Source organism: Phaseolus vulgaris, chromosome 1, assembly GCF_051622355.1.
Source record: "Phaseolus vulgaris cultivar YP4 chromosome 1, ASM5162235v1, whole genome shotgun sequence".
In the NCBI taxonomy this organism is placed as follows: domain Eukaryota; kingdom Viridiplantae; phylum Streptophyta; class Magnoliopsida; order Fabales; family Fabaceae; genus Phaseolus; species Phaseolus vulgaris.
In genome coordinates this window covers 41,257,593-41,329,681 of record NC_143498.1, presented here as the reverse complement: position 1 = coordinate 41,329,681, position 72,089 = coordinate 41,257,593, and the positions used below count along the sequence as shown (strand labels likewise).

Genomic DNA, 72,089 nt, shown 5'->3' with positions numbered 1-72,089 from the left:
TGGTATAAACAACCGATTGTTTCTACAAAACAACCGATTGTTTTTCTGGTGCTGTGCTAATTTGCTTTGTCTTTTGGGAAACTGATTTCTTAATCAAGTTTTTCTCGAAGTAATTTTATTCTAGACTTAAAAGTTTGCGAAAACCCTCTTTAAACCATTCACCCCCCTCTAGTTTAAAGCCATACTTTCTAACAATTGGCATCAAGAGCTTGGTACTTGAAAGTTAATCAAGTTTGATCCGAAAATCTTTTTCTGTGGCTGGAAAACTATCTTTTGAGGAAGGTGCTTCAATCTACAAACCACCTTTATTCTGTGGATTGAATTACAAGTATCGGGAGGCTATAATGAAAATCTTTGTGGAATCTATTGATCAAGGAATTTGGGATTCAATCGAGAATGGTCCTTTCATTCCAAAGCTTAAAAAGAATGGTTCTTTTATTGCAAAACCTTGGTCCCAATGGACCAATGGAGAATGTAAGATGGCCAAGCTTGATTGTACTGCTCAAAACATAATAGCTTCTGCACTAGATACTAATGAGTTTTTCAGGATATCAAAATGCAAAACTGCTAAAGAGATGTGGGACACACTCAAAGCTACTCATGTGAACAAGAATGAATCAAAGGAAGTAAGGTCAAGAAGTCAAGCATGAAGGAAAAGAAGGCAAAATAGAAAAAGCCTCAACCTTTGCTTCATGGCCAAAAAGGAAGATGACTCAAGTAGTGTAAGTTCCTCTAACTCCTCAAACTCTAAAAATTACAGTCAATTGCTTCAAGCCTTTCAAGAAACACATGAAGAAGCCAACCGATTGGCCCTCTTGAACAACCGGTTAAAGGGAATGAATAGCTGGCTTGAAAACATAGTCAAAACACTGCAAGAGGAATTTGGAATATTCAAAAACAGATTTTGAAAACCTTGAAATAGTTTACAAAAACTCCTCTTGCAAGTGTGATACTCTTATTTGTGAACATTGCGAAAATCTTGAAAAGAAAGTCCATTATCTTGTTAAAACTGTGGACAAGCTTTCTAAAGGTTAATCAAACTTTGAGAATGTCTTGGCATCTCAAAATTGTGTTTTTGGAAAAGCTGGATTGAGTTTTAACCCACAGAACAAGCAAGATAGATTTTCAAAATCATTTTCGAAACTGCCAGAAAAACAACCGATTGGACCATCGAAACATCCGGTTGTTACATGCTTCTATTGCATGAAAAGAGGCCATTCTGTCAGATTCTGTAAAATCAGAAAATATGCTATTCCTAGGGGCTTTATGAAAAGGATTCCTAAGTGTAGTAAATGTTCAAATGATGAATGTAAACCAAATGGACCCACATTCATAAGGGGACCAAATCTTTGTACTTGAAAATCTTCTTTGTAGGAAACCTTGGAGGAGAGCATGCAACAATGGTACTTGGACAGTGGGTGCTCTAAGCACATGACTGGGGACAAATCAAAGTTCCTGAGCATCTCCTTTAAGCAAGAAGGGCGTTACCTATGGGGACAACAATAAGGAGAGGATTCTTGGGAGAGGATCCATAGGAGACAAAGATATCTTGGTCATCCATGATGTTCTCTATGTAGAAGGATTAAAGCACAATCTGTTGAGCATTAATCAATTGTGTGACAAGGCATATCAGGTTATCTTCAAAACAAAACACATGTGAAATTTGTCTCCCCAACACTAAAAAGGTAATGTTGATAGGTAAGAGAATCAAGAATGTTTATCTTCTAGATATCTCTTCACCATGTTCAATTGGTTGTCTTCTATCCAAGCAAGATGAGTCTTGGCTTTGGCATAGAAGAATTGCTCACATTCACATGAATCACTTGAACAAGTTAATTTCAAGAGATCTTGTGATTGGGCTACCAAAGCTCAAGTTTGAGAAGGATCATATTTGTGAAGCTTGCCAAAAGGGGAAACAAGTGAAAAATTCTTTTAAAAACAAAAATGTTGTTTCTTCTTTAAAACCTCTTGAGCTACTTCACATGGATCTTTTTTTACCTTCAAGAACCATGAGCCTTGGTGGAAACTACTATGCTCTTGTTATTGTGGATGATTTTTCTAGGTTTACTTGGATTATGTAACGAACAAAAACTGAGATTTAATAAAAGAAAAACAGATTTGAGTTTTTCACTGATTTTTTTGCTTTTGAAGGAGTTAGAGATTGCTTGGATCAAAGAGAGTGTGATATAGGATTTTCATTTTGTATTGATTTCAGATCTTTTCTGTAACAAGTGTAATCCTTTGTACTTTGAAGAAACTCTGTGTGTGAAGTTGAGAAGTGTTATGTGTTCTTGAGGTTGTCAAGATCAGCATTCTTAGTGGTGTTGTGCTGAGCCAAAGGAAGTGTGTGTGTCTTGAGGGGATCAATGTCACTTCTTTGGTGGTGTTGTAAGTAATCTAGGGTTGATTGCTTAGTGGATTCTCTAGTGGTTTCTGGGAAGACTGGATGTAGCTCTTGGTTAAGAGTGAACCAGTATAAACCTCTGTATTCAATCTCTCTATCCCTTAAACTCTTTAATTTCAGTTTGTATTTGTGAATTGGTATAAACAACCGATTGTTTCTACAAAACAACCGATTTTTTTCTGGTGTTGTGCTAATTTGCTTTGTGTTTTGGCAAACTGATTTCTTAATCAAGTTTTTCTCGAAGTAATTTCATTCTAGACTTAAAAGTTTGCGAAAATCCTCTTTAAACCATTCACCCCCCTCTAGTGTAAAGTCATACTTTCTAACAACTTTTCCTAAAGAATAAGAGTTAACTTTTTGTTAAATGATGTTTTCCTTCACTTTTATTATGAATGATCTCATTTGATGTCTTTAAATGCGAAGTCACTCATCTATTCAAAGATTGTGTAAGTATTTTTTTTATGGTTGTTCTTTGCCAATAATTCTTGATTTGTGAAAAGTTAAAATTGCTGTCATAGAAAAACAACTAATTGATTTCTCAAAACAACCGATTATTTTCCCCTGACAACATTGTATTAAAAGTTGTTTTATGTCTTTGTGCATTAACTCTGTTACTGATTCTTTCTAAGAGTTGTTATGGATCAAAATTGCATTTATCACAACTTTGAATATTGTTTGATTGTGTATCATGGTAGTCAAAAAGGGAATATATTCCATATCTTGAAATTAAAAATCTTTATGGTTAGTCAAATCTACTTACGCTGACCATGTGATTTCTGTTGGTGGGTGACATGGATCTGTGTACCGCTGAACAAATTCTTTTCTTTGAGAAAAGTAACCCACTAAAAACCAAAATTCGTATTTGATTTTAATGTTTCTATAACAGTGCTTTATGCAATTGTTTTTCTTCACAAAATGAACCCATTGCTCAATTCTCTAGTTTCATCTCAAATATACTGCACAATTCTTCTTGCTTCAACAAATTTCTTCTTTCTCCATGGAATCCACACCTCCCTCCTCCAAAAGAATGAAAACCCGTGCTGTGAAAAGGGGTGGGCAACTTCAAAGCTGGTTTTCTAGTGAAAATGACAAAATTGAAAGGTACTTACATGAAATAAGTACGAAGATCATCAAGAATCCTAAGCTCATTTCATTCAACTGGTTGAAAGAGCAAAAGCTATTTGAAGTGAGAGATCTTCTGAAGGAACAACAACCGAAAAGGTTTCTAGAAATGTCTGGAAACATTTATCCAGATCTTGTAAGGGTATTCTACACCAATCTTTAAGTTGTTGGTGACAATCTCTACACACATCAGAAAGGGGTTGAGCTGGAGATTACCCATGATGTTTGGTTCACCATCACTGGACTGAAATATGGGTCATGCTGGATCATCAAGTGAAGCTAATGCTGAAGATGGTGGAAAAGAGCAGGCTGATCTTGTTGTTAATGATGGTGATGTAGCTGTTGGATTTCAAGTTGGTGATGAAGATGCTGGTCCAATTGCTGGAGAACGCATCACTTTCATGTCTCCATTTGAAAGGTTGATGTTGAGAAGGATGGACAATTTTGCTGATGAGCAAAGGAGTCATCATGAATTCTGTGTGGCACGTTTTCAGAATCTTGATGAACAGATTGAAGCTGTCCAAAATCATCTTTTTGAGCTACAATATGGCAAGGATGATTGAAGTCTTTTAATGTTTGAATCATTTAATTTGCCATGTTTAAGCTGAACAATTTGCTATGCTGTTTTATGGTATAAATGTTTTTATCCCTCCTATTATTCTATTTGTGAAGACAAATAGGGGGATAATATTTTGGTTTGTATGTCTTTTTGTATGTAGGTTTTATGCTGTTTGTACGCTGGTTTAAAGCTGCTGCAGAAACTCTGATTTTTCATACTTACATTGGTTTTTCACACTGATTTTGCCGATTTTCTTTGTGAATATCACATAGTGAAAACTAGTTTAGTGGTGCAAGGGGATCTGGATATGATTACTCTATGGTATTGCATATTTTAGTTGTTTTGCAGGTACCATCAAATTCAAACAGAACAATGCAAACAAACCAGGGATTTGTCTTCATCAAATAGGGGGAGATTGTTGAACAAAAGCTTTGATGTCTCCAAATCTCTATGGATTGCTTGAAGGCTGGATGTAGCTTGTGTGTGTGAGTTCTGAGTAGTTTGAGTAGTTCTTGGTAAATTTGTTTTAATTGATTCAAAACTAATTTGACTCCTTCATTAAATGTTTTTATTTGCCTTTTGGAGTTTAAATAGTTCGTTTTACGCTCCTGGTAGTAAGGATATGAGATTAATATTTTGAAATCAGTTTTCTCCAAGATTTACATCAAGCTTTGATTGAACTTATCTAAGAGTGGAATAAGAATGTTGTGTAATCTTTTGTAATTCAATCTGTATCAGGTGTGATCTTTTCTTATTCTCTCTTGATTTGTTCTTCTGTAAAGAATTGTGTTTCACAAAGTCAGAGGTTGTTCTGATATGTGGTGTGTTGTATTGCCAAAGGAAGTGTGTGTTCTTGAGGGATTCAAGATCACTTCTTTGGTGTGTGTGTGTGGTTGTAATCTGTGGTTGATTACATAGTGGAATACCAGTGGTTTCTAGGGTTTGGATGTAGCTCTTGGTGTAAGAGTGAATTAGTATAAATCTGTTTGTGTGATTCTCTCTTTCCCTAATCTCAATTATATTTGTTTTAAGTTGTTTTTATAAACTGTTGATTAAAACAACCAACCGGTTGAATCGCATAAACAACCGTTGATTTTTTGGAAATCAACTAAAACAATTTTGTAACTTGATCATTTTCATTCCTTTGGTTTTGATTCTTCATTGGCTTTCCCATACCTTCAAAGTTTATGAAAAACGTTTAAAAACAATTCACCCTCACCTCTTGTTTTAGGCCTACAATTCTAACAAATATTGTTAGAATGTGACATTTATATTCACTGAAATAAGTTTGATAAGACCTTGAGAGTTGTAACAAATGGTTTTTGGACACATTCTGATTCAGTGAAATTACTGAATGCGTGTAACATTATTTTGTTGATGTACAATTTATACAAAACCAGTAAATATAAGTTGTCTTTATTTAAGATTGTTGGTGTGACATTCGTAAGGTTAACTTTCCCTGTGGTTTTTGTGTTGTTATCAAGTACGAGAAAACAACTTTATTTGAACTCTTTAAATACTTAAAAGAGTTTTTTAAGAAAGTGAATGTCTTCCCCCAAGTCTTCGTCATTGATGTAAGTATGAAAATATTTTCATTAAAAAGTAAACCTCATACATAGGTTAGTTTACATCGCATAATTTGTCTTAGACATATTTCATGTATTATTTACTTTATTAGCCTTTTTATTGTATTGAAGACATTACTTATTTCGATGTCTTTGAACGTTATGCATATCAAATTGAAAAATGATTGTCACATACCAATTGTAGATGTTTTTTGGTCTACTCAACTTTACATGAATTGGTTGGATGCAAACTTTTTCAAAATTATTAAGGATCAAACATCATGATTATATCCTTGTAGATGATTGAAATTGATATCAAACTCGGATAGTATACTAATATATATTGTAAACAATTACATTTTTTTGTTTAACTATATTATTTATTGTAGTTATGGTACAAAATAATTGACTATATAAATAAATATCTCGAAAATAACTAAATAATTACATTATTTTGAGAGTAACTACATTGTTACAAATGAAATAAATCTAGCTAGTCAGGCTATGATGCCTTCCACAGTACAACATGTGGCCTTTTAGTGTAGATTGCTCCCTCCTATTTCACTTTGCAGACTAACTATAGTGCAATCTGAGTTCCTTCTCATGTAGGACTTCCTTTAGTTATCTGACCTCAAACAATCACCCTCTTAAATGTGACCGCAAAGCGTTTACAAATACCCTAAAATAATGTGTTATAAATAAATTCAATACAACTAAATTTTTTTATAAGTAGTAACTTACCACAAAATGATGTTCATGCTATGATGATTGTTGTGTCTCTTGGATATTCGGACTATAATGACAGCGATAATGAAGTATCATGTTGGTGCAATTTTTCTTTGACATTTGGATGAGATACAGATTGATACCACCCCATGTGTAATAACAAAATGTATAATTTCCATGAGGTTCATAGCTAAGTGGTTAGCAAAGTGTAGTCTCTTGTTATTCAACTGGGTGGTTGCTTCCCTCCCAACATAGTTGAGAGTCAAAGGATGATTTGCAAGTACCTATATTGGTGGAACACATGTTCTCACAATTGAAGATGTTTACAAGTTCCTTGATGGACGTACCTAAAGAGCATAAAGATCCATTCAAATAGTCTTGGAGTGTGATGCTCCTCGTATGACCTCCAATTGATTGTATAATAGGTTAAACCATCAAGCTAGAGCCTCATTGCTTCAAGCTTATTAATTGCTTAACCTACCACATATATGTAGCATGTAGATAATCCTTAGCATAAGTGGGATTAAAATCCCTTAAACCGATCTTGAGAAAATTTTTGTATATCCACGCTTGTTACAATATCAATCATTGACCAATGAATCAAAACAACAGTATTTGCTACATAATTTAAAACAAATATTAAATGATTAAATTATTAACATGTAAAAGTGTGGCGTATTGTGTCAACTATTTTGTTTGTGCAAAGTTACCACCTACAAGTTTCTCATGCAAATGGGAGAATGCAACTAATATCCATGAGTTGGCATGCTGAATGTCATTTCATGTCTACAAATATCTTGCATTCCACAAAATGAAGCAAATAAGTTCAAGTAACACATTTCCATTTATGATGTGCACTAAACTCCTCGTATACCTTCCATAAGTCTCACGTGTCCATTACGACATCATTTAATTTACTATTTAAAATAACTTGTGAAACTTCTATTGTGAATGTTCTTATGAAAGACTTGAATAAGTTTTTTTTTCTATAAATTAAGAAAGAAAAAAATAAGGTTTTCGTACAAGTTAAAATTAATTTGTAATTTTACAAGTTAATTTGTATATAAACTAAAATTAATTTATGTATAAGCTAATTTTAGCTTTGAAATAACTTAATCTATTTTTTCTTGTTTGAAATTATTTATAAAAAAAATATTCAATCCTGTTTTAATAATGTAATAAGTTTTTAAAATAAATTTTAAGATCTATTTTACTCTTTTATAACATATTATTTGATAGTTTTATATATGTAGAAAATTTTATATAAAAGGTATACCAAAAAAATGTAGTAAGATCTTTGTTAGTTGCAAGCAGAAGCAATTGATTCTCCCACTTGAGTTGCCTCGAAACTTTGAATAGTTATTATTAGAGTGGGTATTTAATTTGGAGTTTCTAATAGAGAAAAACTCTTCTGATTTAATTTAGTAAAAAGAAAATTAATAAAAATCAAAGCCAAATTAAAATAAAGGAAAATAACTTTTTGTTTAAAATAATTTATTTTCATATTAAATATATGATAGTATTTGAATTTTTTTTCCCAAATATTCCACCTAATATAAGATATTAGCAAATGTTGCGAATGCTAACCGCATTACCGTGACGTTGGGTGCAGCGGCGTGAGTGAGAGTGAGAGTGAGAGTGAGAATGGCAACGGCGGGGACTAAGAAGCCTCTCTCTTTGCAGCAATTCATCTCTGTTACCGCTCCTCTTCTTGATTTGGAAAAGGTTCCCACTATTCTATTCTATTATCATACCAATTGCTTAATGTTTTCTGATTACAACCATGAAACCCGATCATAACTTTCAAATTATTTTATCTTTGGCTTAGGATGCTGAGATTTCAAGCTCAATTGCTACCGGCGCGGCCAGGAATTTGGACACTGCTCAAAAGAGGGGTTCCACAATCCTCAACTTGAAGTGCATCGATGTCCAGGTTACCTCTTCTTCCACTTCATCTCTATAATTCCTCATTTCTTTTGAACTCAGTCTAATTTCTTGGATTTCGAAAATATACTTGAGGAAGTGTGATTTTATTATGTTTATCTTGTTTCATTTCGGTTGAGATTTCAAGAGTACTGAGGAAATGGAGCTAGCTAAGTTTACAATTGATTTTTCTTGTTTTCATGTGTGTTTAAGTAGTAAGTGTATTGAAGCTTCTATTCATAAGATATTCATGTGTTGTGTTCCCTTGTTTATTCCGAAAATAGACAGGGCTTATGGGGAAGTCTCTGATCGAGTTCCAGTCTACCAAAGGAGATGTTCTTCCTGCACATAAGGTAAATGTTTCCTTTCTATTATCTGTTCACTATAAAATGGCTATGCTGGTTTACTCAAATTTAAATTCGTTCTTTTTAGTATTTTCTTGTGTGAATGAGCCTACTTTTATTGTGTTTTATGCATTTCTATCCCTCCTTTTTTTTTTTTCAGTATAAGTTACTTGCCCGAAACATCTTGTATCATATAGGATTGTTTTTTTTTTTTCAATTTATATTGTATTACGATCAGGAAGGAGTTAATGTGGTTTTCTTTTTTGCAGTTTGGTACTCATGATGTTGTTGTTTTAAAACTCAACAAGGCTGATTTAGGTTCTCCTGCTCTTGGACAAGGTGTTGTTTACAGATTAAAGGTATCCAATTGATTCAATTAGTGAAAAGAAAAAAAATGCACACGATGTTGGTTAAGATGGTCCCACCTTTGGATAATACTCTGTTTTGATACAATTACCAACAGGACTCGTCAATAACTGTTGCTTTTGATGATATACCGGAAGATGGTTTGAACAGTCCCCTAAGGCTGGAAAAAGTAGCAAATGAGGTATGCAGTTCGATTATATATAATTCAATGACTACTGTGAGATTCCATGAATTTTACTTGAAGATAATTTGAGATTTTCATAAAATACTGAAATGCTCTGAGAGGACCCTAATATGCAACTGTTGCTCTCCCTTTGCTAAGTTAGCTGTTTTTTTATGCAATGTTAACATGTTTCTCTGCATCTTTATCTTCTTTTGAGTAAAATGCGTTTTGTATCTCTGTAAAAAATTTCAAATGTATTAAATACTTTTCCCAGAAAAATTTGTATTATTTTTGTCTCATTAAAATTTAAACATTTTTTTAGGTCCTTGGTAGGAGGACCATAAACCGAATACTGATATGATAACAGCTTTAACTGGTGAATTTTACAATTAAAAGTGATTTGGTTAGATGCATAATTATACTATGTTAAAACCATTTCATCTATCATTATTACTAACAAGGACCTAAAAAACATGTTTAACTTTTAGAGGGACCAAAAAATGATGTTTAAATTTTAAAAGGGAAAACATAATACAAATATTTTTGGAGGACTTAATATTTCCATAATTTTATCGGTAGGCAAAATATATTTTACCCTTTTTTTTATCAATTTCTGGTTCCTAGGTTTTTACGTCCTGCAGATATTTATTGCTCATGTAGGTGACATATCGCAGGATGAAAGACGCGCTGATACAGTTGAGTAAAGGAGTGCACAGGGGTCCTGCCTCTGATCTGATTCCTGTCTTGTTTGGGGAGAGGCCACCAACAGTGTCCAAGAAGGATATATCCTTCACTCCCTATAATAGAAATCTGGATCAGTCTCAGGTGTGTAACCTAATTTCTTGCCCGGTCACTTTGTTTTTCATTTCTTATAATCCTTACAAAATAGTTCTATACTTTAGGTAGACGATTCATTCAATGTATCATTTCATCTAAGCTGTTTCTTCCTTTATAATTAACATGGATATTTCTATAACTTTTTGGGCACAACAAACATATTTCTGTGTTAGTTACACTATTTTATGCCTATTGCTGTCAATAGGTCCTTTAGTTTATGGGATATAAGAATTGTGATTTAGGCTAATAGCAAAACTTTTGTCGAATTTAGGAAATTAGGAACACTATTTTTAATAACATTCAGAAAGTGTTGAATGCCTACATTACAGATATTTACTTCATTAATCACTTGAGCGCTTAACAATTTTAGGTATTTTTACTTCAGGCATTTTAACATGATTCTCTACAAAAATATTTTATAATAATTATTTTTGCATTTCATTAATCACTTGAGCGCCCAACAATTTTAGATATTTTTTCTTCAGGCATTCTAAAGTCATGATTCTCTAAAAAAATATTTTATAATTATTATTTTTTCATTTTAGAACTCTTTTGAAGATTTTAATTTTCTTATTATCTTAAGGTCTTAACTGGATTGCCTTAAATCCTACGAGAAAGATCACATGAATTATAAGAATACAACTTTAGGGTTCTATTTGTTGTCTAATCATAGCTAAAAGAACCTCATCACAATATTGACCTGAAGTTACATGAATATTATTGATTACCACCATATAAATAAGCTGGAATATTGCAGATTTCTAGGACATGCTCTATTATAATTCAAGTGGCTTAGCTTTGTTGTGGGTCTTTATTTATTGATTTTAGTATATCAATAACCTCACCTAGTGGTATAAGGCTTTTCTTGTTGTTATTTAGGATATCAATTAATCAGTGCAGAATATATCTGTTATGTATTTCTGTTTTTATCTGAAAGAAAGAAGCAGTTTCGAAAGCTCTATCATCAAAGAATGTGTTCTTGCTGCATGGACCACCTGGAACTGGAAAAACTACAACAGTTGTAGAAATTATATTACAGGAAGTAAAACGTGGATCTAAGATTCTTGCTTGTGCAGCCTCAAATATTGCTGTTGACAACATTGTAGAGCGGCTAGTTCCACATAGGTATAATTATCTTATTATCTCTTTGGCCCTGAAATAGCTGACTCCATTAAGTGCTTTTACTTGGATTGGAGCGATGTGACTAGTGATAGTAACTTTAACAACATCTGACAATATAGATAAACATGTCTCCTATTGTGGAACATTTGGCCACAGAACCAGTAATTTTAAAAGAAGAAAAAAATATGCTCTGCAAAATTCTCCCCCTTGAGAAAGTAATAATGTCTTGTAAAGTTTATAGTTTGGATACATTTTTTGTGTGCTTCTGTTCTTATTTATTTTGTTCTTATTCCCCATTCTGTGGTGAGAGTGTGCTCTTTCTGCATGGTTTGGTTTCAGCAATTGTGTAAAATGATGTGTTGATACTTGATAAACATTCATGATCTCTGATGTTTCTGCTAGAGTTAAGCTGGTGAGACTGGGTCATCCTGCACGTTTATTGCCTCAAGTACTGGACAGTGCGCTGGATGCTCAGGTACATTTTGACAACTTAGCTAAACACTAACATTTGATATCTTCCTTAGTTATTTTATCCATATTTTTCATTATCATTCCACAATAGCATCAGTAAAATGTCCAAATTTTTGTCAGTGTTGTATGAAAAGAGCTCTGCATTCTCTCTGGAGATCCATGGTAGGAAACCGCCATTAAAAATCATGGATCAATTACCATGAAAACTACTCTGTCTCACAAAGATGAGAAGGGGGAAAGCTGGTTAAAATTCTGTCATTGTATTCTATTGACAAATGCCAAATTCCCTTCAACCAAATCACAATGCCTAAGAACATTACATTCCTCACTACACAGGCCTTTAAAATGAGAAGAAATTTTTTTACCCAAAGATTCTGGACAGATAAATTGCTCAGATATTCTGTTATTCCCCCTCCTCTTATGGTTTCTAGTTTTAATAATTAAATAATTAATGATGGATTATGTTAATCAGCAGTATCCTTTGGCATTCTTCAAATACAATGTTTTATGTCATTGTTTTCACCCCTTCCATATTGAATTTCTCTGATATTAGGTACTACGAGGAGATAATAGTGGTCTTGCAAATGACATTCGGAAAGAAATGAAGGTGAGTTTTAGAACAAAAGTTACAGATCTGCATTTTAATTTTCATTGTGATTTTATTACCATTTGCCAGCATTGTTAATTCATCCAGCTGATGATTCTGGGACTGACACTTCTAATGATATCATTGATTTGAGCATTAACTTCATGTTAGCTTAATTAGATATAAATATGATTATGCAATACTACTTTTTACATGATATAACCTATTTTTTCAGGCATTGAATGGAAAGCTCCTGAAAACCAAGGACAGAAATACAAGAAAGGACATACAAAAGGAACTTAGGACTCTATCCAAAGAAGAACGTAAAAGGCAGCAGCTTGCTGTAACAGATGTACTTAAAAGTGCAGATGTAATATTAACTACTTTGATTGGGGCTTTCTCTAAGAAACTAGACAGCACTTCATTTGATTTGGTGATTATTGATGAAGCTGCTCAAGCACTTGAGATAGCATGCTGGATACCTCTGCTGAAGGTAGTGTTAAAAGAATACCCACACATTCAATGTTATTCATGACACTAGCCCATTAGATTTCCAACTTCTTTTTTATTCTCATTACATACACATGCCATCTTTTATTGCTTTTTTGAAAACTTCATATTATCACCAGTATGGTTGGTGGGAGAGGGAGGGAAAATAGAGAGAAGTGATATTCCATAACAGATATATTTAAAATAAAACATGGTTGGTTAATTTTTTGACAATAAAATCTCCCGAAACCAGAATTTGAAAACTAAAAACATTTTAATTTTTTGTTGCACAAGTACTGCTACTGATCCTGATCTGATTTTGATGATGATTAGAGAAATAGTGTTTTCTAACAGTATCCGTCATTTCTCCTACAATGTCCTTGTGTTCTGGACTCCATACTGCAAGGTGTGTAAAAGACCTGACTCAAATATCAAATTGAACTGATTTCAAAGTTTTAAAGGGTAGTTGAATACCAAAATGTACTGTCTTTTACAAAAGAGAAGTTGCTCTGGACTGGTCAAACTAAAAGCTTGATACTACACCTGGGTTTGATTATTCTGTATTAAAATATGTAGCTTTCTGATCATTAAATGATTTTTTTATTCTAATGAATTAAATGAAGAGTTCATTGTTTTAGGGTTCAAGATGTATACTTTCAGGGGACCATCTTCAACTTCCTCCAACCATTCAAAGTGTTGAAGCTGAGAAGAAAGGCTTAGGAAGAACACTCTTTGAACGACTTGCAGAAATGTATGGAGATGAAATCACGTCAATGCTTACTGTGCAGTACCGTATGCATGAACTTATCATGGATTGGTCTTCTAAAGAGCTTTACAACAGTAAGGTGCTCCTACTTTTTAAAGCCTGTCTTCCTATTGCATCAGTTTAAAGCTATCTTTTATATGCCACTACATAGCATAATTTATCAATCATGAACTGAAATTATATTATGTTAGGGGAAGGGGTAAACATTTCATTTGATCATTCTGTATGACATTACGTGTTAACAGATCAAGGCTCATCCAAGTGTTACTGCACATACGTTGTATGATCTTGAGGGTGTGAAGCAGACATCTTCAACTGAACCGACCCTTCTTCTTGTAGACACAGCTGGGTATGCTGGATTATGTCCTTGTTGAAATTCTATCTTCTCATAAATGCTTGATTAGGAGGGACATTTGGAATTAAGGCATGGCTTTCACTTGTGAAAATTTATATACCATCATTTTGTTTATGTTGGTTGTGTTTTGATAACTATTATTCAGTAATTAGTATACTGGTTTCTTCTATCTAATCAAGAATTTCACATTCGACCAAGCTGTTATGAGGAAGCTTAAGAGAAAGAAGTCATCATATTTTGTATGAAGCAAATGTAGATTGTTTGATATCCATAGGAGTTAGTTTTCAAACAGAATGTAATCAAACTGCTTATACTGATGAGATTCAGATGTGATATGGAAGAAAAGAAAGATGAAGAAGATAGCACCTTTAATGAAGGTGAAGCTGAAGTTACTGTGGCTCATGCAAAGAGACTAGTGCAAAGTGGGGTGCTTCCTTCTGATATAGGAATAATTACCCCATATGCTGCCCAGGTATGAACTTGTTCTATGTGGAATTTGGGTCTTCTAAATTGAGGAATACACTTTACAATAATAACCGTTTATTAGAAAATGAATGGTTGAGATTGTAATTCTTTTTAATATATTTGATTATATCACAATTCTCAAACATTGATTTTCTAATCAACAATTGTGACTCAGTGTGCTTTATTCTCTAAAGTTCACCTTCTCGTTTTAAAGGAGTCAAATCCTTCGATGTGAACCTTTGCTATAAATGTTCTGCAACAGGCTTCATATTCTAGTAGTTTTACGAGGATGAAATATGATAGTGTTCTTCCTAATATGGCAGGTTGTTTTACTCAAGATGTTGAAAAACAAGGAGGACCGGTTGAAGGATGTTGAAATCTCAACAGTTGATGGTTTCCAAGGAAGGGAGAAGGAAGCCATTATTATATCAATGGTTCGATCAAATTCCAAAAAAGAGGTATTTCTAACAAGTCTGTTAGTTTCATTTTCTTCATATAGGTTTTACGTAGCATGCAATGAAGAATAAGAAAAACTTGAAATATATATTTCAGGTTGGCTTTCTAAGTGATCGCCGGCGAATGAATGTAGCTGTGACACGGTCTAGAAGGCAATGCTGTCTTGTCTGTGACACAGAGACAGTCAGTGGTGACGGATTTCTAAAGCGATTGATTGAATATTTTGAGGAGCATGGTGAATATCTGAGTGCATCTGAGTACCAGAATGAGTAGACTAGACTCCCAAGATTAAGACATCTATCGTTGCACCCGTGCTGATTTTGGTGATGTTGTTAGTAGATTTGTAAAGGTTTCTCAAATCTTTGCTAATGTATTTGGAATAGAAAGCCGTTGACAGTTTATATTGAGGAACCATTTCATCTAGAAGAAAAAAAATATCTTTGTGTCGAGTAATGTTATAACTCTTTTTTGTTAAGAATCGGTATTATTTCTTTTAGAATTATTATGCAGATATAGGTTTGAGCCTCGTCTATCCTTATAACCATTTATCTTTAATGTTAAGAATCAATCGCATGGCTTTTAGCCTCACAAAGAAGATTGTGGAAGGAGACCATATATTAGAAGACATCAAAATAGGATATCAATCGAATTTGGTCTTTTTACTAAACCCAATAATAACTAGATTATTGTTATTATTATTATTACTATTATTTTTATTTTTATTATTATTGTTGTATTATATTATATGAATGAGACATGGCCTTCTTCTTTTAGCGGGTGGGGTGAGGGGTGAGACAAGTAGTTTGTTTTGCGAGGTCAATATTTTGATTAACAGGAATTATTTAAAATCTGGGCAGCGTGGGCAAGCAGGGGTAATAGTGCTATTTTTTGGGAAATTTCTTCTAATCAATTTTTCTCAGATTCCTCACATAAAGCTAAGTTTCTATAGATTGGACCTTTTCTGCTGCATGAAAATACAATATATTTTAGCAGAATCCTCCCATACCATTTATATACATGTTTTTTTATGTACTCTCGAGTAGGTTAACAAATTAGTTTGTATTGCTAATCCATCCAATAAAGGGCTCCAGCTTTCTCCGCCCGAATGCTGTAGGTGAAAAAACGAATATAATGTTAAGCCATATTCTTTCTTATATGTGTTTCTCTTCACATATAAGATGCCTATGCCTGTGTGAGTCGTCGTCGACGGTTTCTTTCATTAAGAGTTACCGTCTTCCATCAGGAGGTACTTTTTTTTTGCTTTTTGATTTGGTGTAGTTTTTATTTTCGGATTAATCGTGGGACACTCCAAAAGAAGATACATAGAATCAAATTTGTCAATTCAGAAATACACTGCTAAATCAAGCAATATGAAAGTTTAAAAATTACATTGAAGGTTCGGGATGAAGGAATCTAGACAGAGTTTACGGATATAATAAGGAAAAATACTTTGCATTGAGTTTTCCAAAAGTATGTAATGTTTATGTTATAATAAATTAGATACAGTTTCCTTGAATGAATTTTGGATTAAGTTTTTCGGGAATGCACTTTTAGATTTAACTCTTCATAATGTATTTTTAAATTATGTTTTTGAGAATGTATTTTTGAAAATTTAGAAAAATGACTTTTGCATTATACAATTAATTCAATCGGAGTATTCTTCTACGTAGTGTAATTTAATACTTTAAAATACTTATCATACACTGGCCTAGAAAATAAAGGGGCTCAAAAAATAAAACAAAACTAAAAAAGGAAAACTTTTCTTCTCTTTTTTTTTGATTGCAACTTTTTTTCTCTTTATTTTGAAGGTTTTTGTACATCCCTATTAATCCGTGAGTGAGTACATGGGAATTGGGTCATTTTTATACCTACGATGCATCACTCTTTTGCCTGAACATGCAAAGGGTGAAGGTTACAAAATAAAGCTAGAAGTTAACAATTCCCTAAAGTGGTAATAGTAAGTCAAATTACATTGCTACTTGCAGAATGATACAACTTTCCTACTCTTGCATGCTGCCAGCAGATTGAAATTCTGCATACATAAACAGGACTAGAAGTTCCAAATGGAAGTTGAGAAAGTAAGGTCATCATTTGGGCCATATGCTTCAAGCTGGGTGGACTCTAATTCCTCAATACCTGCTATTCCATGCATCTCAATCAATGCCTCCCAGTTAAGACTCGTGTCAGAAAACACTCCCAATTCATCATTGTCATCTCTCAACACAGCTTCAGGCACTGTTGAACTTTCTGTGCTATCAGTTCTGTTTGACTGTCTTTCTTCTTTAAGTATTCCTAGCTGTTGAAGAAACTCATGGAGGTCTATCTGGGGTTTCTCTTGAAGATCTCCTAGAACCTCTGATGATGATGTTTGAGAGTCTTTTGGAGGACTTTCTCCATCATTCGTGGCGTCTACATTCTGAATTTCTGCCTCTGGATCATTGAATGTGCTATTTGGGGATTGCCTCTCAACTGTATTTTGCTTAAGTTCTTGTAGCCTCTGATGGATTAAATGAACACTAGGTTGAGCATTTACATTGAGTAATCCACAGGAAGGGAACATGGAAATGAAGTTCTTGGAAGGGAACCATTTGAACTTTCCTGGTGTAATAGGTGAGGTAGACCTGGGCAGCAGGTGGGGAAGATTAAGGTATGCATCTGGTCCATAGAGTCTCCTTGCAGCCTCATCATAAGCTATGGCAGCTTCTTCAGCTGTGGCAAAAGAACCAAGCCAGAGTCTGGTTCTCTTCTTTGGCTCTCTTATCTCAGCAACCCATTTGCCCCAAGTTCTCTGCCTAACACCTCGGTACTCGCAAGAGGCATTCTGGGGACCACCTTTCCCCCTAGTTGGTCCTTTCTTCCATGGCTTCAGGGGGGACTTCTTGCAAGTATCCATGGTTGATATAGTGATAGTTGAACTTAGATCACTGGAAAGTGGTCCTTTGAGTATCACTGCTGGGTGATACTTGGAACTGCATGCAAGGCGCGGGATATGTAGGAGCAAGGAGTGTAGGTTGCTATAAATGTCTTCACGTTTGGAGAAGTAGCAAAACCCATGTGACCGTTATTGACTGTGCACTCAGTGATTGTTTCAAAATCCCTTTTTCTTTCTTTTTTTACACTTACTGATAATCTTTTAGGTTTTTGTGTCTCTCTCTTACAGCCTTAGCACTGCCACCACAGATTGATGTGTATGTATGTAGGCATGCATGGTCGTAACGTGGTGGTAGCAATTATAACTTTGTTTACTACACAAACATGACACCTTTTCTGTTCTTTTAGAAAACGAAAGATAAATAAAACTCTACAAGGGGAATGCTGAAATCCTTGGTAAACCTCTACTTTGATGCAATGGAGGGTTATGATCAACTTGATAACCCATGCAAGATAGAGTTGAGAGTCCACTAAACCCGTTGAACTTTGTGTCAACCCTTCCGATGATACTTGAGAGTCCATGCATGATAATTTAATGTCATACCTGATAAGCCCTTAAACATTGTCTTTCATTGATTGGCCATTTTATTTTGTTTGTCCCTTTTTTTCTTCTTTTTTTGGCTATCACGGATCCAACTTTATCTGGAGCTAGGTGGACCAAGGATGATTCATTGAATACATCGCTTAATTAAGACAAAGAGATAAAAATGTACTTATTTTTAGGATGATTATTTGTGAAAATATCTGAAGCTTAATTTCCCAAGGATCTTCAATTGAATGGTTTGTGGGATCAAGTATATATATATATAGAAGAGGATTTGGAGTCATAGTAGTACACATCGACGTTGACAATGCCTTGCGCAGGAGAATGTCCTTGAACTATAAAATGACAATGCTATTACGTCCAAGGGTTTGGTAGGTCCGTACCTACCCAGTTGTCATGATTGTTACACAACAAAGCTCCTATTTGAGACCACAATAACCTTATTTTATATATATTTATATAGGTTGAAGATAGTGATGACACCGATACAAGAGACTGAAAGAGAGAAAAAAAGGGTATTGAATGTGTGGAGGTGGCGACTAGAATATTTTGCATGACTTTTTCCAACTCATACAGTGATTGTCTTGAATGAACTCTGACACTCATCTTTGGATTCTATTTCTATAAACTATATAATAGTGTTGAATTTGTCCTTGAGGAGAAGGATTTTAAATAAGATCCACCTCAACAATTTGCATTTCACGAACTTCATTTCACATGTTGTCCTGCCATACACAGCCTGATTCTCGAGACTTTGCTCACCTTTATCCCATGCTTGCTATCTATGTGCATGCCATCGTGAATTACCACTCATGCCCCCAAAATGTCCACATATCATACCGAATGATAACATGGTGATGACTGATAACCATACCAATTCTAGAAATACTCATGTGAATGATAGATGATAATGTTTATATGCTTTAAATATAACATCATGACATTGTTTGTTATCCTTATGGCAAAAGAGAACAGCTGGCATACTCAAAGACTGCATGTTCAAAGCACATGCCATATTTTAAGCCTTAATTAATATATCAGTGAAGATAAATAGGCATATGACATATCCTTTCTAGCAATATCTGAATAGGAACTGCAGGAAGTCTTGAAAAATATGTTTTAAGAATCTAAAATATTTGACAAAAGGAGAGAAAAATGAAATCCCTGTTAGCAAGAGACTGCAAGATATATTTTGGGTTTCACCAAGATCTTTGAACTGTGTAGAAATTGAATAAGTGCACACACTGAAGCTGGGATCTGCGTATATATAATATAACTCATACAACTTACAACCGCTGGAAGTTGGATAAGAATGAGTAACGGCAGACCAGTATAAAACAATTACCAAGATGAAGTCCTTGCTTGTCAATTCTGATGTCTGCATATCATCCTTCTCAAACACGAGAACCAAATATCAAATTTTGCTTCATAGGAAATTTTGGGTCACCAAAATCAAAGTCCTGCTCTACCTCTTACTGAGTGAAATCTAGCAAACATTAGAACAGTTGAAAACTAGAGCATATAAAACTAAAAATGAAGAATTATGGAAGCTATGGAAATCCAATTTTGTTAAACAATGTTTACATAGAAACATAATGCAGTTAGCTACTTCTAAAGTCACATCACATCACTTCTAAAAGGTGTCCAAGAAATTGCATTTTGTCCAGGCTGAGAGATAGCTTGGGGTCTGTTGCAAATCAAAACAAATATCCATGTCAATGCCAGTCCTTAAATGGTAATTCTCATAACAATTATATAACTAAACCAACAAAATATGAAGCAAGCTCATCTTTAGGAAATAAATAATAAATGAATCAATAATTTCAATTTTCTTCCTGCTCAGTATCGGGTTCACAAACAGGATCATCTATTTGAAAAACAGTATATTGTTCTTCTAGTGTTTCTTTCTATATATATTCTCTATGGCTTTGATAAACAGGAAGAACATTTGCTTTTTGACTAGAAAAGTTATCATGGCCATCTACATGTTCAGATGGCACTTGGTTTTCTTCAACTCCTCTGCTTGTTGAGATTGAAGTTTAGCATTTCACTCCTTTCTTCTCCACCTAACACTTCTACTATCCCATTATTTACATTTTTCTTTTATCTGCATGAAATGATGAATAGGCTCATGAAGTAAGGGCTTGAGTGAATGTTTTCCATGCTCACCTACATCATGTTCTTTATTGTCTTCAACCACTGGTAGTAATTGAGCATTTCCATTGTTTTCGTTAGGAACATACCTCTTATTACTCTTTATTCAAAGACTCTGCTCTTTTCTACAAACTTTAAAAAGTTACATTACGTGTTTTGATGCCCTATACCCTTAAAATGAAGAAATTTAGTTTCTTTCTGGACAAAGAAGCCTTTTTTTTAGCTTCAATATATTCTGAGGAAATTAACTTGAGAATATGAATAATATGGGCATAAAAAGTACCTTTCTGCATCAATCTGAGGACAGCTACCTAGACAGCTTATATGAACCATCAACATGCAGGTAGTTGTTTTACAAAGAAATTGAACACCACCATCACAGATTTTTTCTGTCTTCTTTGAAACTGCGGAGAAATCAACAGCAAATGTTCACTGAGAGCTCAAGAATTCATGCTATTTGGCTGCATGCTCAACGGTTTTATTGTGATAACCATCCCATCTGCTCCAAAACCATTAACAATATCATATACATTACAACTTTATCCCTTAAATCTGTAATACAATTGGCACACTATTGAAATTATGGAGTGTTAGGTATAGATGGAGGGAAAACAGAGAATAGAGACTAAATATTTTAAGATTGGCAGTGACTTGATATGATGTGTGTATTACAATGTTATCATATGATCGAAGTTAATATTGGATATTTTTATAAATTCTAACAATAAGAAGACAACTTTAGGAAACCTATGCTGAGTGTTGGAATGGAATTCCTATTGAAATGGATTCAATTTTTTCTTCACAATTTTCACCTCAAGATATGTAGCTGGCTGAAGCATCATTGTAGCATTCAAGGGAGTATTTGATTCACCATGAAAGACTTCACTGTGGCTACTGGATTTGCTTTTATTGAAGCAGTGCATTTGTCATGACTATTCTCTAAGAAGCCTTCTCCGGGATTTTACATTATATCATCACATCACATTTATTTACACCATCTTTCTTTCATGCCATATAGCATAACATGGCATATTCTATACCAGCTTGTGTTTCAATGTTCATACTTGTGTGGTAAAAAAATTCTAATCAGGTAAACGTTACTTCTATATTTGATTTCCATTCTCCAACATTACAGGCATTGAGTTCTCTTTAAATTCTATGAATTTGCTCTCACTATCATTAACATGCACAACCCCCATTCTGAAGTGTCAGTCCACTTCTTTCTTTTAAGAAATCAGCACATGAATGATTGTCTTCAAATATCATTTCTTTCATCTGTTAAGCAAAGGAGAGGAGACAGACAAAAGAAGAATGATAAATTAAAATGCATTAAGTTCAGAAGGAAGAAGTATACAGATACTTTATCTTCTCTAAAGGAAAAAAGAAACTTCAGTCATCTGTTCTAAGACGCATTAACACTGCTAGCTCTTGTGTATGATAAATGGGAAAAAGAACATGTATGTCAACTACAATAAAAATAAAGTTACCTTTTAAAACATCTAAAGGAAATAATTCACATTAAGCTTCTAATACACGATTATAGTTCTTGTTCTTAGATACCAAGATCATTTAAACAACTTCATTTCGTCCAAGATTTGTTGGAAGACATCTTCACAATCACATGAGAAAAAACTATCATTCTTGAATCCAATCTATCAGAGGCATCACAATCAATTCTATAATCAGAACCAAAAAGGTCATCCAAACATCTCATACCGATTTCGATGTCTTTGTACAAAATATCAAAGAGAATAGCCATACCAACCAAATCTGTAGGATGGAAAGGCAAGAATCCTAATAATGAATTACCAAGTATCAAAAGTGAAAAGGCATTTAAAATAATACACACAAAGTACCTCGTTCTTTATTTTTCCAACTGATACATTTTCACTACCAACAAAAATAAATATTCATTTCTTTTTCAAGACCCAAATGCCAATAAAACAAAACTAGGGTTCCACAATTTCATTCACACACTTTGGAAACAAATATCAATGAAAACAATGTTTCATATTATATTATTATAAAAAAGAATTGAGATGGAAAAAGGAAGACAGAGGATATGAGAAAAAATATTTTCTCTATTTTTTTTTTCTTACTTAAATCAAAATAGAGAGTCTGAATATACACACGATAGACTCATTATAAGTCTAGGTAAAGAGATAGAATGTAAGACAAAAAACCAATAAATGCTAGAATAAGAAATGACAAAATAAAGGCAGACTAGACAAGTGTACAAAAAGAAACAACTAAAAATTAGAAAAGACAAAATTGATATTAACTTCCTTTTAGAAGTCTTGTATCCATGTCTTTTGTTAACCTCTGCAAACTGGATAGCAAACATTGATGAGACCTAGCTTGGACAAATACTCTTGAAAGATTGAAGACTTAAAGCTTTGGTATAAATGTCAGACAATTGCTCTGTGGTGTAGAAATGTGAAGCAAATGTATAAGACCCTTCTTCAATTTTTTCCTAACAATGTATCTTGTTGACTCATTGTCACAATATAAAAGAGATGATTGCTCAAAGAAACTTTGAAATCTTAAAGAAGATAAGTTAGCCATTGAGTTTCACATAACAATAGTCATTGTCATGTATTTAGCTTCACAAGAACTCTTTTTGATATTGTTCCTTGCTTATTTGATTTCCAAGATATGATGGAATTCCCAAGATACACACTAAAACTAGACACTAATTGTCTTGAATCACTACAGGTGCCCCAATCACTATCACAAAAGGCTTTTAAATGAGTATAGTTGTTGGAAGAGAAAAATAAATCAAGACTTGGAGCTCCTTTAATATATCTGAGAATTCTAATTGTTGCATTAAAGTAAGCAATTGCAGGCTTAACAAGAAATTTAGAAAGTTGTTACACAGAAAATGAGGTTGGGTATTAGTGAGATACATAAGTACATAAGCCTTCCCATCAATCTTCTATAGACTTGAACATCTGTGAAAGGAACACTTCCAATAGAAAGTGCAGGTTTGCAGGCTAAAAGACCTGCATCTGTTAACAATTCTAGTGTATATTTCATTTCATTCACCATTATCCCTTTCTTACTTCTTTTTATTTCAAGATAAAGAAAATATTTTAAATCTCCAAGATCCTTAATCTTGAATGTCTTATTCAAGGCTTGTTTGATTCGCTCAATCTTCTCTTTATCATTTCTTGCCAATATTATATCATACACATATACCAATAATGTTGTAAAAGATCCTTTAGAAGATTTAATGAATAAAGAATGATCATTCATAAATTGAGTATATCTCGCAGAATAAAAAAAGATGACAGTTTGATAAACCATTCTCTGTTGGCTTGCTCATATAAAGCCCTTTTTAATTTACAAATTTGTTATGGTTGAATCGAAGTCTCCATGTAAAAAAAGCATTGTTTATGTCTAACTGTTTCAATTCCCAATTATAGATAAAAGTTAGAGAAAGAAAACATAATAAAACATATTTGTTTCTTGGCTAACTGGGTTTCTTTCCCTTTGATTCTTCATTGGCGTCTTTTATACCTTCAATATTTGCAAAAATCTTTTATAAACAATTCACCCCCTCTTGTTTAAGGCCTGAAATTCTAACAAACCCTTCTTCTCCACTGAACTTTTTTTTGTGTTCTTCACTTTTCTTCTTCTATGCGTTCTCCATTGTTCTTCTTCTCCAACTTGCTTTGTCGGTAAATTTCTATTTTCTATCGATTTTATCCTCTTCTTCTCTTTTCTTCTCCACCTCCTTGTTCGTTTAATCTTTCTTGTCGTTCTTAATTTGTAGGAAAAATGTGTGACGGTCGATTGTATCTCTATGATTGTTTATTTTATTTTTTTTAGTTTTTTGGGATTTTTCGAGATAAATTAAATGAATGTTGATCTTTTTCTATTCTTTAGGATTTTTCGAGAAATTAATTGAATGGGGCGCAACGAAACTGAATCGCGAATCACACGATTCATTGGATTCACTATAATGATTTAGACATAAAAAAAATTCAACTTTTGCTATGTATCAACAAAGTTATGTTTTGAAACGAATCATGATTAGAATCTTACGATTCTAACTACCAAGCTTGTGATAGCTGACTAAAAACAGGTTGATCTTCAATAAAAAAAAATGATCAAGAATGTTAGGACTAATAGTTTTATTACTAGTATTTTGAACCCTTTGTTCATAGAAGACAACATCTATAGACACAAAAATTTCTCTGTATTAAATATTCAACATAACATATTCTTTTGTCCCCCTTTTAAAACCAATAAAAACACATTTTTATGCCTTTGTATCAAATTTTCTTTTATTTTTTTACAAAGTGCTAACATAGCATAAAGATCCAAACACCTTTAATCCATTAAAATATGCTTCAGTTTTGTAAGGCAATTCATGAGGAGAAGAATGGTTTAAATCAGGTGTTTGAAGCATGTTTATAATATGCACAACATTATCACAAAATATGACCAATAATTTTTGGGTAAATGAGATTGTATCATGAGAGTTTTTGCTACATACATTTATTGTTGTCTCAAATTGTGTTTGAAAAAAACAACACAATTTTTCAAAGTCTTTACAACTTCATATTTTTGTCTTAAAAGAAAAATCCACTTGTACTTTGAATAGTCATAAACTATGGTCAAAAAATATTTATGACCATGAATTGATGTTGAGTGTAGTCCTATAGATATACATGAATCAAGTCAAAGCATTTTTTAGATTTACATGTACTAATAGAAAAAGAAAGTCTTTTATATTTTGCCAAATGACAAACATCACAATCAAACGATTTGTTATATTTAACAAAAGAAAATTTAGTTTGATAACATCAATACATTTATTTGAAACATGCTCTAATCGAAAAGGACAAAGGTTTTCTAGATCACTGACATTAACAATATTAATGGTATGTGCATATTTGGTGTGTTTGATTTGAAGTTTCTGATAGGATGTGATCTTGAGTATATAAATTCTATCTTGCATCTTAGTTGAACCAATTATTTTCAAGGAGTTCTTGTCCTGAATGTGACAACCATTAGAGTCAAAGGTAAGAACACAAGATAAATTATCAATCAAATTTTCTACTAAAAGAAGATTAAAACTGAAGCAAGGAATATACAAAACATTGTCTATGACATGATTTTGATTGAGAAAAATAGTTCCAAAATAATTGGCAATGACTTGATTTCCATTTGGTAATTTGACACAAATAGAATTAATTTGATGATAAGAAGTGAAATGAGCTAAGGATAAACAAATGTGGTCAGTAACCCCACTATCAAGAATCCAAGAACTAAAGGAAGAAGAAAATTTATTACCAGTTTGTGTTGTCTTGTTGGAAGGAATAACATAGATTTGATTAGAAACATTGTTATTGTATTTGGATTGTTGTAAAAGAGTTAACAATGTTTGATACTGCTCAGGAGTAAGACCTATTTGCTGAGAATGCACTTTTAACTTTGAATCTTCATGATTATGCTCATTATTATTAGAATCTTGTTTGAAAGAAGAAATCATCTCCTGCTGATCAAAAATATGAATCATGTCTCCTTGTGAGAACCTCTCCTTTAAATTATTTCATATATCAAAGGCATTGTCCATACAAATGGTGCTTTGTACAATGGATGAAGAAACAACCTTGAGCATCTAGGAAACAACCAACATATTGAGACTCTGCCATGTTAGAAACAATAAGCTAGTATGAGTGAGAGCTTTCATGGTTCCATCAATGAAACCTGTCTTGTTTTTAGAAATGAGACTCATTTGAAATAAACGAGGTCAATGATGATAGTTTTGTCCCTCAAGAATAATAGAGATGATGAGAAATGAAGGATTATTAGATGAACTAACATGGTAAAGTGAACAAAGTGTTTTTTTAGGGATCAACAACTTCACCCATGAGTAAATGTAATAACAAGAGCTCTGATACCATATTATAAAAAAGAACTGAGATAAACAAAATAGAAAAAAGAAGACAAATGATATGAGAATAAATATTTATTCTATTTTTTTTTTTCCTTAAATCAAAACAAAAATTTGAATATATAAAAAAAATTACATTTATTATAGGTTTAGATAAACAGACAAAATGTAAAATAAATAGTCAATAAAAATTAAAATAAAAAAAAATAAAATTAAAGACTGGATACATATATAAAGAAAAGAAAAACATCTAAAAATTAGAAAGAAAAAAAATTAATATTAATTTTCTTCTTAAAAATATTGTATCCCTATCTTTTATTATATATTGGAACAACCGACACAAAATAAAAATAAAGTGGAAGTGTGGAGTTGAGTGCACCCTGCCAAGGATTGAATGACCCAAAGTCATGGAAGGGATGAGGCAGAATGAGAAGGGTCATCATGGGTAACTTTAAAATGCAAAAGAAAAAAATTACATAGCTGAAGACCTTTATTCATTACCAATTTTGTACATGAGAATGGTTCACATAACAGTACTGCTACATGGCAAGAACCACATACCACAAACAACAAAGTTTTGATTGTGTATGCCTGCATCAACTGCCAAAGAAATATTATTTTATCCTAGCTAAAACAGTTATTAGATTAAAAAATATACTTTTATTATTTTTATAGTTTTATTATTTTTATGAATAATTAATTAAAATTTTAAAGAATAGTTTTAAAAAAATTATATAATCATTATTTTAAAAATAAAATTTATTCAATAAATAAATAAATTATTTTTATTTATTAAAAGGTAAAATTGTCCAATTAAAAATAAATATAAATATTTTTTATAATTTCTAAAAAAATTCTCATTTTATAGATAAATTGTTTTATGCAAACAGTTATTTTAGTTTTAAAAACATTACTCAAAAGGTAAAATTTTAAGCATGTGTAAACATGTAGCACATACATATACGGATACACATACAGACACTGATACGACACAAATATGGAGATACGTATAATCTTTAAAATATAGGACACGGGAACACGGATTTATATATTATATAATTATAAATTATATAAATTGACAATAAATATTTATGTGCACAAATATGTTTTAGATTTTTTTTGGGAGCAAGAAGATGTTTTTCATGACTTGTTCAAAAGAATTTTGTTCCTTATTTTTATAATCATAATAAAAAATTATATAATAAATTTGAGTTTTTAGAAAATTATTTTATTTATCATTTTTAAATTTGTGTTAGAACTGTGTAGAATACAAAACTCACTTAAAATACAATACAAAAATCATGAGAGAAACTTATAAAATCCTTGTAATATAGATGCTTTTATATTTTAAAGAGAGTTGAATTTGAATTTTCAAGTTAAGAAACAACCTATAAACTTACCCCAAAATCTATCAACATTTTTCCATTTTGTATGTAACCCTTGGTTTGTTTATAAATTGTATTGTTCTTGAGAGAAGTATTCTTTTTGTTAACACTGATATTTTCTATCACTTTATTTTAATTTTATACTTTTTAGATAAAAGGATTTTTATTTTAAAATTTGATGCAAAAGAATACATAACATACTAAAATGGTAATCATATATTTATAAATAATGGTATATGTGCTTAATTGGTAGATAAAATATAGAGGATTAGGTTTCAGGTTCAATTATCTAAAGAACAATTTTTTCCCTTTCAACCTTTAAAACAAGGTAAATATTTTAATTTTTAAAAATTTGACTAGAAAACTACTGTGTTCTCTTACATTATCAAACTTGACATATCTTTCTATTTGTAGTTTCATTTCGGCATGTACTTTTGTTTCATCCATAAAATGATTTGAAAGAAATAAAATAACTATAAATTTGAACTCCTTATTTTTTAGTTCAAAATTGTAATTAAATCATGTTTGCATTTTTAATATGAAAAGATAATTACATATAAAATTATGTAAGAAAATATTTGATCATATATAAAAGATGTATGACTTTTATAGAAATGAAGAGAACTTAAGTCACAAAACAATTTAGTCCTCAAAATTTCCTTTTGCATTCCCTCAAAATTGAAAACTACCATTTGCATTAATTGTCTATGTTTGAAGTTAGTTTCCCTGTAGTCCATTTGAAACCTAAAAAGGAAACAATTTTATATAGTAAGGGAATTTTCTTGTTTCATATGCTTATATTATATTCATTTACATATATATATATATATATATATAGTTAATAGTTATAAATCATTCAACAAATTAATGAAATTTGATTAATATGAATCATTTATAACTAGAGAAACGTTTTAGTCCTTATATTTTAATATAAAAAATAGTGTAAAAAAAAGTGAAAACATTCATTGATGAGCATTATGAGAGATAAAGAATCATTGAGAATTTTGTTTCTAGTTTTGTTATTTTCACAATAACATATATTCCTATAATTACCATAACAAACACGAAATTTTATGTGAAAAATTTATTAACAAGAATAACTTCAATATTTGAGGAGTGAAAATGTTCCCTCCTCATGCCACAAGAATGTAAGTTGGTATTAGAAGAAGAAGTGGTATTGTCAATTGAACTTATATCTACATGAAAAGAAGGGATTTTGACCATCATGGGGTTATTTTTTTTTGTTTTTTACTAAAATGGGGTCCGTTTAAAAAAAAATTACAAATTTAGGTAAGTCGTGCCAATTTGGCACGACTTCATATGCACAAATCGTCTCAATTAGACACGACTCTGCCATATCATACTGAAGTCGTGCCAACTTGGCACGACTTCTACCACGTCATAATTTTTATTTTATTTTTTAAAATTTTATTGTTTATATTGGGTAATAAGTTATGTAATGTTAAAAATTAATTTGCTATGAAAGAATGAAGCACAATCTGTTATGTGTCATGTGCAAAGATATGACCGAGAAAATTCAGTCTTTGACGTAGAAGATATGCTAATTATCGAACATCGACGCTACCGAATGACATACACAGTTAAATTAAATGAATGGTGGTGTGATTGTGGGGAATTTCAAGCCTTACATCTGTCTTGTTCACATGTAATTGTTGTTTGCTCATTTTGTCATTTACAGGTAACGTTTGTGGCCCCAGTATACCGTCTGCACAATATTTTAAAGGCTTATGAGGTCCAATTTAATCCAGTTTGAAATCAGGATTATTGGTCTACTTACATGGGACCAAATTTCTTACCTGACCCCATCATGCTCAATCAGGAAGACCTAACACTCAACGTATTCGTAACGAAATGGATGATTCAATTCCAAATAAGCCAAAAAAACATATTGTAGAACGGAAGGTCACAATAGAAGCAATTGTCCGCACATACAAGCTTAATAATAAAATTCAATTCAAGTTTGATTATTAATTTCCTCATTTTCTTTATCTATGTATTTATTCATTCATAACACTCTTAGAACATTCATTTTCTTTATCTATGTATTTATTCATTCAATTCAAACATGATCCACACATGATTATCCAATTTTCTGTTCCTTAAAACTAACACTCTTAGAAAATTATGTATCAAATTAATTTTTAACATTACATAACTTACTACCCAATATATAAAAAATAAAATTAAAAAATAAAATAAAATTATGACGTGGCAGAAGTCGTGTCAACTTGACACGACTTCAGTATGACGTGACAGAAGTCGTGCCAAGTTGGCACGACTTCAGTATGACAGGGCAAAAGTCGTGCCAAGTTGGCACCACTTCAGTATGACATGGCAGAGTCTTGTCAAATTGAGACGATTTATGCATATGAAGTCGTGCCGAATTGGCACGACTTGTCTAAATTTGTAATTTTTTTTAAACGGACCCCATTTTGGTAAAAAAAAAAAAATCCATCATGGTCAAAAACCCTGAAAAGAATGTGATAGTAAAAAAAGGGTGCATTGTAATATTATTATTTCTAGATGAACATTCTAGAAAAGTATTTGGAGAAAAACTCCCAACAAGCTTTGAGAAAAATGACAAAGTCTCCACATAATCGTTTTTTACTTGAAGAAACAAAGCAAATACATGAACCTAATTCCATTCATGAATATATTTAAACCAAGTTGTTTTTAGTTAAAAAAATATTGATGTTGTGATTGAGGACAAGGATTAAGTGTTATTTTCCAAAAGTTTATGAGAATTTTGTAAACATAATAATTTTTCGTAGAAAATCATTATCAATGGAGGAAGTTAAAACAACCTTATAATATTGAAAATTGAAAATTAATACATTAATATAATGATATCAACTCAAGAGGGAGTCTAATGGTAGGAGGAAGAACATAGGAGAATAACAATTTCCAAGAAAAATAGTCAAAATCACGCAACAAAATGAAGAACAACAACAGATCGCATAATTGTGACTAAGAAAGACACTAGAAGAAAAATTATCCCGAACTCTAAGAAAGATAAAGCAAGCACTTAAGAGTATGGTGGAGCATTTGTGGCCTCGAAAGAATCAAATGGTGGAAATGTACTCTTTGTCTCATCTAATGTAGATAATGCTGATTGGATTCTTGGTTTAGCATGTACTTTTCACATGACTCCTAACACATTGGTTGGTCATGTACAAAAGATATTGACAATGGAAAAGCTATAGTGAAGAATAATGGTACTTGTAATATAGCTAGTAATGGTATAATGCAACCTAAGATGGTTAATGATACTGTGAGAACATTAACTGATGGGAGGTATGTCCCTAAACTCTAAAAGAATTTAATTACTTTTAGCATGTTAGACACTCTTGATTTTTCATGCCGAGCTGAAAGGGGGATCTTAAGAGTTTTTAGGGATATCATGCTAGTTATGAAAGGAAAGTTGAAAAATGGACTATATATCTTGCAAAGCAACATAGTGGTAGGTGGAACAACGATTTCTTCTATTTCAAATCTTGACCAAACTTGGTTAGAGCATATGAGATTAAGCAATATGAGTGAATGTGGAATGAATGACTTTAGCAAGCGAGACTTTCTTGGTAGATAAAAATTGAAAAGTTAGATTTTTGTGAGCATTGAGTTTGCTGAAAATAATGTAGAGTAAAATTTAGCATCGAAGTTCATATAATACAAAGGATTCTTAGTCATATTCATTCAAACATATGAGGTCAATCAAGTGTTCCTTCTCACAATGGACCAAGGTACATGTTAACTTTCATCAATGATTATTAATAGAAAGTTTTTGATGTATGTCTTGAAACAAAAGAGTGATGTATTCCTCAAGTTTAAGCAGTGGAAATCTATAGAGGAAAAGCAAACAATGAAAAAGGTTAAATGACTTAGGACACATAATGGATTGGAATTTTGCAATAAAGTGTTCAATGAGTTCTGTGCAAATAAAATAATGGATTGTCATAGAACTGTGTAACACATATAATGACAAAATTGTGTTGTAGAAAGAATGAATATGACATTGCTTGAGAGAGCTTGTTGCATGCTATCAAATGTAGGCTTGCCTAAGAAATTTTGGGAAGATGTAATTAATATTGCATGTTATTTGGTGAACAAGTCTTCTTCAATAGTTATTGAATGCAAGACTAAAAAAGAAATGTGATTAGGCTCAACGACCCATTATTCAATTTTGTGTGCTTGGGTACTTGGCTTATGCTTATGTAAATGAAGGGAAGTTGGAACCAAGAGCTAAGAAATGCATATATATGGGTTATCAAGGTGGTGTAAAGGGTATAGGTTGTGGAACCCTAAAGAATCAAAACTCATGATTACTAGGGACATAACTTCTGATGAGACAACCATGTTTAACTCAATACCACATAAGAATCATGAGAATGAAGTTGAATTTTATGGTGCTAACAAAAGGTGGATATTGAAACTAGAGATCTTAAATAAAAGCCAGAGACATAAGTCAAAATCCCAATAATATAGTTTGAGTATACATTGAATGAAGACAAACCAAGAAGACCATTTCAAATGTACGAGGATTTTTTTCACTTTTGTACTTATTATGTTATAAAATATTGATGAACAGGAACCTAGTTCGTTCCATGGGGCTATTAAATGTGATGAAGTGTCACTAGGAGTTAGTACCATGAAAGAAGAGCTTGAATTTCTCCATACAATCGTACATGGGAAGTAATTGAGAGGTCAATTGATTAGAAGATTATGAGTTACAAGTAGATATTCTTGAAGAAAGATGGAATCCTCATGTAAAAGGATTTACACAAAGAGAAGGTATTGAATTTAGTGAAGTTGTTTTCTCTGTTGTAAAACATAAATCTATTAGAGACTTCTTTCTTTGTTGTCTCTAGAGGACTTTGAGTTAGAATGGTTAGATGTGAAAGACAACTTTTCTCCATGTTAATTTGGAGGAAAGAACTTATATGCAACAACTAAGAGTTTGTTGTGTCGAGAAAAGAAAATGATAGTATTTAAAAATTTTGTGGCAGTTACTTATAAAAAAAAGTTATTTAGTTATTTGGAAATAAAATAAAATAATTCAACTATTAAATGATATATTTTTTCAATTAAAAAAAAATAAAAAATGTCTCAAAAGAAAATTACCAGATGATATATAATGGTATAGATTAATCATCAACATTATTATTATTATTATTATTATTATAGTAAAATTGTATTTGATATAGAAATATAACTATAAAAAAATAATAAATTCCAAAAGAAATATTCCATGAAAAGAATAAAGTAATAAAGACAAATTATTAAATAATTATTTATTTCTTAGGATCCTCAATTAAATTGTTTCACTTTTTTACTTAATTTTTTCGTTGTAATCATGTGCATTTATTTATATAAAAATATAAGCAATACAAGCATCTTATTATAAATTATATATTCATATTAATTAAAGTATAAATTATCAATTAATACATTAATTAATATGAGTATATAATTTATAACTATTAAAGATATGTGTAAATAATATATATATATATATATATATATATATATATATGAATGTAAGCGATAGGAAACAAACATAAATAAATTGTGTATTAATATGGTCGTAAAGAAAAGTACATAACTAAAAAATTAGGAAAATTACGCCCTAGGCACATTGGAAATTGTACGTGGGACACAAATGATACGTACTATTTGGAAGATTCTTCTTCTGCCTAAATGCTTTTTTTTGTATGCCATGAAACCAGAGAGACAGTAGATTTTTTTTTCAAATCTTAATTTTTAATAATGAAAAGGTAAATAATAATATATATCTATACATTAAAAATATTTTTATTCACTTAATTTCTTTATAATTAAACTACTTTAACTTTTATTGTATTTTGTCTCTTTATTTGTTTTCTTCAAGCAAACTCAGGGAGCATAGAAGACCACGTTCTTGCGTAAGAATTGTAAACAAATATTCGTAAAATGAGGGGAATATTGGCATCTGCGATGTTAAAAGGTATTATTTTATTTTTATTTTTATTTTACCTCCAACTAAACAATATCTTAATTTCTGGCATTGCAAGATGTCTCATAGCCATTGTCACCCACTCATGGCACTAGGACAGTGACAATCATGATTAGGATAAACTAAATATTTTCTAAAGCAGAAAACTCAATAACTTCATCTAAGAAAACTCAGATTCATTTCCTAATTAACCACTAATTTCATACTCCCTTCCATTCTAAATTCTTTATATTTTAAAAAAATCCACGATAAACATTTAATAATAGTCACAAATGATATAAATAATAAGACTATAAAACTGTAAAAAAAAAAAAAATTAAGAATAAAATTGAAGAGGTAAACATCAAAACATGTAACATGTATGGTAAGTACGTTTAATACCCTGATCAATCATTGTCAAAGGAAAATAAATTGAATTCCATATAATTAATTTTAGTTATGACTACTTTAAACTAAAGTAAAATTGTGCTTTGTATCGAAGTTTTCATCTGAAACAAAATTAATAATGAGATGAACATGAAAGTTACATTTTTGAGTATTAATTAATGTGATTTAAGAAGAAAGTTGGCGTTGATCGACATGTACCAATGCTACTGCAATTGCCACCGTCAAACACGAAAAACTCATGTAAAAGGCCAACCACAAATCAAAACCAAATCGTCAAAGGAACCAACCATCTCCTCCATAGAAAAAGACAGATCTTTTCCCAACTAACCCCTTGTTGTCCTATTCCTAGATGAATGTACAGTCTAAAAGGCCTTTCTTCAAAGACAAATTATATTTATACACAAAGTTATGCAGTATAATCAATACGTAAAATGATAAATTTATAATTTATCAAATATAATACTTATAATTAAATAGTATGCATAACAAAGTGTAAATTAATTTTTATTATATAATTATCATAAATATTATCCAACTGTAGCATCTCACATAGTTTAATTGTTCCTCAAATCCTTTCTAAATACAATTAAGATCGTGAAGACAATCAGAATAAAAAAAATAGAGAGATTCAAACTGTGTGATCATGCTATCCGAGATCCAAATTGTGCGAGATTAAAATCCACCAAACCAAACTAACAGACTTGGAATCATATGGAGCAAAATTGCAAGAGTTGAAGTCGCAACAATTCAACACAAAATTGATGAGCAACAAGAAAAGAGGGGAATTGTTGAGAGGGATGATGAGAGAATATTATAGATGTTAAGATTTTGTGTATTATTGTTGTTTATTGATGAATGGATGAATGAATGGCATGGGAAGCCTAAGGTTTGAAATTGTTAGGGGAGAGAGAGAGAGAGAGAGGATCTACCAGGTAACGTGGACGATGGAGTTGAAGACGCGGGAGAAAGCGAGTCTGATGCGAAAAAAGGAGCGAAAGGAGAAGAGAGAGGAATCTTGTAGAAAGGTCTGGAGAGTGTGGACGAAGATGTTGAAGCAGCGTATGGGCGGAATGTACAGAGTGAGAGGCACAGCGGAGAACGCTACGGCGAACAACAGTTCAAGCATTTTCCTTTTTTTTTTGTCTTTTCTTTTGTTGTGTGAGCGAGAGCAGTTATTATGAATGAGTAAAAGATGGTATTTATATTCTACACAAAATATTACGTCCTTTATTTTCTTTCTTTCACGTTTCTCTAACTCCTTCAAGCCATTTCAAAAAATAATATAATTTGTTATTTTACCATCAAAGCGGTACACTTATGTTAGTGTGCAAACATTTAACTACCTCCACAATATAAGAGCATAACAGAACATATTAAAGATAGCAGATAAAGAGCTTAGCAACAGAAAAAAATAATTATTATTTATATTAGTTGAATTTGATTGTATAACTATTGAACAATTTGCATAACGAGGTAGAATTGCATTGAAATAAATTTAAGGGTTGGGGGTAGAATAGGATTATATTATTTTTAATATAAAAAAATTACAATAAGCATTTATGTAACAACACTGATTATTAATAAATTTATTTAATAACAAAATGTATGTAATTAGTAGTTCCATTAAAAGAGTATATTTGTTTTAAATGTTAAAATATCTTCCATGTAACTGTTGTATCATTAAAGGTTTAGTTGGACGGGCATGTGGTGCATTTTACTGGAAGCATTTTCTGCCTGCCTATTTTCTTTAATAACTTGACGTCGATACTTCTTTTCTACGATAGGTCCCACAGTTGTTATATCGGGGACCCGCACTCAGGTCACATGCTCCCCGTAGTTTTCATCATTCTGTTCTTCAAACGCGGAATGAAACAATAATGACGATGATACAATTTTACAGAGTAATTCATTTTATCACACTATTACACTTCTCATTTCTCTCTATTCTTTTCAAATTTCCAGATATATTTCGGAATAATTATGATACAAACATAGCCGGTCACGAAATATAAAAAATCTTTCTAAATGAAAATTTTAATTATTATATATTACTTATATATTTTATATTTTTCTCTCACTATTTGTTTAGTAGTATTTGAGGTGATAAAGAGTTTTTTCTTTTACTATACCAGATATTGGAAAGAGATGAGTGTATGGGGGTGTCAAAAATCATTTTTATCCTATTAATCTCATTTATATAAATGTCTTAAATGTGCTATCTGTTCCTCACAAAACAAAATCTCTTTTTATACCTAATCTATACAAATGAAAACAAAATTCTTAACACCATCCAAATAGTCTTATCGTTAACAGTTTTCAGTACATCTTAAAATAAAAATACACAATTCAAGTGAATTTCTTAAAGTTAAGAGCAATTAATTTTTTTAATGATTATGCAACTTCGAAAAACAAATCTGATCATCTACATAGTCCTATGCCCAAATTAATTTCACACATTCTCGTATAAAATTGTTTTTCTCACTTACTGTACCCTGTCAATCCTCAGAAAAATACTAACTATTTTTCTGTGACAATTTCTTGTCTTTTTTCTTCCATACCACACTCTTCAATAAACCTTGTTTTTCAATAAAAAAAAAACTATTAGCAAGTTGAACTCTAGCATACAGAAGCGATGTAGCTTTTTACCTCAAACTTAAATGAGCGAAACCAGAACAATAATACACGATATGGACGAAATAGCATGGATGCCAATTGTATGAACAAAAAAAAGATATTGAAGTCTGCATGCATGTCCCTGAATTTGACGTGGACCTGGTATTAACAGATATTGTATACAACATGGTCATGGGAATATATACTTCTTGTCTCATACAAGTATGCAATAAACCTATTTCAAAAATATATTATCTGCACATACAAAAGTGAACTATGTACATTGAATAAACAAAAGGGGGGAAAATACCGCTACAGGCCTACAATAGAGTTTGTAGCAACTCAAGGAGAAGATATGCATGCTAGCAAGTTGCGGCATAGCTGTTGTAACTCAAGGGAAGGATCTGACGAGGATATGGTTGAGAGTACAGACCTAGCTTCTAACAGTCCAACAAATATGTTTTCCAAAATCACATCTTCGCTGGCCATAAGTGATGCTATGAGCTTCGCACCTGCTATCCTTTCCTGTTGAACATTAAAAATGCATCATCATTATACGACATTTTCTCGCAAGTTATAAGAAATAATATGGCTACTCTCAAATTCAAAAGAAAGCCATACCAGCTTTCACACTTGTCCACTTTTTACTAAGATGTCATCCATTGCCTTCCTCCCAACATTTTGATTGCCATAATTCTATTGGTTACCTTCTTTTTAATTTCAATAAATATTTTCTATACTAATAAAAATAAATACATACTCTCCGTATTTTCCACTAAGTCACTACATACATAGAAATAAAATTAACATAAAGTTCAGATTGAAATCTAATACGACTTTATTTGTGTCAATTCAACAAGGACATTGTTATTATGGGGTTTTATAAATTAGTGAGCGAAAAGAGGACAAAAAAAGAGAGTGATCACTGAATTCATGACTGGATTCAATATGATGTCTTCCAATTCGATGATAAGTAATAAAGCTCAAACCTTACATATTTTAGTATTAAACCGTAGTCCAAATTAAACAAGGAGACAAATCATGAGATAAAAATAGGGAAGCTACTCCTAACAGATAATCTAAATACGAGGAAAACTAATCCTGAGATATAATCTAAGTCCTAAGACACTCAAAAACAGTATAAAGATAAAATATTGATTCTGCGACATGTTTCATTGTTTCATCTATTCAAACAGATATGACGGTCTAATAAAATTACAAGGGTGAGTGGGTGGTACAATTTACCTATGAAGCTTGCTATAAATATTTGACAACATTCACAACACCAACAAAAAAGAACACAACCACCAATTTTGGGGAAGAAGCGTGTTCTAAAACTATTATAAGAACAAGAGGAAGAAAGATTAAACCATTATTGTCAAATTTTATGTCACCAAACTCGGTAAAAATCTTATTAAATGACCTGGTAATTAGTTTTAATCCACGATTCAGATACCCACCAACAATATGGTTAATACACAGAACCCAAGATGCAGCAAGTAGAAAGATAGGAAACTTGTTTCAAACTCTTTACTCTGATAACTTTACATATATGGTATTATTAATGGTGTGGTCAATAGCAAAGGCAATTTACCTTGTCCGACTCCTTCCTCAGGGCTTTTAGGGCGCTTCTGAGAAGGTCAGATGCATAGGGAAGAACTGCAGATCTTAGATGATAGACAGCTGAAAATAGGACCTGGGTGCATGCTGCTCTAATCTCTGACATCGTTTCAAACTGCTAACCAAATATAGTTAGTTTCATAACCAATCAGGACTGTGGTGAAGTTTCAAGAACTAAAACTCTAGTAAATGCGTCCTATCAGGCAATTGAGATTTAAGTATGCACTGGTACCTCAAGAGAATGAAGAAGAAAAGGAAGAACTTGTGCTGCAAAGGGCTTCTTGCAAGATTCTGATATCTTCTGGCAAGTGCTAATGAGAACATTACCCATACACAGACGAAAAGAGAGAGATACTGCAGCAGCAACAAATTCTGAGTTTTCATCCCCAAACTCTGGAGTTGAAGTTCGTTCATTCTTGTTGTTAAAGAACTGATTGAGCACATAGCTGACAACAGACTTCCCTGCAGCAGAAGACTCAAAAGATCTGAGACGAAGTCACATTCAACTAACATGTAGCATCAAGCATAAAATTCATTAAAACACATCAACGATACCTTCCTTTCCAACGGCCTTAGTTTTGTCAGGCATGGAAGTGGTGATTGATTCCTTAGCTTGTAGTTCAGCACATATCATCAGTGCTAGACAATCAATGCATCCGTGTTGTGCTTTAGAAACTGAGAGAAAAAGTAATGCCCATCACAATTAGTTATAGTTCAAATAAAATTGAAAGAAACTTAGAAACTAAATACTAACAAACCTGAATCAGCGTTCAGACAAGGCCATAACAATACTGTTTCAATCATCTCTCTAATTGCATACATTGAACAATGATAAAGTGACTCCCATCCTCTGACCTGTTAATCCAAAAAAGCCACCCTATTTTGCGAGCCAAATTGATACAGAAAACACCAGAAACTGAAAGAAAGCAGCAAACAATCTGAATAATAATGGGGGAAAATATTTACCACTAGTGATGTGCAGATCGAAAATAAACAGGCCTTTATCTTCAGTATATTCTTAGAGGCAACAGCCCTCTCTAATAAGGAGCAAAGAAATGGGAGTAGAACCTAAGAAATCAGAAAGCATAGAAAGGTTGAAGTAACACCCGAAAAAATATAAATTGCCAATAAGTAACAACTAATAGATTCAGATTGGATGTAGGTCACAAAGAGAAATAAGTGTAATATAAGGATTTGTAGCCTATTATTGAACACTGGCAGAATTAAGAGGTCCATCGAAAAAAAATTATACAAGGATTGGAGAAATGCATCTAAAACTCAATCATGTTGTAAAGTAGTACGGGTGTAAGGCTCAGGTTAGGTCGAGTTTAATATAATGTTCAATTAATTTGGGTTCGGTTTACCTCTTTTTATTTAAAAGCTCAACCCAACTATAATTGGTCATTGGTTGAATAATTTAAAGTATCAACTTTTAAGAAAAAAAATATGCACAACATAAAGATTTTCAATGTTTAACTCAAGCAATTCTAATTAGGTGCACTAAAAAATCCCAATCCAACCCAACCCACAAAAATGTAACTGGATTGGGTTAGACAGGTTCATAGGTTAGGTGCAACCAGCTTACACCCTAATAATGTAGTATACATAACTACGTAAACAAAAACTCAAACTGAAATGTAAATAAAACCAAGGTTGTGCTCGTGGATGTCTTTCCTGAAAAATTCCAGGGAGAGGGAGCGAAAGAGAACATTACTTGTGGATGAATGCGTCCACACAGCTCAGCAGAGAGCTTCCGAACATCTTCAAATTCAAACTCAGAAAAAGCCCTGAAACAAATGAATACATGACATATGCATCAGGCTCCTGTACTGTAATGTTTAGTTGAAGGAGACAAAGGCTATGTTCTTCAAGGACCGACCTGTTTAGAAGGAAAGCAGAGATACAATCACAATCAATATCAGTGTTCCTGCTTGCTGCATCTACCTCGCAAGGAAAAAATATACACAGTTTGCAATAACTTCAGAAGAAAAATCCAATGAATTAAATGAAAAATGACACAATCTCTGACAGGCAGATACACAAGACAGAAATATATACCCGGAATAATGTTTTTACTGAGATGCCCATACATAATGGATGAATTGAGGTCGTTGAAAGTTTTCAGGGGAAGAATCTTAATTATAAGCAAAGGGCAAAGATGCTCGAACAGAGATTGCTGCATTTCTTCAAACTCATCACTTGAGTAGGTTCTTTGCTCCCATCTTGATAAGAAACTTTCATCAATCCTGCGGCAGAATTGAGAATGTAACAGGAAAAAAAACTATCACCAACAAATTAAATAATTCACATTACAGTTAGTGATTACACATCCATTGTCAATGCATTTAGTCTAAACATGAATTTTCCCACTTTTGAGACAATTATATACACACATTCACTGTGATGACAGAATATATGGACAAAAAGATTTTAATATTGTAATAATCCAAATGAAGACACAGTATGATATGATGAATGAGGTTAATGTGTCCCATTTGACTTAAATAAACACTTTTACACACTGAAAATATTGCATAGGACCATCATAAATATCTGGTACAACCATTACACACAACTATCATATTAAAAAATGAAGCAGAAATAAAACTCTTGATCACTTGGCCAATAATAATGCATACATTGTGCTCTTCATATGGATATGTGATGAATAGAAAAACCAAGGGGCAACATCCACATGAGAAAAGAAAACCAACCATAAATTATTAGTCATCGTAAACTTGACAGTAATCCCAAAACAAAACAAAATTCAATACCAGCAGGATAAATATATCAGTAGGAAGGACCGTTTCTCAAATGTTAGAAGTAACCTCAAGTTCATTATGTTTTTGAAGAATGGTAATTGCCAGAACTATAAATTTCTATAGTCCTAAAACACAGCTCTTCCTTGAATTACCATAGAACAAAGCTACGCATTCCCAAAAACAAAGAAATGTCAAGCCACTGTAGAGTCTGGAGCTGTAACTACATAAATTGTGTTTGAAGAAAGATGGAAAGAGTTATTAATGCATCCTAATTACCAATGACAACTATTCTGATAAATCAAAAACAACCATACCATAAGAGCATAATTTTCCATTTTTCTTTCATGCATTAACAGCTTGGCTAATAAGATCAGAAAAATATTAAGAATTCCTTAAGTCTTAGACTTATATAACACACCAGCCAACAAAGCAACATTCCCCACTGAGACCATGCCTTTCAACTCAATAAAGTAGAGCACAATTCAAGTATCTTCTTTGAACTCTCGATCAATGCGGAGTGCATCAGGTTTCTTTATCATCCATTGGATTTAAAAGTTCTTATGATGTGTATTTTCATTGTATCCAATATTTGTCACAAGCACAATGGTCTTTGGTTCTACAGTTAAAGCTCTTGAGATCAAAATTATAAATAAGGGGAACACATAACAGCTATAATATTTGGTTTAAAGATCGAAGACAACATTTGATATTTAAAACATTGTACTACGTATACTCACTGCTTCTGTTCTCTAACATGCAACAGAACATGATGCAATACAAGATCAGCAACATTTGCTAAGTTTTCACTTATATAACTCAAGAATTTGACAGTAGTTGCATTTGATGGATCTGCAAACATCTTGTCAACCAGTGGTCCGATTAATAAGTTCCAGTCTTGAACCTGTTAATATTGGAATTAACAAATTAGAATATTTTTATTAATATTGATTCCTGCACTGAAGATACATTTATTGGAGTATTTTTTTATTGATTTAGAGAGAACCAACAAATATACATAAAATGTAAGTGTACATGGTGAAGCCACATGTGAACATGTAAGGGGAAATAGATATATCAAAGGCAGTGAACAGTCATCATCAATTAAAAAAAGACTGCCAAAGCTCAACTCTTCAAGAACTGAGTTTAGTTAGAGTAAGAAAGACACTGATGGCTTAAACTTTGGCTAGATTTGGATCTTAACATGGGCAAGAGCAACTTCTACAAACGGTTAAGAGCTTCATTGTAGCCTCCCCAAATCATCATAATCGAATTTAACTTTAGGTCATCCGGGCTAGTACTATGTCATCATCCATGATTTGAGAACAAAGGGTTTTCACGTAAGGGAGAAGATTAAAGATAAACAATCACTCTTAGGTGTACATATATTGCTTTTAGGATTATTTGGGTTCCAGTAGCACATCACTTTATCAATTAGCATCTTAAAATGTTAAAATAATCAATTACCATTTATCACTACTATTAAGTCTTAAAAAGTCTACAATTCCCATTAACCAACTCAACCTACATAAAAATTATATCAGTCATTGATTTCCATTTTCTTGATCATATTTCCAAATTGAAAAAAAAGGAGAGAGAAAGTAAAACTGGTATATAGTTGTAGTCTAAAAAGTAAAACTGGAAAGTACAAAGTTAGGATGCGGGACATGCACTCTAAAAAAGTATATAGTTGTAGTCGATGATTTGAAAGTCAATGGTTGTACTTGTGATAGAATACACATGTATAACAAATAATGTACCTAAAATCTCAGTGGTTAATTTTCCGATCAACAGTTATAACTCCGTGCATTAACTTGGAACTTTAAAGTGAACCAAAACCTACAGTCAAACATAATTGCTCAATCTATCATCTTACACTTTTAGACCATACTGGAACCAGTTTGAGTAGTCGGTCAGTATCGAACTTTGACCCTGACACAAAATAAAAAAATGAAAACAAAATAAATGCAGTATTTTTAACATAAAACAGATGTGCATAAAAAAGAAACTGATATTACAAATTGTTCAATAGATACAGTCACAGTTTTGAACAAGGAAAAGAATAAGAGATTATCACACAATTTGAAGTGGACACTATTATGTACGTGTGTGCATCTTGAAAATATAACACATTAAAGTGATATGTAGTTATGTACGTGTGCAGTGTTATGCATCCTTATATGCCAGTGAAAATCAACTAGCACCAATAAGAATTTGGCGATCTTACACTATTGTTTCAACTTCAGAATGTGATTTTCATATCTACAACTTATGGACACCAACAAGAGCATGATCTTGAACAATTTCAAAGGGAGCAAGTAAGCAAGCATTACTTTCCAAATTAAACTGTTACAAACTAGATGAACTATTAGTTTTAGGAGATACAGATGAAAAAAAAATGAAATTGGTATGGAATTTTACAACAAAATTATCGACAAATCTATGGTACCTAGCTTATAAGAGACTTTCATGAGAAATGCCACTTGAGAAGTTGTTAAACAACATAAAACTAACCTACTATTACAGAGGAGTCAATAAATGCTCAACCTACATTGTATAAATGTAGATTTAAAAACCAGAACTAGTGAAGCAATGAAATTTCAAACAGTGGAGATTGGGGAAAAACTACCTTTATCTCCATTGGACTGTGGAAGGTCCAGGCTTATACTGGTGTTGCTGCAAGGATAAGGAAGGCAAAATATTTAGCCAAGCAGTGATATCTTCACCTATAAAAAAATTTCTTAGATTTTGAACTCCAACTCTAGAAATAGTTTCTATAAGTTGAGCTCCAAACTTTAGAGGCACAGTAGTCGGAGCAAAGAAAAGGAAACCTACCTAAGACAGTCAAGAAACAAGAATATGACTTCAATTCTCTGGTTGTGATGTTTGAGAACCTCAATGATGGAATCACTAGCAATTGATTTTGTCTCATCTGAAGAGTAGACAAGACCAACCAGTGCAGGCAAGTACAATGAAGGGTCTGCGAAAGTAATTGACCCACAAAAATTGTCAGATGCATTTGTATATGCTAGTGTAAATGTTTTTGTGACAAGATATTTTCTGGATCACCACAATGTATATGAAATTAAAGTGAAAACATTATTGCTTAAAAAGATGTGTGACTCATTAAAGGAGAGGAGCACAACAAATAAGGACAATGAATCATTTCAAAGAGGATAAAGTAAGAGAAAAAAAAGTAAAGGAAAATGCAAGGAGGTAACCTAAAAACTTAAGCTATTAGATGCAAGCTTAGAAATTGCTTTAATCACACATCTTAAACACACCTCGTCACCTCCTGATATAAAAACTCTATAGACTTTATGTGAGAATAAAACATAGGCCCACCAATAGTTTTTGCTTCAAATTAAAATTAAAAACCAAAAAGATAGTGCTTAATATTTGGGCAAAGAAGGTCAGCACCACATCATAAACCAATCATCCATAAAGTTCCAGCCAATACAAGACCCACTAATACTTGCAAATTTATATAAGAAATATCTATAACAAAATTACACTTTACATTTCCATTTTAATGCTAACCTATCATTGGAAGTAATTTGGATGCCTGTTCACGAATCATAATTTCTTCATCTCCAAGCCGCTCTAGCAATTTGTTGGCTATATCTTTCCTAAAATACACATTTCTACAAATAAATATACAAACAACTAAAAAATAAGTATAACAACATAAGCATTCATACCTAGCAGAACAAGACATTAAACTTTGTGAATTTGATGATATATGTAAGACTTCTGAAATAACATCCATAGCATTTCTTCTCTGGGAAATGTTTCCAGAATCAAGGCGCTTTAGAACTTCCATAAGACACTGATCATCTTTGCTCCTGCATAATCCTCATATATATATAAGTTCTAAATTTAAAAGAGAAAATTTTAGACTTAAAAAGTGCTCCTAGTCAGAATCATAAGAGAAAGAATAATGACTACATTGAGCAGTATTCTCCTATCAGCATAACAACAGCTCTAGCTGTACCATCCCGCTCATCTAAAAGGTGAAGCAGAAAAGGAATCACACTATTTTCCTTCCTACTGTCAGTAAGTGCATCTTCTTGTGAGTAATCTGGCCTCAGAATGATAGCCTTGAATATTGAAACAACCCCAGCTATCACATCTTCATCAGTGCAATTAAGCTACATAAAAAAGAAGGGAAGGTAAAAGCTCAGTTGTCAATCTGATAAGGGAATCTATACACAAATTACTAAATCACAGTTTGATTAATCACTGGCTTCTAAATACATCATAACTAAAAAATAGCTCGATAAAAAGCAAAGCACACTCTATAGTTCTATGCCCATATGCAGCAATAGCCCAGTTACACATATCAAGCATTTCTGGACTCTTCAATTTGTAAAATTAAAAGTAGTACTCTGCTTTGACATTGCATCATAGGTAAACAAACAATGTTAATTAAACCATGGAATGGTTTTTCAACTGACAGTTACTGCTGAAAATAACAGCATTGATCTTTCTCAGATGCTAAGGACATTATTACTGTATTAAAGGCACTGCAAAAACTACGTCAACATGTCATTCAAGTTCAGAACTAAGAAAGGCTATAATAAAAATAGTAATAGATGGCATCCTTATTCTGAGCTTCTAATCATAATAATTGAGTGCTCAACCTGATCAATCCAAGGGAAAGCATATTGGATTTTGAAGGAGAATGAATATATCACATTCATTTGCAGATTAAATGGTTGCTTAATGATTTTGTTTAAAAATATATCTGCAATATATTTCCCCAAGAAGACCTCAATTAGAGGTACCTGTGGTACTAGAATGCGTGAGATATTCATCCCAAATTCCGACACTGTGCTTTCAAATCTCTTGATGTCCAGACGTCCCAAAAGCAGGCATAAACAATTCAAAAAGAATTTTCTGGTCTCCAACCCACCATCATTGTTGTCAGTATAGCCACCACCAGTGTGGTTGTCCATATAATACTGCAATTTGAATGGATATCAGAAACAAAACAATTTCACCACACACAATCATATGAAACCACAAAGAATTGAGTTATCATGTCATCATATCAAACATATTTATCACCTACTGACCTATTTCTGATCAACTTGAACTAATGTAGCTCTAGCCAGTAAGAGTTACAAATTCATCATAAAGTATGCTCAAATCTAAGGAAAACACACCACGAATTTGGTGGAGAATGGAGATATCAGTGAGCAAATTTTACAGAGGCAACATGAGACTGCCACTTCACAAAGTGCTAAATGAAACGTATGGCACCAAAACTCTTACTTACAACAAGACTGCCAAAAATTGCACAAGAGACACTACCCAGATAGTCAAAGACACATTCCCTTTTATATGTGCAGTAAATAAATTAAGGCTTAAACATCTATATGATATGACGAAGTCAGTCAGCATATATTTTTCTTAGCAGAAAAGATAAAACGAGAATAATTTATCACCCTTCACAACATCAAATAGATACACCTTGCCATCCATATCAACTGGAACATAAGGTGATTGCTCAAATTACTTCAAGACATCATTATAAATTTATAGCTACTCTACTGTATATAACCTGGATGCCAGACATATACTGGTCCAACAGTTTCTTGTAATGCTGAGAGAACTTCTTATCTTCCAGGTGTAGTAGCACGCTATAATGCTTCCAGCAAGAAGAGAGCAGTAAATCTCCAGTCTTGAGAGCATTAGAATCTGTCTCCAATGCTGCAGACAAAATGAAAATGGTCCATAGAAGACTATTAAGTGAATAAACTGAATATCAAGTAGACATAAAATGCATTAACTCCAGAACCTGCCCCATGTTGAAAGGACCCATGGTGATCCTTTATCTCCTCCAGCCATTTAAGAACTTGCTCCAAGCCTTTGGCATGTAAAAAACGACTTTTCTTGCTCCACTGCAATGTAGAGTTGAACATTAAACAACTGAAGAAGTTCAGTGCAAAGTTCAACAGAAAGCAATAGGAAGAAGTTACATTATTATATATGTATGCTCATGTCAGTAATTTTGTATGCCATTTAGAATTCAGTTACAAGTTTGAGGCTGATTATATTTTCTGCAGAAGCAGATGAGTTCCCATCACAAAATTTTAGATACTTTTACCTTAGTTGCCCCTCTGAAAAGGAACATCGAGAAAGGGTTCTTAATAATCATGAACTTAAAATTGGAACAGGTTTTCTTTACCAAATTCAACACAACAGGAAATGTTCTCATAGCTGAACTTCTAAAAGTCTTCTTCACACTGTAGTTAAATAATGCCATCACTTTCTAATATTTGTTTATTCAATATGATTTTCCTTATAGTATATCATAATAGCATATTACGAATATATGAACCGCTGTTTAAAAATGGATGATTCAAACAAGAACTAAGACTGTATAACTTACAGAAAGGAGTCTTCCAACCAAACAAATAATGTCATCTAAATGATGCCACAGAGTATAGTCCCTTTCGATCATTGACATCAAAAATTTTGAATCCAATTTCTCCTTCTGGTCAGTAGTAGGAGATTGTACAAAAGTAATTGCTTGATCTTTTGCTCTAGCATCTAATTTTGACTTTTTGCTGTCTGCCACTTTTGTTAATGCTCCCGAAAGGGACAAAAAACAATCAGCTGCGGACACTCCAAGGCGAGATGGCAACTCAAAACCATCCTGCAAAGTGCTGAAAAGCCAGTGGTCAGATAATGAAAATTTAAGGAATAATCAGTGAATTGATGAAAGAACACAATAATGATACTATCCACAAAAAAGGGAAAACGGGTGAGATATGGAGTTGACATTATTGGTAAAATAAATGGGTATAATGCTACAACAAGAAACATGAGACGGTAAATTTATGAAGAGGAACTGCTGTGCATAAGTGAGATTCATCATTGAACACGTTAATAATCAATCAAATGCCTCTAGCCAACAATGGTAGCTCCTGACAGTATCAGGAATCATGTCTACAAAGAGAAGGGGGGGGGCGGCGGGGGAATTTAGATGAATGCTTGAGTATACGATGTAAGACACATATACGCTTACATAAAATACAATAAAATAAAAGACAATTATCAATGCACACAAGCAAAATCTACCACTAAACAACATGAACATCCGTTTACATTACACTTTGAAACAAGAAAGAGATGCATGAGAAACAATACCTTCCTTTACTAACAATGCTGGCCAAATCCGGAAGGCAGGTGGAGAGTATCTTCAACAAATCTCCATACCTCTCCCGTATCCCTAACAAACACAACTTAATTTATTACGCCAAATGAATTTAAAATAAAAAGATTTCCTATTTCCAAACTTTTTCTCCGTCAATACTCGAGTAGAAATAGCGAGAGTGAAAATTCGAAACTCACCACCAAACATGGATTGATGAGCAGAAGTTTCAAATTCAACGAGATTCCGAAGAAGGAGGCACCAACCAAGCAACAAGTAGCGATCGTGCACGTGCTTTCTGGCAACGACGCCAGCGAGAGCCTGGGCAACGGGTTGGAAAAGATGCTCGTCCTGGAAGAGCCAGTTCAACAGAAGCATACCTTGGTCACCGTGCTTGGACTTCAACACCTGCAAACACGAAACACACAGCGTAACGAAGAGAAAGCAGAATTCAAAAATAAACAAATTGAGGAAGAGAAATTGAATACGCTGTCGATGATTGGAAGAAGAAGTTGGTCGAGGGAAGAATTGTTGGTCGCAGCGTCGGCTACGTAGGTGTGGAAGAACCAGAGAGAATCTTCGAGGGAAGCGAGTGAAGTGTGCGAGCGCGAAGAATGTGAAGAGAGGCGAGAAATAGAGTCGTGAAGCTTCTTGGGACGGGAAGTGAGAAGAGAAGTTATGGCACGTGCGAGCGTGACGGAGACGATGGACTCGCGTTGTGGCTCCGATTTCCATAGCAACTCTTCTTCTCCCTCCATTCTTCTTTCTCGCTTCTACCTTCGTGTCAAGTTTACACTTATTCAAATGAAACACTGCAACGACGTCAATGAAGAGAATGTCATGACAGTTTTTTGGCAGTTTCTTCCTGCATCCCCAAAGTTTTCTTCCTGCACTCCCAAATTTTTCTTCCTACACCCCAAATTTTTCTTCTTGCACCTCCACAATGTTATGCACAAACTAAACTGTCGCTATTATTTTTTAAAAACCCTAGAATACACTTGTATTTATTTTTTTCATTCTGGATTATGAAATTCGGAAAATTTTTGGATTGGCACTTCCGGTAAAATTTTGGATCCACCAATCCACAATTCAAAATATGCATTTCACATTCAAAAATCCATCATTCAAAACAAATCCATAACAAAAGTATGCATTCCAAATTCAGAAATTCATAATTCAAAAAAAAAACATTCAGGATCCACCAATCCGTAACAAAATTAGGCTTCCGGATTTAACAATCCGTAAAGTAATAATATATGCAAAATTTATTTCTGGAACACCCCTTTATCCAGAAAAAAAAATTCAGTTCCGGATTGATGAATCCATACCACACTCCCAGATCCCTCGGTGACCACAGAGTCCTTTTTCAAATAAAAGGTCAAGCCAGTTTCGGGATTTAGAAAATTCTCGGGGTGCAAGAAGAAAAACATAGAGTGCAGGAAGAAGAAGCCCAGGTTTTGTTTATATTTTATATTTGGGACTAAGGTAGGCCCAAAAGGATAATAAGATGTAACGCAGCGTGTTGGTTCGGTTTAACAGTTGTCTGTAATGCTCCCAGTGCAGAGTGACTGCAGAGACATTTGCAAGGTGCTGGTGTGTCTAACACATTCAAGGTCACTCCCCAAGGGTCTTCAACTCCATGCATACGTCATCAAATTAGGGTTTGAAGCTCTTCCATTGGTGTGCCACCATTTCATCAACTTCTACTCCAAAACTAACCTTCCCCATTCCTCGCACAAACTCTTCGATTCCTTTCCCCACAAATCCGCCACCACATGGAGCTCCGTCATCTCCGCCTTCGCCCAGAACGATCTCCCCCACCTCGCCCTCCGCTTCTTCCGTCGCATGCTCCGCCATGGCCTCCTTCCCGACGACCACACCCTCCCAACGGCTTCAAAGTCCTGCGCCGCCCTCTCATCCCTCCCCATCGCCCACTCCCTCCACGCCCTCGCCCTCAAAACCGCCAACCACTTCGACGTCTTCGTCGGAAGCTCCCTCGTCGACATGTACGCTAAATGCGGCGAAATAAACCTTGCGCGTAAGGTGTTCGACGAAATGCCTCATAAAAACGTTGTCTCCTGGAGCGGCTTGATATACGGGTACTCCCAATTGGGTCTCCATGAGGAGGCTTTGAACCACTTTAAATGTGCTTTGGAGCAGGATTGTGATATTCGGGTTAATGATTTTACGTTGTCTAGTGTTTTGAGGGTTTGTAGTGCTTCCACGTTGTTTGAGTTGGGGAAGCAAGTGCATGGATTGTGTTTTAAGACTAGTTTTGATTCGTCCTGCTTTGTGGCTAGTTCGTTGATCTCGTTGTATTCTAAGTGTGGGGTTGTGGAAGGGGCTTACAAAGTTTTTGAGGAGGTGAAGGTGAGGAACCTTGGAATGTGGAATGCGATGTTGATTGCGTGTGCTCAGCATGCTCACACGGGTAAAACGTTTGAGCTGTTTGAGGAGATGGGGAGTGTCGGGGTGAAGCCGAATTTCATCACGTTTTTGTGTCTGCTTTATGCGTGCAGTCACGCGGGGTTGGTGGAGAGGGGGAAGCATTACTTTAAGTTGATGAAGGAGCATGGGATTGAACCCGGATCGCAGCATCATGCAACTATGGTGGATTTGCTTGGTCGTGCTGGGAAATTGGATGAAGCGGTTCGGGTGATTGAGGAAATGCCTATGGAGCCAACGGAATCTGTTTGGGGGGCTTTGTTGACTGGGTGTAGGATTCATGGGAACACTGATTTGGCTTCATTTGTGGCTGATAGGGTTTTTGAGATGGGTGCTGTGAGTTCTGGGATTAATGTTTTGCTTTCTAATGCTTATGCTGCTGCTGGAAGATGGGAGGAAGCGGCAAGAGCAAGAAAGATGCTGAGGGATCAGGGAATAAAGAAAGAAACTGGTTTAAGTTGGGTGGAGGAGGGTAATAGGATTCATACATTTGCTGCTGGGGATAGGTCTCATGGGAAGACCAAGGAAATTTATGAGAAGTTGGAGGACCTGGGAGAGAAACTGGCAAAAGCTGGGTATGTTGCAGACACGTCTTTTGTGTTGAAAGAAGTGGATGGAGATGAGAAGAGTCAAACTATAAGGTATCATAGTGAAAGGTTGGCCATAGCGTTTGGACTTATTACTTTTCCTGAGGAGCGACCTATTAGAGTGATGAAGAACTTGCGTGTTTGTGGAGATTGCCACACTGCAATCAAGTTTATTAGCAAGTGTACTGGAAGGGTAATCATTGTGAGGGACAATAACCGGTTCCATCGATTTGAGGAGGGAAAATGCACTTGCGGAGATTATTGGTGATGATGGTAAGGTGGTGATGATGACATGAGAGTAGCAGAGCAGGAACAGAGTAGGATCAACTCTCAACTTGACTTTTGCTATCTCGCCACGTATAGATCGTGGTAATTTTTGAATCTTTTTGCCATTTATATAAATTTTTGCCATTGCTGATATGGGAGGAAAAAGGGAAGCCTATATAGTACTGTACTCATACCCAACGAAGAACTCCGATAGCAATTTGAATACCATTCTTGTGAGTAGCTATTGTTTCATTTACAAAACCAAGTGTGTTATATGACAACCTAATTTGCATTTCTGTAGATATTCCAGGGTACGACAACCTTCAAATATAAACACATACATATAATGGGTCTAATTTTTATTACAACATCCAAAGGAATTTGAATTTCCACTTTTCTTGTATGAACATTGGATTCTTCTGGGTATAAGGTTATGGCAAAGGTGAGATGCACAGAAGAAGTAGGTGATAATAATAGAAGGAACTGCTGCAAAAGCAAAATTTATATATTATAAATATGTTTTAAGCATACATAAAGTTGTTAATGAATTTCAACAATAACAAAATTAAAAGAAACAACGTAAACTTTCAATCTTTAACGTGCACATGCTTTAAGAAACAATAAAAAACAATTATTAAAATACAATAAATTATAGTATCAGGAAAAACCTTGAATTCAATTAATATCTAAATTTCAAAACAGAATATTAAAAAACGTAGTTATAAAGTTAAACTAAAATTAAAACAATGTAACAGATATCTACCCATATTTTCTAATGGAATTGAATTTATTATTAATGTGAAGTCGTACAAAAATTACATTAAATCAAGTTAAAGAAAACAACAATATAGTGTTTATTCATTGTGTATATTATGTTTAGAATAAATTTATTAACTAATAATTACATTAAAATGTTGATCTCATAATACATTATTATTAGGATTAATACGGAGCAACATATCTTATTTACGCTAAATTTATTAATTATTATTACATACACATAAGACATTTTTACAACGTTTTAGAAGTTTATCTCTTAATAATTTTTGCATAAATGTTGAAAATTTTAATATTAATTTTTTATACTTAATATATATTTTTGGTTTTAATCTAAATTAATAAAAAATTATTAATTTCGTTATAAACATATTTATTAATCTTAATTAATAAAACTTATCAATTTCATAATAAACTATTAAATTATTTTCTATAATTCACATTACAAGGGGTATTTTTAATTATCTGGATAAAAGTTAGTATTTATATTTGTATTTTGAATATTTAATTTCGTTCTAATGTTAATTAATATTTTTTTCTAATTTTGTTAACATATATTTTGGTTGAAATATTAATTAAAATTAAAATTATGTTTTATAATCAACTACTAAGGTATTTTATATTACTAAATATTGAATAATAAGCATATTTATATATTCTTTCATGTAGATAAGGGCGTTAAAATCAATTAATAAGTCTTTGCCATATTTATTGAAACTAGATATTTCAAAAAAGTTATCAGAATAATTTCAAATTTGTAGTTTGAATATATTATTGTAAATTGTAAAATTAATGGGAATATTATTTTGAGCGTTGAAAAAGTTTGTATTGCGGGTTTTCGGGTGAGAAAGGTGCAGGCAATTGCTTCCTGCACCCAATTTCATTGGAAAAGATAAAAATGTTCTTAGTGTATTTTTTTTTATTGTGGATTTTTTTTATCTAGAATGGACTTTTGAATTTTGTTTTTGGATTTTTATTCGTAGAACACAAAAAGCTCTTTCGGATTTACTTTTCTGGAATGTATTATTTTTAATTTTAGATTTTTATTTTCAGAATAAAAGATATTTTAAGAATTTTAAAATTGTGTTGGGTGTAGGTTGAAAAATATTGGGTGTAGGAAGAATTTGCCAAAGATGTAAGGGATTTTCTTAACCAAATTAGCAGCACAAAATCATATTTTTTAGACAATTACTTCTTCCACCCAATCAATTGTTTCCTACACTCAATGAACTTTTTAAAATTCCATTATGTCCTTGTCTTCTTTATTTTGAAAAACGGTGTAGGGTGCAGAGAAACTTGTTTTTCCTCTTTGGTGGTGGTTTGAGCTGCAAAGGAGGTGGTTTTAGGGTATGTTTGGATTAGAGGGTGTGGGGGAGTGGAAAGTTGAGGGTGTGTGGGAGTGGAAGTGTGAAGAAAGTTGAGGTTGTTTGGATTGGGGTATGTTAGAGTGGATGTGTAAGGAAAGTTTATTGAAAATTGTGAGTGATGTGATAGTTGTAAGAATATTATAAATTATTTTGAATAGTAAAGTTTGTGAGATTACAATTTTACCCTTGTATATAAAAAAAAGAATAAATAATGATTAATCCTATTTCATATTTTAGTTAATTATAATTTAAAATTAAAGTATAATTATATTATTTAACATTTTATTAATTAAGAATTATTTTTTATTTAAGTTAATTTATTTACATAATTTTAATATTATAAATGATTTTATAAACTATGTTATGTTATATATATATATATATATACAAATATATATAAAATTAATTTTAATAATAATTTTCATTATTATGAATAGCAAAATGAATATATTTTAAAAAAAATAGAAATTTAGAATATAACATGAATATTAAGTAGGTGTCAAAATATATAATATAAAGTCATTACATGAAGAACATAATAATGTTAATTAGAAAAAGAAAACACATTCCTAGTAATAACATTTGAATCCTTCTTGTGGAGACCTTCAAACGGTTTTCTAGAAGACATATCTTATTCCGTTGTATGATAATAATTTCATCTTTTTCATCGGCAACGTCTTCAATGCACCATTTGAAAAAATTACAGCCTAGAACCATGCAACTTCTAATCTGTTTTGAAGAAAACAATAAAATTGAACAATGAATAAGTTTAAAATAACATTCTTAAGTTTGTTTGAAACCTAATTGAATAAATTTTACCTTGTAGTTGCGACAACCCCAAAAAAAATTTCCAACATTTTTTTGTGTTGTCGCTATTCTCAAAACAGCAAATTGTCCACAATCACAAATAGGATCAATGAAGGCACTTGTGCTCCCAGTAGCATGGGTAAAAGTACCACGTTTTTGCACACTACAACCAGTACAACTAGATGACGACGTGTTGTGATACGCAGACATTAATGACACTTAAACAATGCTGTCGAAGTAATAAGATGGTAAAAAAGTTTCATTAAAAACAATATGATTATGTAAATAAGTAGCATGAAAAGTAGCATAAAACCTTAACAAAAACAATGTCAACGTCAAAAATAACAAACACAATTCATCAATGTTCAACATGAAACTTAGAAATAAAAATAACAATGACAATAACATAATAATAACACACTCAATGGCCTTGATGACGTCGAATGTCAGCCAGAGTAACCTCCATTCTGTCCATTCGGGTATTCATGTTTTGTATGCCGGACAAAATTTGATTTAACAATTCCCTTTGAGTGGAGTTTTCCTCCTCAGGTTGACCACCTTCAACATCTTGTGCTGGCAATTCATCATCTTCTTCGTTTGCATGTTGGGGTCTACCAAGTTGCCATATGCCATTGACCTGGAATATATTTAATTTTGTCATACTTTTTTTGCCAAAGTAATGATTCCAGCCTAGCATTATTGCTTGTTCATTGGACAAGTCAAAGCCATACACCTGCAAGATCCTCGTTATCAAATATGCATATGGGAGAGGCATCTTGTTATCCCGGCATTTGATGATGTGTTGCATTATGTAATGAGGTCAATTAATGCGTACATTATTCTTGATTAACCACATCATGAAAATATGTTCATTCAGCAGTTGTGCATAGTTGCTTCCTCGAGGGCACAAGATATGCACCCATGTGTAATGCAACAGTCGGTCATTCATTTTCAGACTACCGACATTTTTCAGATTTTGACCTTCAACATCTTCACGAATCATGGACGATAATGCTAGACCTCGATCAAAATTCAGTTCCTCAGGTATCGTCCCAGGGGTTAACTTAAGACCGTCATACTGTAGATGAGCAATGGTCATCCAATCTATTTCTTTAATGTGTATCATTTTTCCACAAATCTCAATGGCAAGGTGACCAGCAGGTGTGAATTTTGCATTTGTATAAAATACTCTTACCAAATCCTCATAATACGGAAGATTAATTCCAAGGAAAGGTTGTAAACCTTGCCAATTCAGAAGATTTTGGAATTCAAATCCTGGACCAGCAAAAAATGGAGTATGCATCACTTTTGGTGGTAATACTGCTCTTGCGTGAAAGTTCTTTTCAAAACCCACCATTTGACGCCTGGTACTGAAGTATCTTGAATAATCAAGAACTTTTGGAATCCTCGTTGGTGGAGGAGGAACGTCAACATCTTCTGCTGGAGATTTACCCTTATGGGTTCTGTTACGTTTGTGGGATGATGATGCGATCTATAATGCAATTACTACAATAAATAACTAAACAGAAGTTAGCATAATATCATAAAGCAATAATGCAAGTTCAAAAACCAAAATATTACATTGCTAATGAAAGTAGAAGTTCACAAAGCAAAATATTACATGTCCAATAACTAACACAGACAGTCAAATATTACATGCCCAATAACTAAGAAAGACAGTCAAATATTACATGTCCAGCTACTAACAAAGACAGTCGAATATTAGATTAATAATAATTAAAGGTAACCTCCACGCAGAGATATGAAATCAATGCCTAGTCATAAATCCAAACAATTTTGTCATTCGACGCTCATATGGCATCCCAAATAGTTGCTTAACTCTTCTGGGATGGTCACATAAAAACTCATAGCATTGATCCATGAGTTATTCATCTTGAATGTTTAGCTCCACGAGCATTGCCCAAATATCAGACTCTGAGTACTGGTATGAGGCATGGCGTCGATGGTGGTGTACATGCTCAGCATATAGGTCGTTTCTTCGTCTAATTTCGGCAGCTATATCTTGAGCTGTCGTTGCCTGTGCATGAGCAATATTAACCAACTGAGAGGCATTTTCATTTCCATCCTTCATTGATGACACGCATTGTTGAAGATTAGTATTCAACATTGCAAATTGTTCATCAATGCCGTACATAATGGGGCCTTATCTCTTTGATCCTTGGGATGAGGATGTGCCCGCAGAGCCAGCAGACGGCATAGAAGGAGTGTTTGATGGTGTGTCTAAAGGAGTGTCACTAGATTGGAATTGAGCAGCAGGTGATCGTGGGACGTAGTCATCTGCCTCCTCAAAGTTCGGTTGTTCGGGGATATAATCCATATTATTCTCCCCAAGGTTGACACTGAAATTGGTCATGTCAGGAGGTGAATTCATGTCACGGGCTGTCCTCACCCGACTTCCCGTGGTTCTATCATTAGACCACAACTCTTCCATGAGGTCATAATGGCGAATGGGATTGAAACGCCATTTTGCCGCAGATGGTTTGGCCTACATACATTTCACATATTAGTATATCATTTGAAATGTGAAGTTAAATGTAATTGTTACGTAAAAAAGTACTTATCATTGTACCTTAATCAGCTCACTCCAAACTTTGTCCTCGGCTTCAAAAAGTGTGGTGGTCTGGTTCCATGCGAAACCACTCAATCCACCAAACAAATCATGGATTTCCCTCCACCTGTCCTTCAGGCTTTTCTGCCGGTTCTTCATATTATTTTTCTTAAGACCCGATAAACCAGCCTCATTTAAAGCCATAACTATGTTAGTGTATCCTTGAGTGGTCCAACTACCATCAATTCTACACCCTTTTCGTACCTCGTCAATCATTGCATTGAGCAAAATTAGGTCCATCTCCGTTGTCCACTTGGTGAACTCTCGATAAGAACCTGATGAATTTGAAGCCACATTTTTTCCGCGATCCATCTAATTAACTTAAATAAAGTTAGAATGACAAACATTGAAAAATGGTAGAAAATATATTATTTCATTAAATTAATTGTTTACATAATTTTGCCACATTTCGTTTGCTATAGCGTCCCTAATATCACACCCTATCCTGTAATCATGTTCACGAGCATGGGTGGTGCTTGGTTGGACATCTTGTTCTAACAATTCATTATCTACTTCTTCAAGCAGAGACTCATCATTGTCGATCCCGCGTAGAAAGTTATGCAGAATACAACAAGCAAAAACAATTTTTGTCATAGTATCCACATCATAATGTGGCTCAGTCCCACTGGCTATAATTGGAAAACGTTTTTTAAGCACCCCAAAGGTTCTCTCAATTACGTTCCTAAGTGATGAATGTCGATGATTAAACAACTCTTTTGCATTTTGTGGCCCTCTTCGCGAATATTCTTTCAAATGGTATCTCACCCCGCGATAAGGTGTTATTATATTTCGTTTTAACATAAAACCTGCATCACCGAGATAGTATTTTCCTACAAAGATTGTGGAAAACTGGGTTAGTATATATTACTACAACCTTTTAATTTTTCTGCACACCCAATCCCCTATAACTAACCTTCTGGAATAACCAAAGGATCGCCTCGTACCAAAGCATCTTTCAATATCCTTGAATCGGAGGCAGTTCCTTCCCAACTGGCTAAGACATATGTGAACTTCATGTCAAAGTCACAGGCTGCAAATATGTTTTGGGTTGGCCAATCTTTTCTCCCTCGAAAACGAGGCGCATCAGCACGTGCAACCTTAGCACGTACTTGACTCCCATCTATGGCCCCTAAACAATCCTAATGTAAACAAAAATTCATAACTTTAATTAACCACAAACTAAAGAAGACATTACACATAATTTCAAGTAATGTTTTTATCAACAAACCTTAAAGTAGGGGAAAAATCGATTGTTGTTAAGGATGTGTGGTTCTACAATCGTTCCATTTGGTTGGATTAAGAATTCCCCCTCCAACCTTAAAATTGCACTCAAAACATTATGAAAGTGACGGTAAACTGTTTCTCCATACCGATGGAAAAAGAATGACACACTTCAATTCTTCACATTATGCCCAATAATGTGCAGAAATTTCGCTACTTGTTCTTCCACGGTTGATCGATATGCATCTTTAACAAGTCCAGTTCCCCGTATTCGTTCACATAATTTAATGAAAGCTTCCGGTCCCATGCGAATAATGTGACGAGATTGTTCAGTGTGAACCAAGTACTCCATCAATTCTTGTCTGCAACGCTCTTTTTGTGGTTGAGACTCACTGATACAGTTGCTTGTAGTAGGCACCGTGCGTAACAATTTCAATCCAAAAGCAATCATACAAAGAATCATGATTGATGCACCTTCATTATTTTTTTTTATTTTTTTTTCGATTTGTGAAATTAAATTCATGTTCGCCGCAACAAGATCGTCATAAATTGCAACTGTTTCCTTAAAATGTACCATCTCTACCTCGTCATAATTTTTTTCCGAATTCATACCGAATGTGGTTACCGTATCGGTGTAAAAGTACACCAATACAGTTACCCTAAAACGTACTTTTGATTAATTTTAATAAAAAAATTCATAAAAAGTACTATATCATTCAATAACATAATTTAATCAAACAACAAATAAATATAAACAAACCAAATAATTTATGTAAAATCTCAAAAAATATTAACTAAACATCAACAAATCTTATGTAAAATTTTTCTGACTTTTTAAATTACTATAACATTTTTTAATAACATTTAATTTTAACACCAATAATTAATGTGAAATACAAATTAAAAAAAAATTAAGTCAAAATCATATTTTTACTCAAAACTTTGACTTTTTTTTAAATTACTACAAATCTTTTTTAATGTTTTTAATTATAACATTAATAAATTATGTTAAATCTACAAAAATGAAAACCCTATAAAAATATTTTTAAAATTTTTAATTTCATTCTGTCTAAATTAAATTTTGTAAATACTTTTTATGAACAATTCATTTTTAAATAAATAATAACTTTGTACATTTATTATTAAAATATCAATTAAAAATACAACTTCTAAAATATCAATTACTTTTTAAAAAAACTTACGAATTACAAATTTCTATTTCAAATTGTAAAAATATTCATTGTACCTTAATCATTAATTTTATTCTTTAATCACTACAATATTCTGTAAAAATATTATTTCTTATAAACAATTTAATTTTGAAACACTAATAACTATCTAAAATTATTATTAAAAATTCATATTTCTTATGTAATGTTTTTCTGACTTTTTAAATTACTGTAACATTTTTTTATAACATTTAATTCTAACACCAATAATTAATGTGAAATACAAATTAAAAAAAATTAAGTCAAAATCATATTTTTACTCAACACTTTGACTGTTTTTTTTAATTACTACAACATTTTTTTTAATTTTTTAAATTATAACATTAATAAATTATGTTAAATCTACAAAAATGAAAACCCTATAAAAATATTTTTAAAATTTTGAATTTTATTCTGTCTAAATTAAATTTTGTAAATCTTTTTTATAAACAATTCTTTTTTAAATAAATAATAACTTTGTACATTTATTATTAAAATATCAATTAAAAATACAACTTCTAAAAATATTAATTACTTTTTAAAAAACCTACGAATTACAAATTTCTATTTCAAATTGTAAAAATATTCATTTTAAAAACATTAATTTTATTCTTATAAACAATTAAATCTTATAAAAAAAATAACTAAAACAATTTTTTTAATACTTTTAATGATAATATTAATAATTTTTGTCCAATCATTTTAAATAAATAAATCTATTCTCTTATAAACAATATTTAACTAAACTTTTTCACTTCTCTTTAATCCCTAAACTTTAAAAAAAATTGTTTCCATTTGAAATCATTCATTTCATACAAATAAATATTTTTTTAAAATCTTACAAAAATTATAACTATCTACAAAAATTAAAACAATAAATTAAATAATAACATTAATTTACTAACTCCCTAACATAATTAACTAAACTAAAGTTTAAACAAATTATATTACAACCAACATTAATTTACTAACTCCATAACATAATTAACTAAACTAAATTCTAAACAAATTATATTACAAAACCATAATCATCCAAACATAAATATAAAACAGAAATGAAAAAAAATAACTTTACATAAAAAAAATTAAAAACCTGAAGATAAGCAAGAACAGCACAATAGGATGACTTAGGATGACTGATAGGATGAAGAACAGTGCCTGAAAATCACATAAAAAATTAAGAAACACAGAATTCCAAAAAAATTTAGAACATAATCGATTATGCTCTCAGTTATACACATAGGATAATCGATTATCCATGGATAATCGATTATGTTGGTAGGCAAAAATCCAGCATAATCGATTATGGCACTCAATAATCGATTATGGCCCTTTTTCAACACTACAGATAATCGATTATGCCTGTAAATTTTTACAGATAATCGATTACTGACTTTGAAAAATCGATTATCTGCACCATAATCGATTATCTGACTGGTTCTAATTGAGGCATAATCGATTATGCACCATTCCAAAAAAAGCTCTCACCTCAGACGAACCCATATGAACCCAGATGAATCACACAGATCAACCCAGGACGAGAGATGAACATGGTATCCTAACACAAACTATGATGGCTTATAGGAATCTCTCCAACCACACTACACTGCACTCTCTGATGGCTCGGTTTCTTTGGTTTTCTGTGAATGGAGGAACCACCTTCATGCTGTTATATAACCAGCTTCACGCCCACCTACCTCACCCACTGCATTCACTCTCCTTTCACTGTTTCACATAAAGTCAAACGATTCCTGAGCCAAGTCAGGAATCTCATGGCTTCATGTGGCATGCATGCAGGGCCACTGTTCCTTTTGATTCCAGCAAAAGCAAGGGCAACTTTGTAACTTCCTTCGGATGACTTGGCACTCCCACTCTACAGTGCAACTTTCTCTTCATCTTTGAGCAGAAGGAGAATTCACTCAACTTTCTCCTTCCTTCCACACTCACCCGCAACCATGCATGGATCCAAACGGGGTGTTGTTGTGACTTCCGTCGTCGACAACAGTACCACCCCTGGATCCAAATGGGGCCTTAGTATGGTGGTGGACAGGTCGTTTGCACTGTAAGGTCCACCGGTTGACATTGTTGTGAGGTAAGAAGACATTTAAGCTGGTTTTTCACATTTTATTCTAGCTGAGGTGGTCACGGATACCGATATCCGAAAGTCTAGTTTTAACCTTACGGATGCAAGCGTTCAGAAGTCATTGTTAAACACTCCGGATATAAACATTCGTAAGTAATTAACATTTGCAGTTGAAGCTCCCATACGCCTATGTCCGTAGTAGAGAAATGTGTTATGGATGTCATTATCTGGAATTGGGTTTTGTATTCTGGATGTACATATCCGGAATTGAGTTTTGAATTTTGGATGTACATATCCAGAATAGTTAATTGTGTTCCGGATGTGGGCATGCGAAAGTATATTTTTTGACTTATGGATTTCTATATCCGGAAGCTAAGTGATATTTTTTTTCCAGCATTCTCAATGGATACAACAGACTCATACATGGGAATTTCAAGGGAGATTGATGTGTGGGATGGATTAGACGATGTTGATCTGGAGCAGTCAATAACTCACAACGCGTTTGATAATGAACATAGGGCACATAAGTGTAGTGAGGCATTTACTACAAATGAGGTAAGGTAAATGTTAGGGTCTTGAATGTTATTGTTTATGAATGATTTTAAAATTTGGCATATGTTATTGTAGGTATTTCGTGATCGAGAGGAGTTGTTAGAGTGGGAGAGAAGTGTTGGTTATAGTTATGGGTTTGTTATTGTTATATTATGGTCGGATACATGGACGAGGCAACGAGGAAGGATGACATACGTATTATTAGGTTGTGAGAGAGGAGGTAAATACAGACGATATAAAAAAGACAAAGATATAAGTCGAACGGGAAGTAGGAAGTGTGAGTGTCCTTTCAGATTGTGAGGCAAACCAATCAAAGGTGGTCAAGGGTGGATGGTTGAATTAATTTGTGGTTCTCACAATCATGATTTGGCAGAGACAATGGCGGGTCATTCGTATGCTGGAAGGTTAAGTGTAGATGAAAAGGTTATGGTTGAGGATATGACTAAAACTTCACTGAAGGCAAGAAATATTTTACTAACCATGAAAGAGAGAAATGAGAAGAATGTGACGACGATAAAGCAAGTTTATAATGCAATGAGTGTTCACTGAAGATCACAACGAGGTCACAGAACAGAAATGCAACAGTTCATGTTGTTACTGGAGCGAGACATGTACGTGCATTGGTGTAGGTGTGAAGAGGTGTCGAATGTTGTGCAAGATATATTTTGGACACACCCAGATTCAGTAAAACTAGTGAATTCGTTTAATATTGTCATATTGATGGATAGTACGTACAAAACGAACAAGTATAGGATGCCTTTACTTGAGGTTGTTGGGATTACATCAACTGGTTTGACTTTTTCCGTTGCATTTTGTTTACTAGCAGCAGAAAAGGAAAAAAAAATTGTGTGCCCTTGATAGACTTAAAGGGTTGTTTTTTAGAGTTGATTCATACCCTAGGGTGGAGGTAAGTGATAGAGATATTGTCTTAATGAATGCACTGAGAATCGTGTTTCTTGAAGCTTATAATTTGATCTGTCGATTTCACATTGATAAAAATGTGGAAGAAAAATGTAAAATGTTGGTGCATGCAAGAGAGGCATGGGATCAAGTAATGGAAGTGTGGGGATTTGTTGTGGATTGTGATATTGTTGAGGCCTTTGAAGATCGTGTCAATGCTCTTCTAGTTGTCTGTTCTCCCTGGCCTATATTTATTGATTATGTGATGGATACATGGTTACGTTCACACAAAGAAAATTTTGTGAAGGCATGGACAAATAAAGTAATACACTTAGGAAACACAACAAGTAACAGGGTTGAGGTGGCACACTAGAGCCTAAAGAGAATTCTTCAAAATTATATGGGGGATTTATGTTTCTACTGGGATTCAATCAATAAGATGATTATTTTACAACATAATGCAATCAAAGCTTCATTTCAAAAAAGTCTGCATGTGGTCAGACATCGATTTAAGGTTACAACTTACAACAAATTCTTAGATTTTGTGCCAAAATATGCTTTGAACCTTATTGCCGAAAAGTGTGATAAAGTCAAATAAGTGGGGTTTGATAAAAAAAAAAAGGCGTGGATGTACTCATGATCTTCCGTGTGCGTGTGAATTGGCTTCATTTGGTGTGGGTAGCATACCACTTAAATCAGTACATGTCATGTGGACTCGATTAAGCTTTCAAGATATTCCAAGTGAACAATGTTCATCTGAGTTGTCAATTGACAAAGAGTTTGAGGTGATCGCGAAGCAATTCAAAGAGTTGGACATTGCAGGTAAGGTTAACATCAAAACTAAATTGCAAGAGATAGCCTTTCCAGAGAAGACATTTATTAACACAACACATGATAAGGTGAAAACAAAAGGTGTTGTAAAGATGGCTCGTCCTACCAAATTTATGAGATCAACTAAGCGAACCCCTTATTATTTTGAACATGTGGATTTCTTACACTCACAAGATGATAGTTGTTCGAGTAAAAAATCTATTGAAGGACACTTACCACAAATTTTACCACTAAAATTCATTCCTTTCCTTGTTCTCTGTAGGGTATCATCCATACATTCTTGATGTTGTCGACGTTAAGGTTGATGGCCATTATGGGTACCGTGTTGTTGCTGCCGAATTGAGCATGGGAGAGGAGTCATGGGTTGTTGTTCGAATGAATTTGTTAAAAGAACTAAGTCAATGGAAACATGATAATGTTGAACTGTTTGGTGGTCACTAATAATGCTAACTTAAAACTTATGTAATTTATATTTATTAATTTTATAAGTGAAGTTGAAATATGGTTGTCTAATTCCACCTATAGATATATTGTGGGCATCACATCGTTATCCTACAGCCCAATCTTGGTCAACATACTACACTATTGGGATACAAGTTTATACACAAATAATGTCCATTAGACAATATTTCTAATCTTAACATTTGTAATAGATACTTAATGTTTATGTTTTAGGATGTTTAGGCTCTTTTAATAATATATGTATTGACTACATTTGTGATGCATTTACGCTCTTAAGTATGTATCTTATACACATAATGGTGCCTAGGGATGAGAACATCCACAAAACATTAGATAGTTACGGATACACGTATCTAGAACCTATAAACGTGCCTACGGATGTTAATATCCAGAACAGAATCAAGTGCCTACGGATATGAACATCTGAAACCCATACAACTGCTTATGAATGACAATATCCGAAACACATTGCGGTGCATATGGATGGGATTATCCGGAATCCATATAGGTGACTATGGATGTCAATATCCAGAGCAGATGGACATGCCTACGGATGGCCAAATTCGGAACACACTGCAATGCCTACGGAAGGCAAAATATGGAAAACACATAAATGCTTACGGATGGAAATATCCGAAAGACTTTGTGGATGATTTCAGATATGTGTAACACATTACACTTACACATGCTTAGGCTTAGGCTTACAAATTAAATAACTTCAATCAAATTAAATAACATAAATAAAATACATCGTCATGGATAAAAATATTACATCATTAATAGACCTAATAGATAATCAATAATAGACCTAATACATTATCAATAATAGACCTAATACATTATCAATAATAGACCTAATACATTATTAATGATTTCTACGTGAATGTCTCCTGACATAAACAACTCTTTCATCAGTCGCTCCTCGTGCTAGCATGATTACTGCTTGTATTTCTTCCCACGCAAGGCTACCCTCCACGACATCAGCATAATTAAGTAATGGTTACAATGTCTGTGTAATTCTACGACAAATACCCTACAACCATGAATATGATAGTATTAGAAAAACATTAACACAAATGAATACGTTAATATTGTTACAATCATACCATAGCAAGATGTTCAGGATGTGATTCTTCAGGATGAGTTGCCACTGGTCCGTGGGCATGTGCTTCTGAGGGTACCAGTACAAACGGTCATCCTCCTCCATATTAATCACATATGGATGTGATACAGACCTAAATCACTCCATGTACTGTTCCACACAAACGTCAGGATAAGCTGCTACATGCATATAATGTATGACATAGTCATTGAAATGTAGCCATCGTCGGTCCATTTCATTTGTAGTGGGATCGCCATCTCTAACTACAGATAGGTGGCGAGGGATGATCTGCGCATATCCATACTAACAGAGAACATGTTATGGCATGTGCAATTGTGTCCAATTTCCAAGTCTCAAGTAACCACAGAATAAGGAAATTCACTCAAATGGATGTTTTTCCCTGTGCTCATCGTATGGGGAAAACCGAATGGAACCTAGGGTCAATGTATCTAGCTGCAATCGAGCAACAACAATTGAAGTAACTTTTCCTGGTTCATACATCCTACACCGAGGTTGGTCTTCAAAATATTGAGCTTGCAAACGTCTTATCCCTATAGACGAGAAGTGCTCATAAATCCACCCCTACAACAATGTCGCATAACCGGCTAGTTGTCTAGTGTTTGTATATGTACAATCTCCTAGCTACTCATAGATGTGAGTTAATGCAGGAACCGCCCAAGAATATCCCCTGATCAGCCTCAAATCGACAAAAAACCAAGATAAAACACACTAACTGATGTAGCACTCTTGTCGGCGAAGATAGTGCAACCGACAAGGTGAAGTAAGTAAGCTCTGGCAGCCACAACCCACTGCCTCCTTGAGCATGCGTCTTCATACACATCTCTTAACCAACTCAGGCGCACATGAGCTCTCTGACAGTGTGTTGTTTCTTCAAATGCAACTCCACAGTCAACACGGAAGACTTCTACCAATAAATCATTCGTCGAATCTGCATCCAAGGTCTGTTGTGTGTAAAATTGACCGACAATGGGTAAATGCAACAAATTTGACACATCATCAAGAGTGATGGTCATCTCCCCAACCGGTAAATGAAAGTTGTTTGTCTCAGCATGCCATCTCTCTACAAAAGCACACAACAATCCTCGATCTAAATTCTCATAGCTAGCATGAAGCAGACCACCTAAGTCAGACATTTTTACAGCAGCTTGTATGCACTCATGAGGTGCTCCTAACTTATTTATCTTCCTCCATGAAAAACGACCTTCAGCTCACAACGATCCTACAATAATCAACATATATCATCAATAAATACTTACATACCACAAACAAGAAATTAATGTTCATTACTTACCAAATCATCCCATAATTGTTTTGCTACATGATTTTCATAATTAATGAGTAAGGACTTATCCACTGGCACTCCTGGATAGCCTTCATCATCAATTTCAACTTCTTCTTCTTCAATATAATCCTCAAAGTCTTTATTTGGAACTGAAGTACTAGGACCACCCCGTCTTCTTCTCATTGATGCAGTTGGTCGCACACGGTCCGAATTACAAGTTATTCCACTTCCTCCACCTCTAGTCCTCACCATCTTACTATTCATAAAAATAACATACAATCAAAAATTAAAATGGAACACAGATAGTATAAAACAACAAATAAAAAATATCATATTGTTAAGTGCCCTAATATTATAACACAAATTTTAAGGGCAGATAGGAAGAAACATCAATGATCATAAAAGACCACTGCAAAGAAGACTTTCGGATCCCTTCATCTGTAGTACATACGAATATTCACATCCAAAATTAATGACTACATAAAAGCTTCCAGACGAACCCATCTGCAATACATCAATCAGTTCCAGATAAGAATATTTGGAAGTCAAAAAGCACATCTGCCTAAAACTATCTGCAAAATGTTAAAATTGACCTTCGTTCAACTGAAGCTTTTGTGCCTCAAAGGAGAAATGTGAACGGAAGAATAGCAAGACGACGTTGTCCGCTGCGTTCAGTGCGAAAACGAAGGTGGCGATAGCGGGAGCGGCTACTGTGTGAAAACGAAGGGGTGCTGTGATTGGGTGTATATCTCTCCCTTAGCCTAATTTCAATTTTATTAAGGGAATTTTGGTATTTTCACAAACATGATTGGGTGCAGGGAGAATCAACCTATTTTTTTCTTCTAAAAACATTTAACAGAAAGTAAGTGTTGTTTCTCCCTGCACCCCGACAAATGACTTCCAGATTATTTTTTTCATAATATTTCCAGAACATACTATCCAGAGCATATTTTATGAATTGTAGATTTATCGTTCTAGAAATTAAAAAAATGTGTTCTGGAAAGAATATTTCATAAGGATTTTTTGCCTTTCGGATTTGCTATTTCAGAAATACATTTTGCTTACATAACTCATATTTCATAAATATCTTTTACTTACAAAACCTTTATTTTGGAATCATTCAAAATTATCAAGGATAATTCTAATATTGCATAGAATGTAGTGGTGCAGGAAGAAATGTCCAAAGTAATTTTATGAAAAGTCATATTCTTCCTATACCCCCACTTTTTTCATCCTACACCCCTACTTTTTTCTTTCTGCACCCACATTCTTATGCAAAGACGAAATCACCCTTATTAGTTTTTAAAATTCCAAAAATATCCCTAATCTAAAAAAACTCTAAAACGAAGGCATCGACTGATCTTCTCATTTCCGCAACTGTCTTTCTTCCTCTTCCACAACAGTGTAACAACGACACCTCCATAGCATTCTCCTTTCAATCTCACACATTTCTTCTTGGTGATTTAAAGTGCTCTTGGCAAAGGTATGTAAATTTCTTTGTTTCCGGATTTAGACATTCGTTTTTTCCATGGATTTATGCTTCCATAAATGTATTTTCACATTCCAGATTATAGAATCCAATATAATTTTAGACAAGAGAATACAGCAAAATCCCAAAGTTATGGCTCTGGTAAAATCCCAAATTTCTGATTCCGGGAATGTTCCTGATTTCTGGATCCGTAAGCTTCGAATTTTTTGATCCGGTATTGTACCAGATTGATGTATCCGGAATAATGAGTTGTTGTTTGTGTTTGTGTTGGCTCAAATTAGTAATAAACAATTGTATTGGGTCAAAGTAGAGGAGTTCTGGGGTTGGGTTAGTATGCACTCATTAATTAGTTTGTAATTTGATTTAACTTGAATGGTGTAATTGAACAGAAATGGTGAAGACTAGGGGTGGAGGTTCACAAGGTGACCATTTATGTCCCATAGCCTCTGTTAGAAGAAGAAGAAGACATGTTAATGAAGATGAAGAACATGTTCAACATGAAGATACAAAATTTGTTGAACCTGAAGAAGCTGAACCCCAAATGAAGGTGGAGGAAGAAGACGCACCTGAAGTAGAAGGTGAAGGTTATCCCGGAGGTCCATGGTATGGGACATTGTTGACAAGTTATGAAGCCCCTATGGCCATGCAATTATGGAATGGTGTGGTAAGTAAATATGTTGTAATATGATACTTGTTCCCTGTTAATTTGATATGATTGACGTTGATTAAATTGAATATTTTATATGATTTTGGTTGGATAAATTAGGATCGAGAAGAGTTAAAATTGGTGTCTCATTGCCGAAAAATGAGTAAGATGGGTGCTCCTCATCCTTAGATACTACCTGCAGTGGAGTTGTCATGTTTAGCTGGACTTGTTGGGGCAAGTTATGAGACGATAGACAAAGGATTGTTATGTGCCTTTGTAGAAAGGTGGCATGCAAAGACAAATTCCTTTCATCTGCCTGTAGGTGAGTTAACCATCACATTGGATGATGTGTCGATTTTTTTGCACCTTCCAATTATGGGACAATTTTACATGTACCCGAGCTTGGATTCAGCTGCGGCGACCAATTTGCTTGTTGATTCACTTTGTGTAGATTGGGGAGTAGCAGCTATTGAGACTCATCATTGTCGGGGTGGACATGTGCGTCTAAGATGGTTGAGGGAGATGTATAAGGACACATGTACCAAGAGACAATGGACTGTGGCTGCACAGGCATATTTGCTACACCTAGGAGGTTGCACCATCTTTGCAGATAAGAGTGCTACATCATTTAGTGTATCCTACTTTGGATTATTTGTAGATTTAAGGCACACCGGAGGATACTCATGAGCAGCTGCTGCTTTGACCCACATGTATGAGCAGTTGGGAGATGGTTCTTATGGAAATACTAGACAGTTAGCTGGATATGTCCGTTATTGGCATTGTGGATATATGAGCACTTTCCGAGTATTGAGCACCGACAGCTTCGGGATGATTATGTTGAGGATGAGCCGCGGTGTATGAAATATGTGGTCGTGAGTAGGTTGTCCACAGTTAACTATTTACATTTTGCCTTAACATTTTTATCAATGTGAAAACGACATAACAAATTAGCAGCTTCGGGAAACACAACATTTATTGCATTTATTATAGCAATATCTCTATCACTAACCACAACCTTTGGGTTTGAATCAAATCTCAAAAACAAAACTTTCAGCTTCTCAAGGGCCCATACAAAGTTATGATGATGTTCTGATGCGAGTAACATAAATACAACACTGAAGGTAAATCCCGTTGAGGTTACACCAACTTCAAACAAGGGCATCATATACCTATTAGTTTTATATGTATTGTCCATCATCAATACAATGTTAAAGGCATTCAATAGCTTCACTGAATCAGGGTGTGTCCAAAATAAATCTTGCACAACGTTCGTCCCTTCTTCAAACCTAGACCAATGGACATACATATCTCGCTCAAGTAACATCATCAATTGTTGCATTTCAGTTCTATCACCTCGTACTGATATTTTGTACATATATCGTGCATTATAAACTTGCTTTATTGTGCTCACATTTTTCTCATTATGCTCTTTCATTGTTAGCAAAATATTTCTAGGATTCATCGAACTGTCTGCCATGTGCATAAGCATTGACTTCTCACTACATGTGAACCTACCAGCATATGGATGACCAACCAATGTATTTGCCAACTCATGATTATGAGACCCACAAATTAATTTCAATATCTATCCTTCACCACTCTTTACTGGATACCCTCGTAATCTGAAAGGATAACCACATTTCCTAATTCCACTCTTAGTAACCTGTAAATCCTTCTTATATCGTCTGTATTTACCTCCTCTCTCACAACCTAATAATACAAATGTCTTTCTTTCTCGTTGGCTAGTTGAAGTGTCCGATCTCAATATCACAATAACAAAACCAAAGTGAAACGCAACTTTTCTAACCCACTTTAGGAGCTCATCCTGAATACGAAATACCTACAAAAGTTATCATAAAAAATTATTTACTAATTAAAAAACAACTTAAACATACTTTACAAACTTAACTTTACCTCATTTGTAGTAAACGCGTCTGTACATTCATATATCTTCGATTTACATAATGACTTCTTAATACCATCATTATCCCACACATCAATCCCATCATATAATTTTTGTTCAAATTCTTCACTATTGTCCATGCTTCTACGAATAAATAAAAAAAGAAACTAAATCATTGCATTCTGGATCCATGAATCCATAAGTCAAAAAAATTATTCTGAATCCAACAATCCATAATTCAAAAAGACCATTCTGGATTCAGGAATCCATAACACAAAAAAACAATTCTGGATACATAAATCCATAATGCAAGTGATGCATTTCGGATTCAGGAACCATAACACACAAAAACAACTCCAGATCCACCAATCCATAATGCAATTTAGGCTTCCAGATTCAGCAATCTGGAAAACAACAATTTATGACATTTTACCTTCCGAAACACCCCTCATCCAGAACACACAATTTAATCAATTATGGATTCATGAATTCGTAATATATTATCGAATCCCGATATCTGGTAACCCCGAAATCCTCATAACCACCGTACTCCTAAAAAAACTTAACTCTTACCTCTATAACCCAAATAACACTTCGGCAACAATGCGTATTCCTCCACCTTGCTCTGAACAATTACAAAGACCCTCCATAGCAGTTGATAATCAAGGATAAAGATGAACAATGACAGTGGAAATGCAGCACGGTGCCTCTTTTCAAATAATAGGTCAAGGTTAATGTTGGAATATTTAAAATTGTGGGGTGCAGGAAGAAAAACGTGGGGTCCAGGAAGAAGAAGCCTTATGAAAAAGTGGATTCTCCCTTCACCCAACACATTTTAACTGGCACCCAATCACATATAAGAAAAAGACAAAATTACCCTTAATGAATTTCAAAATACCTTAAGTGTGATATGCACCCAATTTCCTTCACCCAACCATATTCTTCTTCTTCTTCCTTTGTGCGTGAAGCAGCTGCCGCAAACACCGTGAGCCACCTTCTTCTCCATTCGTTTGCAGCCACCGTGAGCCACATTCTTCTTCATTCGCTTGCAGCCACCGTGACCTTCATTATCACAGGCAGAGCAGCAGCTGCGACGGAGAGCTTTTGAAGTCGGAGAAGGAACCATCATCGAAGAAACCATCAAAGTACGACATGCCTACCGGATATTTTTATCCGTAATTCACTATTGCGTTCGGTATAAATTTTTCCGTAATTCATTATTGCATTCCAGATATTTTTATTCGTAGGTGATTAGTGGCTTCCATATATTTTTATCCATAATGGAGTTTTGACTTGCAGATATTTTTATCCGTAATACACT

The 72,089-nt window shown here is 33.5% G+C and overlaps 4 protein-coding genes across 25 annotated transcripts; 2 read left to right on the top strand and 2 right to left on the bottom strand.

Annotated features, from left to right (window-relative positions):
- Window positions 1–7,928: 7,928 nt before the first annotated feature.
- On the top strand, window positions 7,929–15,249 carry LOC137814076 (DNA-binding protein). 7 transcript variants are annotated; one of them, XR_016521096.1, is made up of 15 exons: window positions 7,929–8,101; window positions 8,205–8,309; window positions 8,584–8,652; window positions 8,913–9,002; window positions 9,107–9,190; window positions 9,833–9,997; window positions 10,947–11,134; window positions 11,534–11,606; window positions 12,156–12,209; window positions 12,424–12,681; window positions 13,338–13,522; window positions 13,689–13,792; window positions 14,126–14,270; window positions 14,587–14,721; window positions 14,816–15,249. XR_016521096.1 is itself a non-coding variant. In XM_068616626.1 (15 exons), exons 1-15 carry the CDS (start codon window positions 8,021–8,023, stop codon window positions 14,990–14,992), a joined length of 1,935 nt encoding a protein of 644 aa, XP_068472727.1. In that variant the 5' UTR covers window positions 7,929–8,020; the 3' UTR covers window positions 14,993–15,249. The 7 variants fall into 7 exon arrangements, 3 of the variants coding, with proteins under 3 accessions (XP_068472727.1, XP_090158732.1, XP_090158735.1); XR_016521095.1 differs by having other exon boundaries at window positions 13,316–13,517; XM_068616626.1 differs by having other exon boundaries at window positions 13,316–13,522.
- Window positions 15,250–16,503: 1,254 nt separating this feature from the next.
- Window positions 16,504–17,778, bottom strand: LOC137816169 (dehydration-responsive element-binding protein 2F). Its single transcript, XM_068619250.2, has one exon. It carries the CDS (start codon window positions 17,610–17,612, stop codon window positions 16,770–16,772), a length of 843 nt encoding a protein of 280 aa, XP_068475351.1. The 5' UTR covers window positions 17,613–17,778; the 3' UTR covers window positions 16,504–16,769.
- A 19,007-nt stretch (window positions 17,779–36,785) lies between these two features.
- Window positions 36,786–49,143, bottom strand: LOC137814074 (ARM repeat superfamily protein). Of its 16 annotated transcripts, none has more exons than XR_016521084.1 (23): window positions 48,678–49,006; window positions 48,390–48,597; window positions 48,186–48,267; window positions 47,425–47,701; window positions 46,831–46,933; window positions 46,594–46,742; window positions 45,815–45,991; window positions 44,976–45,178; window positions 44,729–44,872; window positions 44,568–44,656; window positions 43,863–44,007; window positions 43,657–43,753; window positions 42,904–42,959; window positions 41,768–41,931; window positions 40,327–40,514; window positions 40,148–40,208; window positions 39,983–40,055; window positions 39,235–39,336; window positions 39,027–39,123; window positions 38,824–38,943; window positions 38,501–38,730; window positions 38,243–38,383; window positions 36,786–37,173 (listed from the first exon to the last, which is right to left on the bottom strand). XR_016521084.1 is itself a non-coding variant. In XM_068616620.2 (23 exons), the coding sequence occupies exons 1-23, from the start codon at window positions 48,945–48,947 to the stop codon at window positions 36,991–36,993; spliced, it is 3,309 nt and encodes a 1,102-aa protein (XP_068472721.1). In that variant the 5' UTR covers window positions 48,948–49,143; the 3' UTR covers window positions 36,786–36,990. The 16 variants fall into 16 exon arrangements, 8 of the variants coding, with proteins under 8 accessions (XP_068472721.1, XP_068472720.1, XP_068472722.1 ...); XR_016521081.1 differs by having other exon boundaries at window positions 40,148–40,202; window positions 42,788–42,959; window positions 43,657–43,703; XM_068616620.2 differs by having other exon boundaries at window positions 43,657–43,703; window positions 48,678–49,143.
- A 565-nt stretch (window positions 49,144–49,708) lies between these two features.
- MEF1 (mitochondrial RNAediting factor 1) lies at window positions 49,709–51,788 on the top strand. The gene has a single exon (XM_068616625.2). It carries the CDS (start codon window positions 49,738–49,740, stop codon window positions 51,487–51,489), a length of 1,752 nt encoding a protein of 583 aa, XP_068472726.1. The 5' UTR covers window positions 49,709–49,737; the 3' UTR covers window positions 51,490–51,788.
- The last annotated feature ends 20,301 nt before the right edge of the window (window positions 51,789–72,089 follow it).

Coding starts and splice junctions, on each gene's coding strand:
- MEF1 (XM_068616625.2), top strand. CDS start 49,738: ATGCTCCCAGTGCAGAGTGACTGCAGAGACATTTGCAAGGTGCTGGTG.
- LOC137816169 (XM_068619250.2), bottom strand. CDS start 17,612: ATGGATACTTGCAAGAAGTCCCCCCTGAAGCCATGGAAGAAAGGACCA.
- LOC137814074 (XM_068616619.2), bottom strand. CDS start 48,947: ATGGAGGGAGAAGAAGAGTTGCTATGGAAATCGGAGCCACAACGCGAG. Junction 45,992..46,593: donor AGTATATGTCTGGCATCCAG/GTTATATACAGT, acceptor TTCAAATTGCAG/TATTATATGGACAACCACAC. Junction 41,932..42,903: donor TTCCAGTATGGTCTAAAAGT/GTAAGATGATAG, acceptor CAATATTAACAG/GTTCAAGACTGGAACTTATT.
- LOC137814076 (XM_068616626.1), top strand. CDS start 8,021: ATGGCAACGGCGGGGACTAAGAAGCCTCTCTCTTTGCAGCAATTCATC. Junction 12,682..13,315: donor GCTGGATACCTCTGCTGAAG/GTAGTGTTAAAA, acceptor TCATTGTTTTAG/GGTTCAAGATGTATACTTTC. Junction 13,523..13,688: donor AAGAGCTTTACAACAGTAAG/GTGCTCCTACTT, acceptor ACGTGTTAACAG/ATCAAGGCTCATCCAAGTGT.